General features: G+C 45.3%; 1 protein-coding gene across 1 annotated transcript; it reads left to right on the forward strand.

Annotated features, from left to right (window-relative positions):
* Positions 1-17,384: 17,384 nt before the first annotated feature.
* On the forward strand, positions 17,385-42,676 carry LOC144104947 (inter-alpha-trypsin inhibitor-like). Its single transcript, XM_077638177.1, has 4 exons — positions 17,385-17,480; positions 31,390-31,539; positions 37,652-37,816; positions 42,527-42,676. Exons 1-4 carry the CDS (start codon positions 17,405-17,407, stop codon positions 42,529-42,531), a joined length of 396 nt encoding a protein of 131 aa, XP_077494303.1. The 5' UTR covers positions 17,385-17,404; the 3' UTR covers positions 42,532-42,676.
* The last annotated feature ends 29,413 nt before the right edge of the window (positions 42,677-72,089 follow it).

Raw genomic sequence — 72,089 nt, forward strand, 5'->3', positions numbered from 1 at the left:
CTACCTCTGTTTTTTAGAGCACGATCGATTTTCTCCATGTTAATCTTCCTTATGTGGGCTGCCTTCCACTCATTTAATAACTTTGGTAGCTCTGCAGTTCTTTTCTGTATGGAGGGTTAGAAGCCCTCAAGCTTTGGCCTTTCTTAACCAGAACATTCGTGTCCTGAGATAGCTTGCCGGTGTCCTGCTCAGCAGAGGACTTCATTTTTGCGAAATGCAGTAGACCACTCAATATTCCCTCTACCCGCAGAAGTTTCTAATAAACAGCCGTCTCCTAGTTGGACAGAAGAATGTGAGGAGGCCTATTCTCTCAGAAAAGCGGCTGGAAAAAGCTATCCTGCATTCAGATTGGCTACATTACAAATGTTTATTTGCATCTTTCAAAAGAACATTTCGAGTATAACCAATATTTAAGCACATATCTTTCAAATCCGCATAATTAGAAGCCCCTGTACAGATTCATGAAATGTAACAAGAGTTATTCAGGCCCTCACCTCCCAACTTCAAAAGTATTATTACCACAAAAAGCTAAGGAGACCATGGAGCGTATGGCTGACGTTTTGCCGTTACGTTTCCAGACGCTGAGATAACGTTCTTGTGTGCACAGTCTCACCCTCTTCGGACTATACCGAGGTTGACGCATTACAGCTCATCTCAGTCGTGGCAACGTTGCATTCTGCAGCTACAGGACAAGATGTTTTAACTCTTAGTGTGAATAAAAGTTTAGCCCATTCTCTTAAATGTACCCGCCGCGGTGGCGCAGTGGTTAGGGCGCTCGACTACTGATCAGGAGTTCCCGCGTTCGAACCCGACCGCGGCGGCTGCGTTTTTATGGAGGAAAAACGCTAAGGCGCCCGTGTGCTGTGCGATGTCAGTGCACGTTAAAGATCCCCAGGTGGTCGAAATTATTCCGGAGCCCTCCACTACGGCACCTCTTTTTTTTTCTTCTTTCACTCCCTCCTTTATCCCTTCCCTTACGGCGCGGTGCAGGTGTCCAACGATATATGAGACAGATACTGCGCCATTTCCTTTCCCCCCAAAACCAATTATTAAACATTATTATTATCTTACAAGTGACCTCTTAGATATTGTGAATGCTTCGTTAGAGAATGCAAGGATTCCAAGCATTTCGAAATTAGCGAAAATTATTTTATTGGTGAAAGATGCTGGGAAAGGATACGTGTTGGATAATATTCGGCCAATTGCGCTGACTTTAAAGTTTTTGAAAAATAATCGAGATCTCAGGACAGGTTCACTTTCATCGCGGCAGCTTTATATAGTCCGGGCATGTGGATCTTCATTTGTGCAGCACCCCTTTGAAATGGTCTCCCTTGAAGTCTATACAAATCTTCCAACGCTTCTTGAAGTCTTGAAAACAGTTGGAAAACACTTCTTTTGACAGGGCTGTCAGCACCTTTGTCATGGCATCTTGAATGGCCTCCGCGCTCCTCATCCAGTGACAGTTTAGGGCTCTCTTCACACGAGGAAACAGGAAAAGATCGCATCGGGTGAGGTCAGGCGAGTATGGTGGATGTAGAAGTATAGTAATTCTGTGTTTGGCGAGAAATTTTGTCACGCTAAGAGCAGTATGCATCCTTACGCCATTGTGGAGAAGGCTCCATTGTCGAGATATCCACAAGTCAGGGCGACGGCGTGGCAGTGGACCATGCATGTGTTGGAGCACGCGGATATAAAAATCTTGATTCACCGCCTGCCGCTGTGAGACGAACTCGTTCTGTATGACACCACTGCCATCAAAAAAAAAACTGTGAGCATCGTAACTGTTTTGGTCTTCTGACGCCGCACCTTTCTCGACGCCGGAGAGCTTGTGGACCACCATTCGGCGCTCTGCCCCTTTGAGGATCGTATCGAAAACACCATGTTTCTTAATCAGCAATGATGCTGTCGATGATTGCAGCCTTCTTCTCTGCCTCTGAGAGTAAATCAGCACTCAGTGATGCCCGCCTATCCTTCTGGTCTTGTGTGAGAGAGTGCGGCACAAGTCTGGCATTCAGCTTTCGTTTCCCCAAGTTCGCACCGCAACATTTGGTGACATGTTGTCTTACTAATGTCGAGAGCATCTGATAGCACGCAGACTGTATTTGTGCGGTCTTCCTGTACGATTTACCTGATTCTAGCCAAATTGTTTTCATTGCGTGATGTTGAAGGGCGCCCCTGCCTTGTGTCCTCTTCCACCGACGTTCTCCACGAAACGAACCTCTTGTGCCACTCGAAAACACGCGCCCGCGATAATTTCTCATTGCCGTAATCGTCACGAAGGAGCTCAATCATCTGTGTGGCTGTCTTGCCAAGCTTCACACAGAATTTTTTGTTTACACGCTGTTCGAGGTACACGTAAACTTTCCACATTCACTCACATTAGAATGCGCAGACCAATAGTGACAAGGTTTTTTTTTTCACATTTAGTGCCATCTAGCGTCTGCCGCAGAAATTGACAAGAATAGCTCAGGTGAACCCGAAAAGATGGCGCTACATCGACGCATCAACATTTCTTTTGGGGAATTATTTCTAGAAAATAAAATAAATAAGACTCAAAACTTTACAGACAAAGCTTGTATATTACTTCACAGAGTTGCTCAGTTACATCCTCCAACCTGCATTTATGCGTGGATATCTGAGTTTCTGAAGACAGATATTTTTCCTGCACAGAGGCAACCCTATGTTCTAAAAGATATTGATCACGGGGTGTGCCGCAAGAATCGGTGCTATCACGCTGCATTTTTAATATTTTGGTCAGCCATATCACCATTAGTCCCGATATAACAGTTCTTGTGTATACTAATGACATTTTTTACGCCTCAACCAGGGACATCCATTCCCTCTACCAGATTATGCAGAGGCATTTGGATGCTCTTCGAGGATGGTTGCACAGTGATAATTTATCCCTGATTGTTAACAAATGAGGCGTACAGGTATTTCCTCCAGGCACGCCTTTGCACATTTCACTACACCATCGCTATAACCAGATTCCACAAGTGGAATCCGGTAATTCTCTTGGTGTTACTTATCACCCAGCATTAGATTCAAGCCTTCATATAAAGAACAATCTGTTTAAAGGAGGACACGCTCTAGGCCGGCTGACACGAATCGCCGGTAACAAGTTTGGGATTCGTCGCTACACATTATTGTTACTATACAAAGCCTATGTAAGACGCATACTTGAATTTGGTTGTATTCTGTTTTCCGTTAGCGCAAACTACCAGATTCAACCCTAATCTCTTTGAAAAGGCGCGCTCTAGGTCCCCTGCCTTGGTCTCCCAAAATTAATTTCAAACCCCCTGCTTTATCTGGAAGCCCATATCCCTGATCGAAATTCCCGCTTTCAAATACTCACGGTGCCAACTTTCCTCAGGTCTTTTGACCCTGTAACTGAAGTCAATACTCCTATTTTTTGTGTCTCAACCGGCCTCACTCTTATCCCGTCCTTGGCCAATGTATCACATGCCACATATTACGTTAACGCAGAACCTTTTAACACGGATTGGTGTAGATCTCTGTTCTTTGCAATTGACTGATAACACGCCGACAGCAGTGGAATTCCATTTCGACCGCCTCTTCCCATCTCTAGAACACATGCCTGCAAGCATTTTAAACGGTCTTTTTTTCTAATTACACAGAGGAATACCCCCATCATACGATTCTTTCTACCGGTGCCTCCGCCAGTTGCCAAAAAGTTGCAGTTGGCATCTTTTCACAGCATTTGGCATGGAGCTATTCTGTACGCATCCTGGATATTATTTCTATATTTGTGAAATTTTTGGCTCTTGGAATGTCCCTGGAAAAAATTTTGTCATGCGTCTTACGTTAACATCTTCGCAATTGTTCGTTTTATTGTACTTTGAAACTTTTCAAAGTAGATCTTTTGATCCGTTTTGTGCGTTTTTTTTTGTCCCATGCACTTTGAAGGTGGTCTATTTCGTCTGGTGGGTCCCTGGCCATGCGGGCATTCGTTCAAACGAGGTGGCTGATTACTTTGCAAGCTCGGCTCTTAAAGGGTCAGTGACAGACCCCATCCGAAATTTCAGTCTGAAGGCAATTTTCAGGTTTCAGCAGTTCCAACACATATCAGGAAAGTTGCGCGATTCCTTACCAGATACTACCTATTATCAGCAATTAGAAATGGGCAGCACTTCGCAGTGGACTACGGCACTTATCGCACGCCTGGTGGGAGAGGCTCTTAGCGTCTTTCGACGAATGCCGGCTTCTGAATCGTTGCAGTATGATAAGGTGAAAGCACTTTGCTTAAAAGATTTTGGTTGCCTGCAGAAGGACTTTGCTAAATGTTTCTGTCTAAAAACCCTGAGAATGCAGACACTGCGTCAGTTTGCACCTCGTCTGAGCAGTTATTTCGATAGTTGAATGCATATGTCTAACACTGAGAAGTCTTTTGAGGGGGTCAAGGATCGTGTAGGTATTGAACCGTTACTAACGCGTTGCAACACCAAGCTTGCAATATTTTTAAATGAAAGAAAATTGAAGTCATTGAGCGAAGTTGCTGACTATGTCAAACAGTTCAAGGAGGAACAGGGGATTAAGAACTTAACTAAGACTAAGGACGAAACATTCAAACAAGAGTATGATGTTTCTCAATCAAGAGCCCCTAGTGAGGGATCCAGGAGTTCACAACCATGTTTCCTTTGAAATCGTGTAGGACATCGCGCGGCCAACTGCCGGTTTGGTGGTGCGCGTGAACCGGCTCAGCCAGTGGGCGAGAACTGCCACAGGAGAAAACACCAAACAAATGAGTGCGTAGTTCAACCGTTGGAAAAAGCTGCTTGGGCTCTATACCCGAACAGAGAGTGGGTGGAGGAGTCGCACGACGGTAAACGCGATGATTAGGTCGACTCAGTGAAGGGCATATGTGATGATCAAAGGCACTCTGTTAACAAACACATGCATGTCATAGTGGGAGAGATCGACGGTAAACGTGTCTCTGTGCTGAGAGAGCGGGGCTAATGTGGTTTTAGTGAGAAGGAGTCTTGTGCTAAAGTCAGAATTCACGGGACATGAAGAAAATTGGTCCTTGTCGACAACACAAAGGGCCAGTTTCCAGAGGCCGGGATAATAGTGTTGACCTCATATTATAAAGGATGGCTAACAGCAAATTGCATAGAGAACGCGCTGCGTGACATGATTATTGGAACGGCTCTTGGGACACGGAGTGTTGATGATCTTGAGGTTAGTTGGAAGATGCCAGTATGTACAGGGGACAAGGATACAGGGGATTCCAGTGATGAGCCTTCGGTTTATGTTAAAGGGTCATGAGGATCAAACGCTCCGCATTAAGAAAAGAGAGGGCGAAAGAACGAGCTTTCTTCGGTTGACCAAACTAGATCGACGACACTTGGACAAACATTGTAGTTGCAGTCGAATGTATTAATAGTACAATAACTTAATATCAATTCGTGGTCTTTGCAAAAAAAAACGATGAGAGGAGAAATCGCTGCCTGACTGTTTCAATAAAGTTGGTAACGTACTGCAAAGTGGAATCCCACAGCACACCGGTTCCTGCTTCAAGACGACTTATTGTATAGACGCTGTGTCTTTAAAGCAGGAAAAGAAATTAAGCAGTTAGTGATTCTAAAAAATTTCAGACCAGAGGTGTTACACTTGCGTCATGACTCGATTTTAGCTGGCCTGCAGGGTGTGAAGAACACTGTATATAAGATAATGGAAAAATTATTTTGTCCACGGATTCAAAGCGAAGTTAAAAGATATGTGAAGTCATCTGCCAACGTTCAACACACAAGGAAAGAGTGCGTCGATTATTTTTGGGCACCATGCTTACCATTGACCATTAACTTTCGAGAGCAGCTGTGGACATTATTCGAACTATAAAAAAAAACCAGTCATAAAAGACAATGGACAACAGAAGGAGTGTACACGCCACAACGACGCCTCAACGCCACCAGTCGTTGTGGCGTGTACACTCCTTCTCTTGTCCACTGTCTTTTGTGACTGGTTTTTATCAAGTTACAATGAACCAACTGGCCCGCATTTCAACTTTTCTGCACATTATTCGACTTTAACACCGGTGTCCAATAAAGGAAATCGTTACATACTCACTCTAGTGGATATGGCAACGAGGTTCCCAGAAGCAGCGCCCTTGAAGGCGATAAATATGATGCAGGTGGCAGAAGCTCCGCTTGAGGTGTCCCCAGGTTATTTGGTGCCAAATGGGATCGTTAGTGATCGTGAATCCAACTTTACGTCTGAAGTTATGAACGAGATTGATCGCTTGGTGGTTGTTAAGCACTTATTAACTTCACCGTATCATCCTTGGCGAATGGTATGGTAGAAAATTGCAATAGTACCATCAAGTTCATGCGGACGAAGAGGTGCCAAGAAAACGCAAAGGGCTGGTATAGGTATCTTCCCGCACTCAAGTTCGCCTATCGTGACGTTCCGCCGGAGAGCTTTAGCTTTTCCCGTTTTGAAATGTTGTATGGACGAAGACTGCGTGGTTCCTTAACAATCCTCAAAGAGATTTTGAGCAACAAGCCATTGGATAGAGAATTTAAACACTACGTGCAGCTATGTGCTTGAGTTGAGAGAAATACTCGAGAAACTTGCAAAATTGCGAATCAGAACTTAGAGCTAAGGAGAGATACAGTAGATATATGAGAAAACCGCCAAAGCGCGGTCACTGAAGCCTGGCGAAAAGGTGTTAATAATGCGTCCTACTGAACACAACAGGCTGTTGATGCAGCGGAAGGGGCCGTTTTTATTGACACAACAAAGGAATGACGTTGACTATGAACTCCTGCTTAACAACCTGAAGATTTTCCATGCAAAAAGGCTCAAAAGATATGAAGAACGAAGATGTAGGGGTAGGAATGCGTGCAGTGCTCATCATGAATAGAATGACGTAGGCAGTCTCCCCACGTTTAAACTTTATTGGAATTAATTGAGCAGAATCGCTGCTCACGGGCAGACGCTTACGCACTCCTTAACCGCAAAAAACATTCCTATGCCAGCCTTTTGCTTTCGTCAATTCCTGACCTCGAGGCCACATTGTCTGCCTCAATAGTGTCAACCCTCGAAAAAGTACTCTCAGTTGTGGTCTAGCGCACGCTCAGCAGCTTCACGCAGGCGTTGTCTGATACTGTTGCAAATCAGGCGGTTCCTCAACCTCAGCTTCTAGTCCCACAAGCATCAACATCTCAGCAGGTCTGTGTTCAAAATTTCGTTGTCACGTCCTCACCCAAGGTGCCGTCTTATGTGCCGCCTCTCGACAGCGTCTCTGTAAGTCTTTCTCGCAGCACTGTTTGCACTAATGATGTAGAAATTGTCTGTCCTACGAAGAAGCGTCGTGCTTCAACCTCTCCGGCTAAGGCCTTCGTTCCCCAGCTCAGGACAAAAAGGGCCTTCTAGAACGTCTTCCAAGTCAGATATGCTACAACAGTCTATTTCAGCTTCAATTCTCGAATAGGCATCATGGCACATGTAAAGGTTCTCGAATGAAATTGCCGCTCTCTTGCATTTTGTCTTCATGATTTAAAAAATTCTCTATCTTCTCATAACTCAGATATTGTGCTCTTGAAAGGAACTTGGCTCTCCCCTGTTAAGCCATTTTCTTTAAACATGTGTCGTGTTTTCCGTGCGGACCGCATAAATGGTATTGGCGGCGGGTGTGTGACCCTGACTTCCTCAAATTTGTGTCTCCGGACATTATTAACTAAAGAAGCAATGGATTCTGATTTCCGACAAGGTAAGTTGCTGGGCGAGTTTGTTTCTATATTCCATAACTACAGCGCAACGAACGGGACGTAGGAGAGGATCAGGACGTAGAAGAACGGGAGGTAGAAGAAGAGCTGTGTTGTGTCCCTGTCTGTGTTCTTCTACGTCCCGTTCGTTGCGCTGTAGTTATGGATTCTGATTGCGAGGTTCTAGCTTTAGATCGCATTCTGCCGCACTGCGCTACTGTCACAGTCACAAACGTCTATTTTCCAAATGGAGTATCCAAAAAAGACCCCCTAGACAGCTCACTTGCAAACTCTAATAAAACGGAGAGTTGAGCGAGTTGGTACATACTGCTGGGAATAACAGCACGGTACTCATTGCAGGGGACTTCAACTCACATCACGTCGTCTGGGGTTCCTATACTTATTCACATGGACATATGTTGTGGGCATGGATGTCAGCAAATGATGTGCTGTGTTGCAATTCTCGGGCCATAACCTTCATCCGCAGACACTCGTGCTCAGTTCTCGATTTGACCTTGGCCGCAAGAGCAGTAGGGATAGGGGCATGGTCCACAATTTTCTGTGGCACATCTAGTGACCACCTGCCAACTACTTCCACCACACTGGTGAGCCCCCTCCGAGATCATGGTTCTGCCTGAAAATTGGTTAACCTTGCAGCCTACAAAACATCTCTGCGCGATTCCCTTATATCTGATCCTTGTTCATGTAGGGCCGACAGGGCTCAGCGACTGGTTTCTTCATTTTAGAAGGCTGCGGAGAGCTCCCAGTTCACTGCGCTACTGCTAGTTGCAATAAATCGCAATTCCCATGGTGAAATCATGCGTGTGAGACGGCTTTCCATCGTGGGTAAGCAGCGTGGAGGAGCCTTTCGCATAATCGGAGCCAGGCAGATTGAATCACCTATAAATTTTTGCCGGCCTCGTTTAAAGGAACCATAGCAAAGGCAAAGGATGACTACAATCAAACTTTCAACACATATGTCTCAAACCCAGAAAAACAGGAAGGCTTTGTATCGTTTTATGGAACGGAATGTGAACTTCTCAGCCATGCAGTTAACCAGTTCGGCGGTGCTCTCTCCACATGAGGCGAAAGATGGGTTAGAACGAATTGCTTAAGGGCTTGCTTCACGTTTTCAGGAGTAGCGTAGAGTCCCGCTGTTCGCCCCTTACCCCAGCTCAGACTATGGTGTGGTTGACAAATCAGAGTTAACAATTGGAGTTTCTTTAATGCAATATTCAGCTCTGGTTTGGGGTGGTGTTACGGCCGGTATGTTGAAAATTCTAGCGCAAGACTTCACTCAGGACCTCCTGGATGTGGTTAATAGATCATCGGAAACTGCATGGTTGCCGCACTCCTGGAAGGTGGCGAAAATAATAATGCTCTTAAAAGATACAAAGAAGGGCTTCCATATTAATACCATTCGGCCGATAGCTCTGATTTCCAATACGGTAAAGCTCATAGAAAGATTTGTGCACAGCCGCCTATCAGCGCATGTTTCAGAAGTCAACGCATTGAGCTCTGCCCAGATCGGATTTTGTTGCGAATGCTCCATTTGGTCTGTCCATGTCGATTTAGAAAGCAGAGTCCGCCTTGCAATGCGCAAGAAAAAAGTGTCAGCATTAGTGACGCTTGATACTGCTAAAGCGTACGACAGTGTTGAATATTTAATCTCTCTCTCTAAACTGGCATTATTACACCCTCCGTACTATATTTATACATGGATCCTCGAATTTTTACCAGGACTGCAGTTCCTATGCTCTGATGGTTCCTTCACCTCAGACACCTATGACCAGACCAGAGACATGCCAAAAGGTTCTGTATTTTCGCCAATTCTATTGAATCTGCTGATATACGACATTCCAGTACACCCTGATGTTACAGTAAATGTTTATGTAGACAACATAGGCTTCTTTGCTTCTGCAGCAGATAATCATGCCCTATATTGTTCTCTCCAGGATTACCTCAATGCGCTCGAGGCTTGGCTGGAACATTAAATTTCGTATTAAATGTGCACAAAAGCAGCGTGCTAGTTTTTAAAACCAACATGCCTCTATATATATCGCTACACAATCGTCGGACAGCATACCTCAGGTAGAATTGTTGAGGTATATAGGCGTCTTTATCATGCCAGTACAAATTGGCGTCCCCACATCAAAACTAGCGTTGAGAAAGGTGAGCGTGCGCTATATTGGCTACTACGAATAAATAATAGGAAAATATTTCTTGTTCCAGGACACGCTTGTACTTCTCTGCAAATCCTAAGTCAGACCAACTTTATAATTTGGGGCATGCTTTTTTCTGGCTCCCCTAACTATAAGCTTCATCCGTTGTTCAAGGTTCAAGGTTCATTTATTGCATGTTTATGGTACAAGGTTAGAAAAACGCTGGAATACGTTAGAAAAACGCTGCTGTTAGAAAACCGCGCACTGCGCCTCTGCCTGGGTCTCCCTCAATCAGTTTCCACCGCAGTTTTGTATCTAGAGGCTCGTATTCCCAACCTTAATTTCTGTTTCCACTTTTAATTGTCAGGACTTTTCTGTGGGCACTTTATTCGGCACCTGGTGTGGCTACACCTATTTTCGTCTCGCACCCAGCCCTCTTTCTCCCTCCTCACTGGCCAATGTTCTGCCTCCGTCAAGTTGTTTTTACTCAGAACCTTTTATCCAACATTGGTGTAGATCTCAATTTTGTATGCAGAGTTGGTTGGTCAGTATCCTCTATGTATATTGCTTTTGACTATATATTCCCACCTAATGCGAAGCATATGACTGCAAGGACATTAACTGGACTCTTTTTGATCACCTTGTCCATTTCCCACAACATACTGTGATTGCTGCAGATACGTCTGGGGCCGGCCGGAAGGCAGCGGTTGGTTTTTTTTCTGAGTTTCTCTCGTGGAGGTTTTCAGTTAGAGTCCCAAATTTCACAACCATATTTCTAGCAGAGTTTATGGCTCTTGGGCTGGCCGCTTTGAAAATTCTCACAACTGTTTCTCAGGTGATATTCCTCTCAGAGTGTCTCTTTGTTTAGTTGGCGCTGGAGTCCACACGAAATGCTTTTTTTGAGACGCTCACTAAAGTTTTTTATTCCCCGATGGCTGAAAGAGGTGTGCTTCGTTTGGATACCAGGCCACTGTGGTATTTTACAAAATGAAGCAGCAGAGTTTTTGGCAAAATCAGCTCTTAATGCACCTGTTGCTTGTAGCGTCCCTAACCTTGTTCTTTTCGGTATGACTCGATTTCAGCGTTTTCAATTAATAACCGCCACGTGCAACGATTCCTTACCCTCAACTGTTGACTCCCAACATTTCATGTACCAATGGAAGGCTCGTACGTGTAAACCCAGCAGTGTGAGGTAGCGAAGACACTCATACGGTTCAAAATTCCCCGTTTAAATCTTTCCTAATGTAGGTGTGAGTTCAGTCCCACAAACCTTCGTGCGGCTTGCGTGAAGTGGAGACATTGGAGCATTTCCTACTCTCTTGCCGGATGCTTGCACATCACAGGAGACACACCTAGAACTTAGCATTACAAAGTATGGTCTCACTTTGTCGGTTACCCTCCTCCTCTCGGCGCGAGCGCCAGGGGTTTTGCATTGCATCAAGTTTGCGAATACCTCCACATTTATGTAACCGATTACCGGCAGATTCCCTCTCTAATTGTTTCCAAAATTTCCGCATTTAAAAGAGCGTTTGGGTATTTTCTGATGTTTAATTATTTAATTCTCAGATATTCTCTTCCGATATTTTGTTTCTTCTTTCACTTTTAAATTGCTTTGAAATTTCACCCAAGGCACAATAATTAGCTTGACACCAGTTTACCCTAGTTAATGGGGTCGCCCCAATGGACCCTGGCCAATTCCTTGTCGTGGATATGTCCCATATCATCAAGGCAACAACGACACCAGAAAGACAAAGGGCTGAGTGAAGGTGACCACAAATTCAGGCTTGGATGGAGAGATCTCGGGAATAGAGGATTTATTTCACAGGTTTTCATACATTTTTTTCAGACCATCCCGGAAAGATTAATGTTATCAGTTGTAGATCCCAACTCTCTACGGATCAGCCTGTTAACGTCAAGCAGTATCCATTACCGCTTGCTGCACAAGACACAACAAAGAAGGAAGTAAAATAATAGTTGGAGCTTGGCGTGCTTGAGAGAAAAATTCACATTATAACGCTCCTCTAGTGGTTGTGAAGAAATCGGACGGTTCAAGCCGACTGTGTTTCTACTTTCGGCACTTGAAATATATTTTGGTAGCGGATGCCGAACCCATTCCGAGTCTTGATGTTGCCTTCGCTAAAGTTACAAACAAGAAATTCTATTCGAAGTTTGATCTAGCTAAGGGCCACTGGCGGATAGCCATGGAGGATTTGTCAAAGAAAAATACTGCGTTCTCTTGCGGGAGTGGGCTGTACTATTTCAAGTTCGCGCCTTTTGGTTTGAAAACCACAGAAGCTGTACTTAGATATCTAGTGAGGAAGGTGCTGCAAGGCATTGGGAATGTAGAACATTACATCAACGACATCTTAGTGGCGACTCCCTCGTCGCCCGAGCACTTGGAATCTTCAGAAAGACTGTTGGACAGAATCCGGATGGTTAACTTAACGATTAAGCCAACCAAGTGCGAAAAAAGGTTTGAAGCTGTGGCATTTCTGGACAATATCATTTGACAGGTACACGTTTCTACAAAGGAAGATATGGTGGGCAAAGTGCAAGCAGCTCAACCATCGAGAACTAAGAAGGAAGTACAATCGTTTCTCGGGTTGACTGCTTTTTATACAGTTTATACCTAATTACGCGGACATTCCAGAACTGTTTGTGCCATTAACAAAAAAGGAGCTAGTAATATGGTAGAATGGAGGTCAATGCATGAGTAAGCCTTCGTAAGGTTAACACAAGACATGATGCAACCACCAGTGCTGCTGGTTCCAGACATGGAAAAATATTTGTTTTGCGGACAGATGCTTCAGACAGTGCTCTCGGAGTTGTGTTCTTGCAGGAACAAGATGTGTGTTTGCATCCAGTGTGTTATGACAGTAAGAAGCTAAGTAAGCACCGTAGAGTTACTCCACTGTAGAAAAAGAATATCTTGCTTTTGTTTTTGTGGTATAACGTTTCCATCTATATTTCTATGGGAAACCGTTCCGAGTGCAGACTGATCACCAGTCGCTGAAATAGTTCAATAAAATGAAGATGACGAATTTAGGAGTGATGAGATGGAGTGCGACACTACAGGAGTATGATTTTAGCATCGACTACATTAGAGGAAAAGAAAATATTGGTGCACAATTTATGAACAGAATGTCTGACGACAAGGTGCGGAAAACGTAACAGTTGAGAGGTTGATGACGACTAGCGAATGCATCTGTACTTTATTACCTCGCGTTAGTCTTGGGGTTTTGTGAGTGCTTTAACATTTTGTGTGCTGTTGCTGAAGATGTAAATGGTGCATAGAAGCAAGGAAGTGACAGTGACATTTGTCTTGATAAAGTGGTTTAATGCGGTGGTCAGTGCAACGGTTGTGGTGGTGAAAACATTTATGAACATGTGTGATTTTGATGAGTGCTATGTTAAGTAGTGGGGTTTTGTGTGATGGTGCTTTCGTGTGCTTTAAGGACACGAGAAAGCAGGTCTTTGCAAAAAAATGTCGTAAACAGTGGGGCTACTGTCACGAGAGAAAAAGAAAAGAGGGATGAGGAAAACTTGGGACGTAAGGAAAGGCACTTTAATTGGCACGTGACACTTGAGAGAGAGAAGGGGAAAGAAAAGAGTGGGGATATTTTAAAAAAAATGGAGAAGACTAAAACTGAATCAAAAACGAGGCAGAAGCAGAAAAAAAATGAAGTGGACGTATGTTTACTTAGGTAAAGAAGAACAAAGGAGGGGTAGCGACGTGGACAGGAGGAGGAACGTCCTAGGTGCTGACTTTGGCGCACGGCAGTCAGCTGCTGCAGGAAGTGTTCGATCGTGATTCCTACTGACCAGGTGTGGTCCCCACCGGCCGATGACCCGGTCCCGTGGATTACGACGATGACCCCGTCTTCGGAACGCGGGCTGTGTGTCAACGCCTCCGGAACGACGATTCAGCCAGCGGCTGTTGCTACCTCCCACACCTCGTCACCGGTACAAGGACGCTCCAACGCCGACATTCAGCAAGGCGACGTGGCAGCACCGACTCTCTTCACCTGATACTCAACTCTCCTCTCGTGGAACAGCGGCGTCTCTTGAAACAAGGTACCGCTTGGGTTTTTGTCTGTACTCCGCGTCCAAAATAGCGTGCGAACCACCCGCGTTTGGTAGCAACAATGTATGAGTGTTATTTGTGATTTACGCGTGAGGACCATTAGTGTTATAGAACTGAGGTGCTTTGTGTAGCGTTATCGTTTTGTATGTGTAATGCGCTTTTTGTTTGTTGCTTACTCATGTATAAAGTGTGGCCTCTTGAGATTTTCTTCGAAGCCTTCTCTCTGCTTTATAGGCTTGCAAGCACACAGATCGCTTACCATGCTACATCGTAAGCACACTTTTCTGCGCAGGTTTGGTGCAGGTCTGTTCAAGAGGAAGAAATGGCAAAGCACAAGGTCCGAATACTGCTAGAAGCCAAAATCGAACACGTGCAAGCTAACATAATTCTCTGTGTTCTAACATAATTCACATGCTCACGCTCAATGTGGACTTGTTCAATGGCCTTGTGAACGGGAAAGTAGGCACACAACAATGCATCGAATGCGACCATCGTCGCAATCGAAAACGCAGTTGTGCAAGCTTAGATACAAACTTAAGACTGGAGCCTTGGCGGCCCTTAGGTCCAGCAATTTAGGTGTGCACAACAAACATATACATGAAAACTGGATACCCTTTGAAATACGAACAGTTACCTACGTTCGTGTACACAACAAACACATACAAGAAAACTGAATACCACCGAAAGAGGAACAGTTACCTACGTTAATCCTAAGCAGGCAAGTTGTCGGTAACGAGATGCCAGTTTCTCATTTTCCAATGAAGTGCCATAATAATTCATAAAATGTAGGGTACCATACACCAACAAGTCTTGTATTGTTACTCAAAAATCCATCCAAGAACATTAGTACATGTCGCACTGCGTCGGACTAAAGAAATCGGTGGCCTCTACCTCACCAATTTGCGCATTGATTTTATAATCTACAACGGAAAGCACTATCCAGATAGGACTCTAGTTGGCCAATTTCCTGGCCGAAAACCGCACAAACACAAAAATATCACCCCCAAGTGTTAAGCCAATATTGAGGAGCCGTACGCCTGCATCTACGCGCTTAGCGCTTGCTCGCTTGGGGTACATGCCCGGGACATACAACACAATCACGTAATACGCCATTCCTCTCTCCTAGTCTTGCGAAAGCGTGGAGGAATCAGGCGCAGCCAATCGAAATTGCAGGGTACAAGTACAGTTATGGCGCTTGCAGAACCAACAACAGAGCAGCAGGAGTCGCCGTCTACCTGCGTGATGTCTTTTCAGAAGAAACCACTGTACCACTGACCATGCCAGATAGCCTCGGTGATTTCTGTACCATGAAGTTACACAGCGGTTTTATAATAGTCGCCTTGCATCTCTCACCTAACGCGCACACCAAAGACATTGCGGACTTCCTGAGAATCGCAATAATACCACATCAAGACACACCAATGATAGTTCTAGGAGACTTCGACGTAGACATAATACCAACAAGAACTATATACCACTCTTGAACGAAACCGTTCCCTTCATTTCCTCGTGATTCTTCTCCCTGCTGTCACCACTTCACTCAACTCATGCATAGATCTCGTCTTTCAGAAGAAGTCCTTGGTCGAGCGCTTAGAAAACATGCCCTGCAACTATACAGATCACAAAACCTCCTTTAAAACATTCGAGAAGTTGGAAAGCAGTCACACTAAAGGCACCGATATACGTCAAAAAATAAAGATTACATTGTAACTGTACACTTAGAGAAACATGTTCCTCTCAAATCATTTATTTCAGCATAACCGTGCAAGCAGGAGCGCTCTAGAACTAAGCAGATGTCAAATCACTATTTTTAGTACCTTAAAATATCTCCAAAGCTAACTGCATAAACAGCTATCGCTGAATCTTCTGTTGCATAGTCGTAACCGGCCTGTGATGTTTTCTGTATCATCTGGCGCAACAGCAGGGAAAGGATTAGCAGTAGGGAGTGCAAGAAAAAAAAGCTAGGAAGTGTGGAAGGTGCTAATGATCTCGACCTCCTTTAGTCCAGTAATGTAGACTGATATTGCAAAGCAGACAGCCGCCGTTTGTCTTTCACCTGTATCGAAGCGAGGCAACCGCGGCGTAGAATTTATACGATGTCTTTCTGATTAGAACACAAACTTCGAAAAAATCTATAAGGCCAGGTTGTATTCTGCCTTCTTGTTCTCAACAGGTGACTGCTTTAGAAATCTGAGCCACAGATTGCTTGGTGTTGACATGCATAAAAACATGAAATCAAACACATTCAACTGTGCAGCGGCTGAGAATATTTTGAAATCATCTAAAAAGCGTTGAGTGTCGTTATTTAGCGCCACACGCCAGTAAAAACTGGAGTGATAAACAACCCCCGAACATCCACTATGTGGGCTTCCGCCGCTGTTCTTTTTCAACAGATAGCCAAGAAGCAGAAATTTCTGGTCATTGATCATAGCCCGACTACAGCGCAACACGAAATTCAATTAAGTTTTTCAAATAAAGAAGAAATTTGCTCTGTAGCTGCACATTTCTCGTCGAACTCAGTCTCTTGCGTTAAAAAATATCGGCATGACATTTGTGCTTTCAAAATGCACTACTCCATGCTCAATGATTTCTAGCGCGCCAGGCTTTGTGTGTCACAAAACCAGATTTTCTTCCAAAACAGGAACTGCTTGCGCATGTAGATTTATATTAAATGAAAACAAATAAGATTTAAAAACACATCTCTCGAATTCATTGCTGTGCGCCAGTTTTATTTCAGTTGTTTTGCGCTCCTGAATTTGAATAATATTCGAAGCATTGAACAAAAAGCACAGCTGTAATTCTCTCTGACACATGCCTGTCTAAGCGCACGGGGTTTTGAGCACAAGATATCTCCCTCGCTAACAACCAATGTAAGGGGCTATGTCGAAATTTTTATAAAATTGTTACTGCGTGACCAAACCCAGAGTTTTATTTTTCAGTACTTAGTCTGATTGTTTATAGGATGAAGTTCTGTGCGCTCTCTTCATGATTCTAAGGAAAACTAACTTGAATAGACAATGACCAGGATGAATGCCCAATAGGAGATTAACTGAACACACGCTCTAGAGATGCAGTTCAAAGCTTCTTGTAGTAGATATTTTTATTATTTTGTTAACCTGGAGTTTTATTCTTCAGTACGTGGTCTTATTGTTAGCAGGAAGAAAATCTGTGCGCTCTTTTCACGATGTTCAGGAAAACTAACTTGAATAGACAATGGCCAGGATGAATGCACAATAGGAGATGAACTGAACACACGCTCATGAGATGCAGTTCACAGCTTCTTGTATTGGATATTTTTATTCTTTCTTTAACAATTGCACGATTTTCAGTGTCGCTTTAATTCTGAACCTTAATCTCTTGCCCGGAAACAAGATATCTGGCGGTGACTATAAATACCACACTGCAGTGCAGGTCACATTAGAACAGCGATCATGAACTTCTGCAAGGCGCTTCTCCTCTTTGCACTGGTAGCGCTCAGCAGCGCCGTGATGATGCCTACACGACAAGGTAAGTTTTTATTTCCTAACGTAAGCTGCGATGTATACAATAAATATTATCTGGTATACCCGCTGAGAAAAACCATTTTTTGTGTAAATGTATTTATGGATCAGACATGCATAAACCTGTCAAACCTCTGTATAGATTTTCATGAGCGGTGTGCAAACAATGACAGCAAATGTAGCTGGCTATTACGGCTGAGACACAGACACCGAAAACTTAGACTGTAATTCGCTCCAGTTTTACTGCTGATATATTTGCTACCGGTGGTTTAGAAATGCTCCGTATTGCCGACATAAATATTACTGCTTTCAGTCGTTGGCACTGTTTCAGGTGAGCTGCTCTACATAAAAATGCTGTACATAAATGTTGCATTCTGAGCTAGGTGTGTGTTTTAGGCCCAGAAGAGTTTTCTACTTCAAATCTTCGGCAGCGAACAGAGAGCACAATAACTGAGCGACGTCACTGTGGGAAATGAGGCACAATATAATGTCCTTGTTTAGTATGCACTGCACGGATCACCAAGCTCGTGTGGGCTGCTACGAGCCGTGTGACATATGCTTTTAATGTGCGTAACCGGAGCTGCAGGAAATAACAGCCTTTCCCTTAATTATGCACTCGAGCACGTGCGGGCCTGGTTTTGTACACAATATTTCACCAAAGTCTTTTAGAAATTTTAAAAGTAGGTTTTTATTTAGAGCAACATGCGAGGCAAAAAATTTGAATTCGACCAAAAATACTAACATCTGGATTAAGAACATGCACTCGTAACCAAATTATAACGAATGTGTACTCAGAATTTTACTATGATCAGCATCGTTAAAATTTTAAAACTGGAGCATTTTTCTCTTCCGTGTGTCAAATAACGTGTCGCCGGCAGTCATTAAAAACATTGTTTCGAACACTTACCAGAGGGGGTAAACAGGCATACTGTATTTATTTTTGATCTTTGTGACCTGTTCAAGCATTTTGCTAAAGATCGAGCTGAATCGAATAAACACAACAGGAAAAGGCATATAATTGCCTTGCCAGCTCTAATTGGTAGTGTAAGCTAAACTAAGATAATGATTACCAAGAATGTATGATGTTGTACGCTTATCTCTTAGGAGCTAAGGAACGAGCAGCTGACCCGGATGTGGCAAGAATAGAACAGCCAGCTGTGGCTTCACGTGCAAAAACCCCACGCCTTCTTTATCTTCTTCCTCGCGCGGACACGCTTTGGCCGTGCTCTAGGCGCAACCAATGGAGGGCACTACAGGGTCCCCCGCCTAGTCTTCAAGTCGAAACTGAGGGCCAGCGGCGCAGGTGGGGAACATGGGAGTCGGAGACCGCAGACGCGGTACAGCCAATGTAAGGAGGCACTGAGAGGCACTCAATCGAGGTCTTCACTTGCGCCGGCTTGAAGCGGTTCATATTGACTGTCTCTCCGCAGCCATTCTTAATGAGGGTGACAGTTTTTATGGTGCAGCAAAGGACGCGGATTGGTCTGTCGTAAGCCGGTGTTAGCGGTGCTCGGACAGCGTCGCAGCGAACGAAAACATTGCGGAACTGGCGAGATCCGTGTGAGAAAAATAGTGTTGCGGCGGTGATGGTGAGGCGGATTAGGCCGGAGGAACTCTTGCGGCTAGGTAGGTAGTTAGGCTGATCTGAACAAATCTCCGGGGAGACGCAGGGAACTACCGTACACCAGCTCTGCTGCAGAGCACTGGAGGTCGCCGCGGTGAACGGCCCGTAGACCAATGAGCACAAGGGGTAAAGCATCAACCGAGTGGGCGCAGTTCGGACGGGTAGCTCGGGCGGCCTTCGGCTGACGGCGAAGGCGTTGCACTAAGCTGTTGGCGCATGGGTGGTACGCGGTGGTGCGGGAATGCAAGGCGCCGAGAATGCGGTTAATGGCAGCAAACAGGGTGCACTCAAATTGGCGCCCACGAGCTGTTGTCACGATGGCAGGGCAACCAAAGCGTGACAGCCACGAAGAAATGAAGGCTCGGAAGACAGTCTCAGAGGTGATGTCATAAATGGGAACACCTCCGGCCAGCGTGTGAAACGGTGGACCATGGTGAGGATGTACCCGTCGTGGTGGTTCAGTGGCTAGTGCGCTCGACTACTGATCCGGAGTTCCCGGGTTCGAACCCAATCGCGGCGGCTGCGTTTTTATGGAGGAGAAACGCTAATGCGCCCGTGTGCTGTGCGAGGTCAGTGGACGTTAAAGATTTCTAGGTGGTCGAAATTATTCCGGAGCCCTTCACTACGGCACCTATTTCTAGGTTTCTGCTTTCACTCCCTCCTTTATCCCTGTCCTTTACGGCGCGGTTCAGGTGTCCAACGATATATGAGACAGATACTGCGCCATTTCCTTCCCCCCCAAAAAAAATTATTATTATGATGACGATGTAACAGTAACCTTGTGACACGGGTAGAGGACCCACGATGTCGAGATCAACACGGTAGAAACGACTTGCGGGGGGAAGGAAGGTCTAGAAGGGAGTCTTGGTATGACGGATAACTTTTGTCGCCTCGCAGGTGAGACATGTGCGTGTCCACGCACACACATCACCATTTATACCGGGCCAGCTATAGCTCTTGCCGAGAACGCACTGAGTAGCCCAAGTGCCTGGGTGACAAATGTCGTGGAGCGAGTGAAAAATGGTGCGGCGAAGTGCAGCCGAAACCAAGGGGCGGGGTGTGCCGAGAGATCACACCACAAGAGCTTAGGCGAGCACGGATGAGGAACAAGCCCTTGTCTGAGTCAACGGGGGTTCTTCCGAAAAGCCTTGAGCTCTCTTTAATCTTGCTGTGCGGAAGAGAATGCGGTTTAAGCGATGGTTGAACCTGGAGAGAAAACCGCAGCAATACGTGAAAGGGCATTAGCGGCGTTGTTGTCAACATTCTTCACGTGACGGATGACAGTTGTAAATTCCTAGATATAAGCGAGATGGCGGAGTTCGTGGGTCAAGTATTTCGAGAAGTTGGGCGAGAAAACTTACGCCAGTGGCTTGTGATCGATGAGCACACGAAAATGTTGAAACTGCTGTATAGCAGCGTAGATGGCGAGTAGCTCGTGGTCGAAGACGATGTATCGTGTCTCAGCAGGCAGCAGCTACCGAGAATAACAGGATAAACGCTGCCAGTCGGAGTTAATGAGCTGCTGTAAGACGACTCCGGCAGCTACGCTAGAGGCATCCACCATCAATCTAGTAGGGGCTTTACTGCGCAGATGAATCAGAAGAGCAGCGCCTGCGACAACGTGCTTGGCAGCAGTAAAGGTGGCCTGAGCTTCTACTTACTAGGAAATGGCATAAGATGGGGCACCGGTTGACCGAAGGAGGTCTGTGAGCGGGCGGAGCAGCTCTGCCCAGTCCGATACAAAATACCGGGAAAAATTCACCAGATCCCGGAATCGGCGTAACTGGCGGAGTGTAGTAGGCTGGGGATAATCCCAAATGGTCTTGACGTGAGAGGAAAGAGGGTGGATACCATATGATGATATATGATATCCCAAGAACTCGAGCTCAGAGGCGCCGGAGACACACTTAGTTGCGTTCACGACCAGGTCATACTGCTGTAAGCGTTGCAAAAAGTCACGTAGATAGCGCCCGTGATCTTCAGCCGTAGGGCTGGCGATGAGGACATCATCGATGTACGCAAACACAGAAGGGTGAGCCAACCAACAAACCCAAGACCGTCATCACGACGCCCTTTGGTCTGTTCGCGTACTCGCAAATGCCTTTTGTGCTCCGCAATTCGGCTCAAACCTTTCAGCGGCTCGTTGCATAGGCCCCGCGTGACCTACGCGATGAGCCGCTGAAAGGTTTGAGCCGAATTCCGGAGCACGAAAGGCATTTGCACGTACGCGAACAGACCAAAGGGCGTCGTGATGGTGGTGTTCGGTATGTCGGTTGGCTCGACGTGTATCTGGTGATACGCCTTAACCAAGTCCTCTTTGCTAAAGATGGTGCAGCTGTCTAGGCGCGATGTAAAGTCCTGGGTGTAGGGCAGCAGATAGCGATCGTGAACAGTCTATACGTTCAACGCTCGGCAGTCTCCGCATGGACGCCAGTCAGTGGGATCCTGCTTGGGCACTAGGTGCAGCGGGGAAGCCCACGCAGTGGACGACGGGCGTATTATGCTGAGCTCTAGCATGTGGTCAAACTCCCGTCTGGCGACAGCCAGACGCTCCCCAAAGAGGCGTCGTGGGCGAGCGGCGACTGGTGGGCCATGGTTGACGATGTGATGGGTTACCGTATGCTTAGGTGGCTGAGTAAGATTGCAGAGGTTAGTCGGCTCCAAAAAGTCCCCCAGGATTTTCTCGAACGGCAAGGAAGGTATCAGCTTGTGGATACCGATGAGAGCAAGGCCACACAGGACTCCAGAAATGGAGAGCCGATCAAACCATCAGTGAAGCGATGACGCCGCACGCTGACGTCTAAGTCAAAGTAGGAGAGGAAATCCGAGTCGATAATGGGGTCGACCACATCAGCGGTGACGAAGACCCATCGGAAAGTACTGCGAAGCCCTAAGTAGAGGGTGAGGGAGCGAAGACCGTATGTCGCTATAGACAACATGTTGGCAGAACGGAGCGTGTGCCCCGTTGACTTCGAACGGCCAGCATTAGTCGGGGCACAACGCTGATCTCGGCGCCCATGTCTACGAGGAACCAGTACCAGATAGCTTGTCGGTAATTATAAAGAGGCGGCCGAGATTACAAGGCAGATCACACGCCACCGTCAGTGATCTCGGAGGGTGTTTCTTGACAACGAACAGAGAGATGTGCACTTCGTAGCGCGGTGCCGGAAGCGGCAATTGTACTAACATAGAGACGGAGTGCTGCTTCTCCGAGCATGACGAGCGCGTGAAGGGTAGCGATGGCTGGGAGGAGGTGAAAGGACCCCCCACACCCCCGCTGGGTGGGTGCTGGAGGGCGGCGGTCGAGGCGGTAAGCTCATAGATGCGGGCCTCAAGGCGCGAAATCGCCGTGTCAGGAGGCGATTAGACGGTAGAGTCGCACAGGGAAGCCACCTTATGAACACAATCAGCGACCTCCGCCAGGCGGTCGAAGGTCATGTAGGCAGCCGCTGCGAGGACAAGGCGAATTGCCTGAGGGAGGCGGCGGTTGATGAAGAGCGCTCGTAGCAACGGAGTGTGGCAGAGGACGTCGGGCTCCCCGATAAGCTGCCGCATCCGGCGCCGCAGGTGAGATGGGCGCCGGTCGCCAAGGTCCACCGCGGCAAGGAGATGCTGGAGACGGGCACGATCCGACAGCGTGAGTCTCTCCAGCACCTTGGCCTCTAGGTGCTAATAAGTTGTATCGCCCGTAGGTTTGGAGAGAACACCCAGAGAGGTCGCAGGCCACATCAGAAGGAATCAACCTTGTAGTAGCTCGCCGCTTCCTAGGTGATGTGGTGGAGGTTCAACTGCGCCTCGATCTGTAAAAACCATTGTTGCGGGTTCTGAGGCCAGAAGGGAGGGAATCGAAGCCGCAGCGATGCGACGTCCTGCGGGCGCGAGTCCTGTTCAGTGCAGGGGTGCCCGGATGAGTCATGGTGTTCCTCCTAAGTCACCACTTGTATTCTTATGCCTTAGAAGCGAACGAACGAGCAGCTGACTCGGATGCAGGAAAGAATAGAGAGAGAGAGAGAGAGAGAGAGAGAAAACTTTTATTTCTTTCCAAGAGGTTCGCGGGGATGAAGACTTCCTGGTCGTCTTGCTTGGGTGCTGGCGACTTGAGTCTTCAAGCAAGAGTGGGCCCTCAGTCCAGGGCTCCACTGAGTTGTGCCGCTTCAGTTGCGTGCTTTACCAAGGCCCTCTGGACCTCAAGCTCGCTGCTGAAGAGACAGCTCTCCCATTGCTCCGCACTCGGTGTTTGTTGATTGTGGAATGCTATGTTTCTCTTGCATTCCCAGGTGATGTGATAGAGTGTGCGCGTACTGCCGCACCAGGGGCAGTCTGGTCTGAATTGCGTTGGTGATATCTTGTTGTATGTGTGTAGGTTAGGGAAGGTGTTCGTCTGTAGCCTACGCCATCCTACAGCCTCTTCCCTATTTAGTGCTTTGTGTGGTGATGGATATCTCTTTCTGATTCCCCTATATAGTTGTAGGGTCTCTGTGTAGCCCCCCTCGCATATGAGTAGCCGTGACTCCGAGACGATCGATAAGCCTGCTCGGTAAGTGAGCCCTCGAGCTAGACTGTCCGCCCTTTCGTTTCCTGCTACGCCTGCGTGGGCTGGCACCCAGATTATATGTTGTATGGGTATTCTTTCAGCTGAGGCTGCCGCCTCGCTGATTATTCTGAGGGCAGTGCCGCTGATATTGCCCTTCGTATAGTTTCTGCATGTTTCTTTCGAGTCCGTTAGGATATTTAGGGAGCGACCTTTTCTGTAGCCTTCGGCTATCGCTAGCGCGACGGCAATTTCTTCGGCCTCTGCTATCCCTGACACCCCTACTGAAGCGCAGGTGATAGTTTCCCCTGTACCGTTGACCACCGCTACCGCGGCTGTGCGTTTCTCTGCTCTTGCGTACATAGAAGCGTCTGTGTATAGTGTGCTTTCGGATTGGCCTAGCCTTCTGTTTATCTGTTCGGCCCTGGCTCTCCGCCTTTCTTCGTGTAGGTTGGGATCCATATTTTTAGGTAAGGGTCCCACGTTGAAAGTTCTTCTGAGGTCGTCTGGAACTTCTGTGTATCTGTCAGCCAGACCACTTGCGTTCCGACCTAGCCTTTTTAGGAGCGCCCTTCCTGTGGGGGAGCCCCTGAGCCTCGTCAATTGCGCACCCATTTGAGCCTCTGCTAGCTCGTCAAAGGTGTTGCTGACTCCGAGCTGGAGTAATTTTTCATTTGACGTGTTCCTGGGTAGGTGCAGAGCGATCTTGTAGGCCTTCCTTAGTATACAGTCGGCTTGCTCTCTTTCCGCTTTTGTTGTTGCGTGGTAGGGCAGCGAGTATGTGACCCTGCTGACGATTAGGCTGTTTACGAGTCTTAGGGTGTCGTCTTCCTTCATTCCGTATCTTCTTTGGGATACTCGGCTGATCATTCTTCCTACTTGTTCCGTGGCTTTCCTGAGCAGGGTGATGGTGTGGCTGCATTTGCGGCTACTCTGTAGCCACATGCCCAGAATGCGGATTATGTTTTTCTCCGGGATCGGTTGTCCCTCGAGGACGACGTCCAGTGGGGCTTGGGTAGGGTGTCTCCCTATTCTGATGAGCTCCGATTTTTCGGTCGAGCATTTCAGGCCCCTCTCCTTCACGTAGTCTTCTACGCAGGTGGCGGCTTCCTGTAGTCGGTCTTGTTTTTCTCCTAGCGATCCTTGGGTGATCCACACGGTTATGTCGTCGGCGTACATGGCGTGTTTGATACCCGGGATTTCTTTGAGCTTTCTTGCCAGTCTTAGCATTGACATGTTGAAGAGCACCGGAGATATGACTGAGCCTTGGGGTGTTCCTTTGCAGGGTGTGGCGAAGACGTCACTTCGCAGCTCGGCTAGCCCTACGGTCGCTGTTCGGTTGCTTAGGAAGGCCCTGATGTAGTTATGGGCTCTCCTTCCGCAGTTCGTGTCGTTTATGCCTTCCATGATGGCGGCGTGGCTTACGTTGTCAAAGGCTCCTTTGATGTCGAGGGCCATGACAACGTTTTCTCCGCTTCTCGGCATTTTTTCAAGTACTTCCTCCTTTAGCTGGAGGAGTACGTCTTGCGTGGACAGGTGGGCTCGAAACCCGTACATGCTATCAGGGTAGAGTTGGTTTCTCTCCAGGTGTGACTGAATTCTCTTCGTTATTATTCGTTCGTACATCTTGCCTAGGCACGATGTGAGGGATATCGGCCTGAGGTTTTCCACTTGTAGTTTTTTACCGGGCTTCGGAATCATCACCACGACCGCGTGTTTCCATTCGGCGGGTACTGTTCCTTCCTGCCATAGTTTATTGAGGTACGCGGTGAGCTGGTCAATAGCTCCGTCGCTTAAGTTTCTGATCAGTGAATTGCGGATTCTGTCTGCTCCTGCTGCCGTGTTTCTTGTTGCCGACCTGATCGCATCGACCACCTCTTCCCTGGTTATGGGCCTGTCCATGACGGGGTTCTCTTCGCCTTGATATTCCTCTTTGTAACACTCGACCTGGTCGTTGCCGTAGCATTTGACCCGGACCTCCTCCAGTAGTTGTTTATCTGTACCGGTGTATTGGTGCACCAGCCTTCGTATTGCTTTGCCGCTCTCCGACTTGTTTTTGCTTGGGTCCATGAGGGACCTGAGGATCTGCCACGTTCTGGCCGTGCTCAGGGTGCCGTTCAGCGCGTTGCTAAACTGCTGCCATCCTTGTCTGGCCAGCTGCGTCGCGTACTCCTCCGCCTGCATGGTGATTTCAGCTATCTTGGTCTTGAGCTTCCTGTTCAGCTTTTGTCTTTTCCACCGTGCGGTGAGTCCGCGTCTCGCCTCCCATAGCTTGAGGAGTCGCTTATCCACCTCCGGGGCGTGTTCGGTTCGGTCCACTTCTTTGGTGTAGAGTTCCTGGACCTCCTTGAGCTGTTGGCTCCACTCCCCCACAGATACAATGTCGCCTCCTTGCATCTGTCTACAGTGGGCCCTGAAGGCGTCCCAGTCGACGAGACGGGTCTTGCCTATTTTTCGTTTTGTGTCTTCGGCTGTGATGCTGGTTTTCAGTATATAGTGGTCGCTTCCTAGGTTTTCGAGTAGGTTTTCCCACTCGACCTGTCTGGCGCCCCTCACAAAAGTCAGGTCGGGGCAAGTGTCTGGGCTGACGCTGTTACCCTGTCTGGTTGGTTGGGTTTCGTCAGTTAGGAGATCGCAATCCGTTTGCTCTGCAGCGTCGCTGATTGTTCTTCCTTTTTTATCGTCTTTGCTGTAACCCCTATTTGGGTGCTTGGCGTTGAAATCGCCTGCTATTATTAGGGTGTTGTTGCCCGCTAGTTTTCTAGCCTCTGTAAAAAGCCTGCTAAAGTCCCCATCCTTCTGCTTAGGCGGGCTGTATAGGTTGATAATAAAGGTGCTCTTGGATTGTGCTTTCTTTTTAGGTATAATCTCTGTGATCGTGTGGTCGATCCGAGTGTCCGTTATTTCGTCGTGTGCTGTGGCTACCAATTTCTTGCTTACGAGGGTCGCCGTACGGCGAGCTTCCTGACACGTATAGCCCCTCAGCGAAGGTGTGCAGTTGGTTTCCTGTAATATAATTACGTCTGGCGGGGTTCCTTTGGCATAAATGTACTGCTGCAGGAGGCCTTGTTTTTGCCTGTACCCCCTGCAGTTCCATTGCCATATCTCTAATTGTTGGAGGCGTTCTGCCATGATGGTGTACTAGGGTTGGAGTTGAGGGTTTCTGCGCCGAACCTGCGTTCGTTATATAGGCGTTCTCTAGCGTCGTTAGTCGTTCTCTGCGCGTTCTGATTCTTAATGTGTGTTCTAACGTTTTGCTCTAGAAGGGCAAATTTCTGCTGCATAAATTGCATCTGCTCTTGCGTCTGTTTCTGCATGTTCATTATGAGAGCCTCGAGCTGCCCATCTTGTGGCTGTGTTGCTTCCACCATTGGGGGTGGTGGGGTCTGAGTTATGGGCTGTGTCTGCCCTGTCCTGATTTCGCGGAGTTCTTTAAGGACCTCGCTCAGCTGCTTTCTGAGTTGGCCTAGTTCCTGTCTGAGGGCTTTGTTCTCTTCCATTAACTGTTTCTCGCGAGTGGATTGTGTGTTAGTGTTTGAGTGCGGAGCAAAGAGCGTTTTGGGAGGGCCGTCTCCCCAGCTCACCTTGACACCGCCGGTCTTCTTTTTCTTCTGTTGCTCTTGTCCTTGCTTCTGCTCCTGTTGCTGTTGTCCCAGGGGCGGGAAGGACTCGTCCCGCTCGGATCCTCGACTCCGGCTCCGGTTGCGGCTGCGTCCGCGGCTGCCGCTGCGCCCGGATTCCTGGCTCTCGTCTCGGAACCACCGCGGCCTTCTTCTGCGGCTGCGGTCCCGGCTCTTGCGTTGCTGCTGCAGGGGGCCCCACCGCAGCTCGCACGCTGATTTGAGTCGTTGTTTGCAGTCCCTCGTGCCCGTGATGTGGTCGCCGTCACACACTAGGCACTTGGGTGTACACTGGTGGTCCGTCGTTGGGTTCTGAAGTCCGCATTGTCTGCAGACCTTGGCGTTCGGGTTTGGGCAGACGTCCATGCGATGCCCCTGTTGGCCGCAGGTGTAGCATACCTGCCTTGTTGGCCTGTACGGGTGGCACCGGTATTCGCTGCTGTGGTAGATGACAAACTTCGGAAGAGTAGGGCCGTCGAAAGTGATGAGGGCCGTGCTTGAATTTCCAAGCATTCTTGCCGTTATGACTCTGACGCCCTGGGTGCGAAGTCGTATGTGGGCCTTGAGTTCCTCGGATGTGGTTTTCGGTGCTGGGCCGTGAATAACTCCCCGTAGCGTTCCCTCCGGGGCCGCCGCGTGTGTGTTCACTGCAAAGCTTTTGCCTCCAAGGTTGATCTGCCTGATGTGCAGAACCTTCTTGGCTGCGTCTTCGTTAGCTGTGCTCACAATTATGATGTTCGAGCCGTGGCGAAGTCGGACGAGAAGATCTTCTTCCTTGCATCCTCTTCCGGTGGCCGCAACCACCGCTTCCACCACTTTGTATTGCGGTAGATCCTTGACTGCGAGTCCCCTCGGCCGGAGGACTATCTTGATGTCTTTCGGGAGAGGAGGCAGTCGCAGCCTCGGCCCTCCCTCCCATTGTTTCTTCTCCGGTGCGCCAGCTGCGCTTCTTCCCGCTTCGTCGGAAGATGGCGACCTTCCTGCGCCGTTTCCCGCCAAAATTTGCGGTTTGTCGCCGCCATTTTGGCGTCTCTTCGATTTCTTTGACTGGACGACCGCCCAGCCTTCTGCTTTGTCTGCGTCCATTCCGTTAACTTGTGGTCGTTGTAGAGTCGATGGGGTGCTGCATCCCGGGGCTTGAGTCCCTGTAGCGACGAGGCCGTCGTGGCCTCGCGGTACGTGGGTCACGTCGATGTTGTCGTGGAAGTCTTCTTCCATGTTTTCGGGCGGTTCCGTAAAAAATCCTGGTTGTCTTGTGATTGTGGGTTGTTCCTGACTCGAAGTTTTCGTTCGGGACATCGCTCCGATGCGTCTTCACCGCGGGCCGAGGCCGGGAAGGCCGTGGAGCCCCGAGCTCGTGCTAAGCCTCGTTAGGCTTAACGCCTGGCCGACCACGTGGGAACTTCAAAGTCCGATAAAATCCTAAAAAATGGACCCACCGGCTTGGAAGTGGTATCCTCGTGGTCCGCTTCACTTTCGGCGTCGGTTCCAGCAAGAATTTTGGAGATCCGTAGGGATTAACCGGGTCAGAGGACCCAAAAATCGCGGAGCGCATGTGAGGCACGTCCGTGCTCTTCGACGATCGCAGCGCCCTCTTCAGGAAAGAATAGAACAGCCGGCTGTGCAGCCAGCTGTGGCCTCACGTGCCACAGCCCCGCGCCTTATTTTTTTTCCTTCTCGCGCTGGCACGTTTTCACTGTGCTATAGCCGCAGCCAAAGGAGGGTGCTGCAATGTTAATATTGGAGACAAGCTGCCTTTATTCTTAAAATTATTTTGTTACTCTTCTGATCTACACCAACTATCTTCGTTTTTAGCTTGCTTTGGCGACTTTCTGCTCAAAGCAAGCTTCGTTTAGATTTCAAAAAAAGGAAAACGAGGCACCGAGCTTTACATTATCTCCACTCTACAGCATCCACTCATACAAAGTGCTTTGTATGCGATAGGCATTTTTATTTGCTAAACACTACCCGTAAAATTATTCCTGTTTCTCCAGTGCTAAAATATAATTTTTTATTGTAGACAATTCTTGGTCAAGCTAAACTTTTGGGAAAATATCGAAGTTTTACTGAGCGGGAAAAATTTTTCTGAAGAAACTATCTTGACCGAAACTTTCTGGGGTGAAAGTTTATGTATTTATCACGTTCTGTAGCTAAGTTAGGGCAAAAAAGTCAAATTTGAATATTGCAATGCAAGTTTGACTTTTTGTCCTAAACTAACTACGCTAAACTATACACTTGTGATGACTGCCCATAATGCGCAGGTCCACACGGGACGGAGAGGCAAAGAGACACAGTATGGCTCAGTTTAAACAAACAGATATATTCAATAATTACACATGATTAATATTATACATCAGAGGCTGGGGCGTCCGAGCTTACGTGCCGACGACTTCATGGGGACGATGGAAGGGCTCCGGAGTTGAGCTCGCACGGTTGCTGGCAGAAGCTGCACGCCGTCGGGCTTCGGCGCTGAAGGCCCCCTTAGCGAACGATGTCGTCCTGAGCGTCCGTTCTTCGGTACTCCTTGTCGATTTTTATATCCTCCTACCCCCACACTCCCTAGGGTGAGGACGCCCACGCCGGAGGGGGGGGGGGGGGCTAGGGCTTTCACTTGGGCGCAAAAACACACCACCGCACTTATGGTCTCGCCCCCCTCACGTGTTGAGTCCGAGGGAAAGAAGGTTGTCGTCCAGGTAGCGCATAGCGTCGGCTGTGGTAAGGCGCGCTTTGGCCCGCTGACTGTTCCCGTGGGTCACCGGCCTCCGTTCTCCATCAAATGACACTCGCTCCTCAAGGCCGGAACGCGAGGTCACTAAAAGGCCGGGAAAGTGGTCCCTTGTCCTGGGATGTGCTCGGAAGGGTTGATTGATGATGCCCGCCGTCTTGCCACGGGGCCAGGCCCGCCGAAACGAGGCCGCCCTGGAACGGCCACGGCAATTGGGGAAGATAACGCCCGTCTCCTCGCGGCGGCGGCGGCGGCGGCGTTCGTCTCGTGCCGACACTATAGAAAGGGGGTCCGGTTGGGCTTAAACCCCTTCGTTCTGGTCGTCACTCTCAACGAGTATGGCTCGGTAATTGATGATGCCGCTGTCATCTGGGTCGTCTCCGTGCGGTCCACGGCGGCAGGCCCAAAAGCAATCTCACTCAAGTTGCTTGCAGCCATATACAGTAGAAACATGAAAGGGGGTCCGGTTGTGCTTTCGCCGCCACTGGGGGCTCCGTCTACGCCGCGCCGTCGAACGCGGCCCCTCGTAGCACACACAAGGGACGTCACACACTTATAACGGGGAATGGGAAACATGTCTTCGTCATTGCCTTAAATAACCTAAATGAGAGCCCTAGCAAGAGAAAAAATGTTAATATAGAAGAAATAGACTAGTTCAGCTTAATGTGGAAGCATAAAACTGGCGAAGAGGTGTCCCAGTGTTTTTGTGCAAATGCTATGTTAAAAGGCAAAGAAAAAATTGCAGGGAGTTAAAATCTCAAACGAAAACAACATAATAATGTAGTATTTTCTTCAGGAAGAGATATACTGATCTTTTTGCGGAAATAAAGATGCCAGTACGAGTTGAACATATTTTTGTAAATCCTGAAGCTTGTTTGTTCGATTCTTCATGAATGAAAAAGGCGATGGAAATGTATTTTGCCTGCATGAAAAATACATACAAATATCTATGTTGCGAGTGTATATGGAACAACTTATTTTACTGAATGCATTTTGAAAGTATTAATAATAATTAGTAGTGCAACCTGGTGGCGACATGCCGTTGCTGTAATGAATTTGGAGATACCTGCTTGGTAAAGAGATGATTTCAGCCTAAAGCAGTTTCAGCAAAAAGCAACGGCACTTTTTATGAAGTAAGTAGTGGCCTAGTCTTGTGAAAACTGCAGTGGTCTGTAACCCATCAAGTACGCTATTATTTCTCTCGTTTCCTAACGTTGTCTATCAGCAGAGACGAATTAGCTAGCATTCATATATTATTTTAATAAACAATTGTCTATTCAGAGGATGTCTAAGTGGGGTTTATAAAAACCTGGCCATGAGTGTGCCACGGGAGAATTATCATGCAGGCTAAAGCACAACAAAATTAACCTTTCTACGTCGGTTCACTAATGATTTCCTCACGCTTTTTCCTTCTAGATCCGCGGTGCCGATCAAACCGCCCACCGCTGCAAAATAGATCTTGTCGTAAAAGCTACGTATATGTTGCTTCTAAGAGGAAATGCGCATGGACATGCGGGCGAGGCCCATTTGTATCCAGACAAGAATGCTATGGAACCTGTCGTACTTGTGAGTATTAATCTCATTTTTCTTTTTTTGTCTCTTTTCACGATTTGTTTTTTGGAATTCGTTATTGAGGTTAATATCTCTGAAAGTGATTTATAACAAAAGAATGCTAAGGAAATTTTTTTTTGCTCCTATACACGGTATTTATGACAGACATGACCTCTTAATGCACGCTTTAAGAATTTCAACTACGAACTGTCATCTGTATTTTCTTCATTTTATCAGTTTGAGGGACAATAATTATTAAACATGACGTAAGCGCATTCTACTATTATTATTCAAGGTTACACGTTTTTTTTACTAATATTCAAAATATGATAAGTAATCTCAATGGCAGGTTCTAATTCCCGCTTTGAAGCACATAAATAATTGACAAAACACAGTAGTGTGCTTGGAACGAAAACTTGAGCTTTAAGTTCGGAAATGCATAAAACCCTCTCTTCTTAACAATACATACAAAAAGCCTTGGAAACAGATCGCTCGATGGTGAAGATTATTGTCCAGTTTGAAAAATATTTTGCATATTTTGCGCACACAATATATTTCCAAATAACACCACTGCAAGGAAACTGAAAAACACTGCGCGTCCTCCTGCTGTAGCGGAACGCGTGTAGATAATCCTGGCTGTTGTGCCATTGCGAATCAATTTTACAAAAAAAATAAATATAACTGCATGCAGTACATATTGCTGCCGAACAATTCACAAGAATGCAGAGAAATGTTCATAAAAGGCAGGAGGATGGCTACAAACTTGTGGCACAGTGAATAAGCCATATGTTTTTACACCACCACAAAGGTATTAACATGTTTAGAGAAAGCTAGTGGATGGCGATTTAGAGCGCAAAGTAAGACGCTATCGATCTGTGAGAACGCGTGTTATCGCCTCTATCTGCGGCTATATAAAGCTGTTGTTGGCAACATACGTAGGCGTTTTTACCTCTTGATTCGTCTAGCTTTCTTGCGCGTCAATGGTGGATGATCTAATGCCGCCACACACTTTGAAGCCGATAAGTACAGAATCAAACGGAATCAAAACGACAATAAACAGATAGAGTGTCTTTCGGTAACTTGTGGCACGCAGTAAAAGTAGAGTATGCTCATAAACCTTCTCGAAGGGTAGTGTTATAAGTAACGTTCTCTGGCACATCAGTTATTGAGTATCTTGATAGTGCAGCCTAAGCGCGAGCAGGCCATGGCGTTAGTGGCACAGCAGAGATGATAAACTTTAGTCTGGCGTGTTTGCACCTGTTCTCAACTAACTCAAGAGTACCAAATAATAGCGGCGCACGTGACTGCAGAACTATTTGCCTGTTTATTCCTTGCCGCCATGACAAACCTATTTCCTCCAGTGGGAACATTTGGAGGCTGCTGGTATAGCGACATGGCAAAAGAGACGTCGGTAGGATTTTTCGAGCTTGCGAGCTTCACTTCATTGCCATACAAAATGATCTCGGCTAAGCCAGGTTCATACAAACAATTAACTGAAAATACATTTCTCCACTGAACTACCTTTTCGCGCGGCACTACTTCAATGAGTAATATGGAGCCGGCATTTTAAATCGCCTCTCATCATCCTCGAATTCGTACAATGATATTTAATGACACGGCAGCGTCCACACAGAGAAGTGTACGTTCGGTGGCTTTACCGTATTCAAAGAACCAAGACACGCTACAACGGCAGGATAGCTTTTGTTAGTTTTATGGGCGGCCATTGAGTGCTTGACTAGCCCGAAAAATGTGAAGCAGCGTGTGATGAGGGCGATGCAACAAGCACTATGAAGCACCTCCGCACAAAGTGCTATTGCCCCAATGTGCGCGCTTTACCCGCAGATACGTGCGACTCGGTGATGTGGTGAAAGAAAATACCGGACAGCAAACTACGTATCGTGTCTCCGGGCCCATCGGCGTGCGCGAAAGAAACCACAACGCACACTGCAGAACCTAGGCCCAATACCATGAAGCTTCTTTCAACGCTTCCGAGGCATCGCAAGTCGTGTAAACACGGTCGCCCCTTACAGAGCGCCGGTATCTCGTCTGTGCACAGGCGCATTTGCAGCACTGAAAATAATCAAAATAGAGGAATATTTTGGGCGCAGATCGCCCACAGAGGTGCTCAGCTCCACACTGTTTAGTCAGATTCTGCCACCTTGGATTATATTCGTGACGTGCAGCTCTCGCTCAAGGAAAGGAACCTAAATCAGCAATTTGTTCTTGTACGCCGCCTTCTCGGCCCAGGCGCAATGCAATTGCCTCGCTGAGCTTTGAGACATTGGGTCGCAGTAACAAACCTTCTTAACCTATTACAACCACAACTGGGTCACTGTCACCATTCTACTACAATGTAAACAAGGCTTTGCTCCAACCAAGATAATTGCCACGTGATATGACAGTTTACAAACCCATGGCCATCGCCGATGCGCATAAGCATGTCTAGGATGCTTCTTTATAGAAGCAAACCTTTGTCCAGACACAGTATAAAAATTTCGCAAATGCAGATGTCCTATGAACATCATAATTGGTTGCTTGAAGACGGTAGACTATAGGAAGCGCTGCTAGAGGATGACAGCTCATCTCTTTCGTGATATCAAAGGGGCGCTCGATAATTCGCCGCAGAAGTTCAAGCTTACTGCCACGGAATAGTGCGGAATTCTTGTTATCTGCAGGAATGAAGTACATGTCATTTGAGCTGCAATGCCGTCATTACGCGACTCTTCAAGTTGACGCGGCATATCATCTCGTCTCTCCAAGTGTCCCTCAGGAGGGACTGTTAAGTTCAAAGTTGTCTAATCTCGTGCTTACCTGCATTTTCTAACACCTACGGATTTACAACTTCGATAACCGCGTACAAAAACGACATCTGCATATAGATATGAAGTGTCACAATTCTCGAAGTTCATCCAACAGTTCTTCGACCTCAGTGAAAATCGTGTGCGTAGATACAGCATTAGGAGCTTCAACTGTTACCGCTCTGCAAGCATCATACGGCGTATGGCTGAAAAATCCTAAGGGCTATCTGACCGATATCCCTTTAACAGGTGTCATTCATTGTGGTCGGTTGCATCAGATGCAGTGTACCGACATTCTCGGAGGTAGGACTGCCTGCCTTACGAACTGTTGAAAGCGCTGAGGCCTCTGCTTTAAGGGGGTTTATGAATTTATTCCGTGTTCATTAAAGATGATGCACTTTTTATGGGGCCAGCGCAGCCTGAATTTATTTTTAGCAACAGATACCGTGGGTGCATCTGCGACATCTGTCCAGGGATCGACATTACCCGCTGATGCAGATTAGTAGCGCGCGGCCGGAGAGGGTTCATTTCAAAGGCACTCAGGCCAGTGCTACGGGTTGGGTACGAACTACGTGACAGCACTATACTTCTAAAATGCCATTCTGGGTAATTCCAAACCTTTACCTAACAACAGCCATTCACGGGTTACCAAACAAAATATACACTGCACAAAAGGAACTCTAACATGTGGTGCTATCTCATATCCCACCAACATGTGTTTAATTGGGGCTTGTTTTTCTAGATGAACCAGTGACGAACAGCTCTTCAGCAATAGCTGTGATAGAGCCTAGAATCCGCTTACACTACCGATAAAGGCACATGCATAAAATAGTTCGCACAGCAAGAAATTTAGCAGGCATACGGGAATCCATCCGCTATAATGGTCAGCAGACCGCAATACAACCTGTTATATTCTGCGAACCGAGGTCTGCTTTACGGATAATAAAAATAGGTGATGCCAAAAACGTAAGTGGAATTTCGCGGCCAGTTTGAGCTACCGCTAACAGATGCTCCTCAACGTGGTCACTCAAAAAGACTTCAGTGGATAACAAGGCACTGCCACGGTTGATTTCTCTTGGAGCGGATTTCAAGCCAAGGTTACACTTGTTTTCTCTTTGAATCCACTCCGTTACCCTTAATGACTGAACAATCCAGAGAAAGTCCGCCGTATTGTTTGAGAATGTCCTCACCACAATGATGGAAGGAGGGCCCTCAAAACTTCAGAAATACGATGCAGCTCTCGTCATATTTTGGAGAAAACTCTGCAAGGCACCAGGGCAAGAGTACCAGATGTCTGGTGCGCGAGGAAGGCAGTTCTAAAGATTTTGTGCAAGACAGGCCGTGGGTGATATCTCGAGAAGACTGTTCATTGCGTAGGTGATTCGGACTGCCCACAGCGCACCTGTATACATAGGCATGAGTGACGGCACATGTGTGCCTGTGCTTTTTAAATCTCTTCTTTGCAACTGTGCGTGGACTACATACTGAACACAGCAAAAGTTTGATGTATGTACGGAGGGAGTCTGTGTGTAAGCGATATGAACCGGGGTGTGTGCCTGACGTAGATCATACGCGCTACGCGAGGAATCTGCGTGATACGACTGCCAGCAAGTGCGCTCTGAAACATCTGTATTGTTTGGGGCTAATCGTGCAGTTCTTTCTGTTTTGACATCATCAACCTCAAGTAGCAGTCTCTCTGCAATCAATCTTGCCCAGTATGAAGGAGCCAGAATTTTGTAACCAAAGGCTCACATTTGCAGCTTTTCTTTCATAACCTCTACTTTCTGTTATCGCCTTTAATTCAGTAGTTCTGCGCTTCTAAATTTGCAATGGCGCTAGTGCTAAGTTCTTATAGGAAGTGATTAAAAACAAGTCGATGTAGAAATGCACACCTATGTCAGCAACACAAGCTCTTTCTGGCCGCGTTCTGGTATCTTTTATTTATTTTTATTTCCACAATACTGCAGACCCTCATTTAGGTCCAGCCTATCTGATTGTGTGCTCTGTATAACCATTTTCATCACCTTTACATGGCTCGATCACCGCTATAAGCATTAATTCTTCTAAGATAGCTATAGAGTGGAGATAAAGAGCGAAAACGTCGTGAGGTGCTGAGTGCACTTACGAGCAGGAGAAAGACAAGCAGCTGCTTACTACTGCACGAAACGCTGGAAAGACGGCGAAGAGCGCCGAGTTCAATACCCAGCAGAGATGTAGGTAGTGGCGAAGCCTTGTAAACCCCGAGATATAATAAGGAAGATCCTGCGAGCACAGCAGTCTGAGAATGGGCCGTCATAATCTGAAGGAAATGTTAAAGTGCAACTTTGCCATCCCAATGCACGACTACGGCTTGCAACATAGACTGAGGCGCTTTACATGTTCTTCAAGAACAGGGCTTACTCAAGCTGGCTAGTCTATGCTGACCGAAAAGACTGAACTGCGCTAAGGCATGGGATGGGAGATCAAAACACATACGGGCACGTTTCTCCTAAATTTTGTGTCACGTTTGCACCTACAGTCGACGACGAGATTTGCTGGCATTTTTTTTATTAATCTATATCTTTGTTCATTGTTCGTTGTTGAATGTTATGTAAGTTGAACTTCATTGAAATTTTTTAATTTATTGTGTGCATATTGGATAAGTACATAAATTCGACATACGGGGGGGGGGTCCCAATGTCAAGTGGCAGCCACGCAATCCCTGTGACCCCCTGTGTGAAGAAAGTGCACTTTGTCTCCCAATTTTGGATTATTTTTAATAGATATTTTTGACATTAGTTCTTGCGTCATGAAAGACATATGTTTTTTCTTCATGTTTCACTCAAACGCACACTCCTATGCATGATTCTTGCGTTTTATAAAAATGCAAGTACACACTAGTCCGCCAAGATGAGCCACATTGCTATTTTTGATATCTCGTTACTCATTGCCTATGCCTATTTAGAATATATTTAAGCATATCAATATAAACTTTTGGCTAAGATGAATCTTTGACACAGCAAAAGACAAAAAAAAATAACATGAAAACTCATGCACGACATTCAGAACAATGCATATTTGTCTTACCGAGGCGGCAAGTGTTCACCTGTGCGTTCTCTAGATCAAGCTAGTTTCTTTTAGGTGTTGGAGCCACCTGCAATATATTGTCTCAGTAAAAGAAACCGAACATATTGCGTACAAGTTGAAGATACTTTACCAAAGTAGAAAATATTATCATTCGTACAGCGCACATTTATACTGTTTCGAAAAAAGCAAAAAAAAAGAAAGAATTTACAGGCAAAGAAATAAAGCCAATTTATATTGGTGATCTATATTCTCTATAATTTCAGCGGAGGTATGCAATTGGCCGCATGCGTTTGAAACCTGCAACCCATTCTTCACTGTGCACTATTTTGATAAGGATAGCGGCAGGTGCTTGATGGATATCGGAGGATGTAGATACTACGGCAACAACTTTCCCACAGCAGCTGAGTGTCGTGCCACGTGCAAAGCAGGTAAGATCGTTTTTATTTATGCAGTGAGCAACCTTATCTTCTTTATCTACTCAACTGGCCACCTCTAATGCAATAACGTAGCCACGTAGCAATAGGGTTTTCTTACTTTAGCGACGTCCTCTACGCCATCGAATACCTTAACCCTATTACTCAACGAAGTGTTGTGCCTGCCCTTTACTTTGTGCATTTTTTTTCATTCCGTAAGAGAGTCACTGCAGGGATCGTTGGTGTTGGGTTCAACAATTTTATTCTCGCACTCATGTGAGAAATTTTGTGGATCATAAGCATTCTCAGTGATTTAAAACTTTTACTGTGACCCTTAAGGCTGCTCTTTTTTTTGCATCTCGAAAGCATATATTTCAGTGCCTATATTTTTGTAGCATCTGTTTATCTCAATCTGAGGTTCTTTTATCTCAATCTGAGGTTCTTGTTGGCCGCAAAATTTCTTTCTTTCAAAGCAGCCAGCAAGGCATTGTATATATTTTTTATTTTCCCATAGTCAATTGAATAATTTTCATCAATATTTCTGTACACGGCATAGACAGGGGGCATACAATTTAAAAATCCCCTCAAGCCAGGCAGTTCGAAGTATAAACTAAAATCTTCTGAGACGAGTGCTTTCAGATGCCGGAGAAGTCATTTACAGTGAAAATAATTTTAATATGTAGGGTGATAACTAAGCTGCAATAACAACTTTTTCAAAATACACTTCGGTTGCTTAGTGTCAATAAGGAGCTCCAATTAAAGGTCAGTGCAGTGCGATATAAGATTCCAAACAAAGACAGTGCTCTTAAACGCGCTACAGCGCGAAGAAACACGGCACGTTCCTCCACCGAACACGGGACATAACCGAATACCGATGTGCAAAAGCCCACTAAAAACGTCTGGAAATAAAAAGAAATCACCAAATTTCAACTCTCTGTTACATTGCTCCAATAAAAGTAATTTCGTTTGCTTCGCTGGTCTAAAACAAACAGGCAGCATGGTTGCCATTCACGGTCCTTTTCATGCCCCTTCAAAAGAGCGAAGTAAAAAATAAGGTCCATCACGAGGGTGGAAAAGCTCAGAAAGTTCGAAATGGACGCCACTATGCCTGCTATACGACTTCAGCAGAGATTGCGTTTGCGTCGAGCTTTTGGCACCTTTATGCAAATAGGTTTGGTTTTGTGCTTAAGAATGGTCCTATTTTTTATTAATCAGATTTGTTCGCTTCAAAACTGAAAGGGCTAATTGTTGCTCATAGATAGATTTGAACTTCCATTGGGCTTTAAACAGCACAGATTGTTATTTAAACCGCTATAACTGAATTTCACCTGATTTATAACAAAATTATTTTTAAATTTACATTGTCTTCCGCCAAAGCTGACTTTTTGTTGGCAAACGGTTTTCTCTGTTTAAAACTGCCTGTTTCATTTTAATTTTCTCTGCATATTTTATAACAATTTCGCGAACTCTGCGGTAGTCTCATCGCAGCGTAGAAAATCTCAATGAAACCAGTAGAGGAATAAAAATTATAAACAGTCAATACTTTTGATATGGCGGCTGTCCTGGATTGATTTTTGCATTGAATGACCTTCCTCTGTTGGTTTTCTTGTCCCGAAACAACTCCGGTAGATTCTTTACACTAAACAGATGAAGTCTTTGCGAGAGTTTGTAACTTCGACGGTAGCTGCGGCATTTTTAATGGCTGCTGGTGCTATGTGTGCAGAGTGTGGCCTTGCACACTAAACTAAACTTCTAAGTGTAGATAAAGGCTACTGAACTAGTGCCGACTGACACGGGGAATGGGGTGCTAATACTTCTTACGTTCAAGAGAACGCAAGTAATTTGAAAAAACAATAATATATCAGTAGGCAAACAATGCTCTGTCTCAACATGCAATACGATCCCGCTACAAAAGCAAAGCCATATCTACCCTTGAGAAATCAAAGCAGTTGTGGTCAGAGTATAGAACTTATTTCTAGGGCCAAGGATAGACGCTATGGGGCAGGGTGCGTTTTCAATACTGATTGAATGCTTGCAGTAAGAAACTAAGGTTCATATTCACTGAAGCCGTACTAGTCAGACTTGTTATTTGGCAAATTAATTCATTGTGTATGTCTCATAGAAACACTGTCATCAATAAGATACACAGAATTTTCTTTACCATTTGTAACACCAATGTCCCAATGCAAGCCCACAGCTAATGGTTGCCCACGCGGGAACTTTGTATTAAAGACAGGAGCATGAATCTCCCCATTAATGCAGTAGCAACTAAGAACGACAAATTGAAATAAACTGTCCGTAAATTCACATAGCTAGCTTATTTTCATTGTCAAGATTTAGTCGCGTCAATGGGAACCCCCTAAGCAATGGCACTTTGCCGCTGTACTAGCTGGGAGGTTATAGTGTGTGGCTGCGGTCCCGAAAATCGCGGTGGTCGGGATAGAAGCGAAATGCTAGAGGCTCGCGTATCGGACAATGTCAGTGCACGTTTAGAAACCGCAGCTGATTGAAATCAGCTGGAGCCGTCTACTACGACATCCATATAGCCTCGGTAGTTTTAGTACATTAAACCTCATAAATGAAAACCTAAGCGGTGTACACGGGTGAATTTCTTTGTTGTGGTGGAAAATCCTAGTTTTGAGAAAACTAAGGGCTCAGTAATTTCCTTGTAGTGACCCTTAATTTGGACCACCTAGCAAATTCTTTAAATAAATTCTACCAGCAATGCGTCAGCGATTTTCGAAGCAACATTTGGAAATCTTTCACGAAGCGCATCATGTTATTTTTGGGAAGAAGTATTGCCGGCAAGATTTGAAACACCTGCTGGAGAGAATGGTAGGCTGATTTAGAGTACAGAGAGAAGATTGGCTCCTCCAAACCAAGAAATAGAGATGAAAGTCGCCGGATTCACAGAAGGACCAAGAAGTGCTGTCTGGTGCTGTCACTTCTTTTTTAACTCTTGCAGTGAAACATACCATTAAAGACATAGAACTAACTTTTCCGTGCGGACACAAGGTCAAATGTTAAAGAAGAATATTGATTTCGCTGACCAAGTTCTAAAACGTGCAGCGTTCCGTGCAGAGTACAGGTGAATAACCACCCAACTCTATGCCGATCCCCCAGTGCGGGTGGGCGCCATCATTTGATTGGCTAACAACAACAACAAGTTCTAAAACAGGGCTGAAATTTCTACACCATGCCAATGTGCGGAATGCGTGAATTCGTAAAGGTCTTTAGTAAATCCTGAAACTTCAAATTTTCATTGATATTTGATGCCAGTGTGCGGAATGCGTGAATTCGTAAAGCTCTTTTTAGTAATTCCTGAAAGTTCAAATTTTAATTGATACTTGAACCTAATTTCTGTTTGAAGTGGAGATGATTAGAGCAAAAATAGCCCTTTGCAGTTGAGTTTTACAGGGGCCTGCATGAATTTTGTTATTTTTTTAATTAACTGTTACATTAGAAAAATATTATGATGCTGGCAAATAATTGCGCAAATCCGCTGTAACCAGCACTTATGAATGAATGCGAACGTTACACAGCAAATCTGTTTGAAATGGAGCGCATTTGGCGGAAGTGCGCTGCTGCTCAAATGATAATTCTGTCACTGTTATTCAAAAACGAAAAACTCCACTACGTAGGGTTTGAAATTTTATGTATTTAAAATGTGTATTTTATGGAGAAATGAGCAAACAAGATACCATAAGTGCTTCATAAATATGAAAGGCTTTCGTAAAGACGCCAAACAAATAGCTATTAAGAGAGCAAGAAAATTGTACTGCCATAAGCGCTGACAGCTGCGAAACTACACACCAGTTGGTAAAAAATTCATACAGCAAAGAAAACAAATTTACCGCGAGAGAAATGAGTTTCTATACAAGCAGAATGTAGCTTCAGAACGTAAGATCTTAAAAAAAACGCAGCTCTGGCATCGCTGACTTTCCGTTTGGTTCACATTGAAGAAAAATACCATGTTTTGTTGTTAACGCATTTGTAATGCAAGATATTGTTAAAGGTCAGTGAAAAGCTGTCAGTATCAAGTATCTTAAAATATTTATTCGCTTGACTGATTTTACTGCCCTGCGTATAGTCTTTTTTCAAAAAAATCACTGGTTTACTGCTTATTTGGCTTGACGTCCAGAACAACAAAGGCTGTGAGGAATGCCGTAATGGTGAGCTTGTGATTTATTTCGGACACCTGGGGCTGATTGATTTCCACTGACATCGCACCGTGCACAATTCTCTAGTGTTTCGCGCAAATTGAATGTGGCCGGTGCTCTCGTGATTCCACGCCCCTGTGCATATTCGCATCTGCATGAGACTATTAAAGCAAAAACCAATCAAATTAGCAAAGCCAAAATTAATCTTAAGTAAAATATAGTCTATATGCTTGCTTTAAAAAGAGCATAGGTTTGAAAAGTAGTGTACCTTCCTCTGGCCAGCATTTTCCAAATTTCCCTCCAGAATAAGAGCACGACTAGATAGCGTGTCAGATGCAGCCATTCTTTCAAAAGTTCAGCACCGGGGAAAGAGACGCACACGTTGTCTCTGTTAAAGCGAATAGTTTAAGTACGAAGACTTTCTTTGATCTAGTGAATAACTGACGGACTGGTATTGTTTCAAATAGTCTGAACTTTTTCTCCAATTTTCATCGCACGGTTGCAACGCAAAGTTTAGTTTGCCAATTTTTCTTTTTTCGAAATAACGAAGACACCTTTATTCCAGATTAAAGATGAATGGCGGTTTTCGGCTGGAATCTCCAGTTGAAGAAAAGTAAATACATTCAAACAGCAAGAAGCAAAGCTGAAAATAAATGAATAGATGCACCGAATATTTTATTTTCCTGGAAAGAAGCAATAAACAAGTGAGAATGAATTGCTGTCATGTCTGTGTTTTATCCATAGAGGCAGTATTGAAGCTTGGGGAATGTCTGTAGTGGCATCTATAAAATAAAATTTCAAGCATCGGAGAATTTAAAATACTCGCGCCTTCTGCAATCGGCAAATTTATTGTGAGGAGTTTAGCCAGTAAGATAGCGGTGAAATTTACGTAGATTGGTAAGGAAGCCTAAGCAGAAGAAATTTATCAAAATATTTTGACACCTGAAACCATCTTCAAAGAAGTAACTCTGATACGTGAGCTCATTTTGTACTATCGTAGCTAGTAAAAGGTAGGATTAATTGGAGAGATATGGGAGAGGCATTTGCCCTGCAGTGCATGTAGTATAGGTGATGAAAATGGTGGCTGGCCCATCAAAGTTCTTCTAGGAAAGTACTCAAATTTGAGTGCCACAAGGTAGTCCTGCAAAGTTTGGCATGCTGTTGCAATAAGCATGCAATGTACGCTCCAGGTATCAAATTCAAAAAAAATTATTCGAATTATTCGTCAATGCGATATCAAATGAAGAGCATCGGCTAAGTTGTTTTCACCTGTGCTGTCAACAAAATTGCATTACAGCGTGCACATCACAAAACGACGACTCGTTTGGTGCCACCCGCATCCCTCTGAAACCATTGGCTCGCCGGCCACGGCTATTCGAAGGTGGCCTCCTATTATGGTTTTGAGTAACAAAGGCCATCGGTACGAATTCCTTACACACACCAGGCTACAACCCGAGTAACAAGTTTGTGCACTGAATTTCCCTATGTCTTTACCATCGCCTCGGACCCTATGCACCAAGAGGGTTGCGTGGTTGGATGTCAGATTTTGCTGACCTAAGGTATCTCGGCTATGATCAAGTGATTTAACCGCCGTCTTGAAATCTGAGAGCGGCTGGAGACACGGACGCCAAACGAGCAAACCTTATGTACTAACTCTCTTAAAATTATCTGAGACTTCAATCATTGTTGAGGAGGAGGAGGAATAAGCTTTATTATGCTTTGCTTTTGTAGTTAGCCCGCTTTCGCCTCAGGCGGCCTTCATGAAGGGGCGACCTCGAGGTTCCAATCTGCGATGTTGGCTTGTACTTGTTTGTCTTCACTGTGTATGATCTTTTCACAGCTGTCAGCTGAGGGGCATGGTAGGAGCTTTCTGGAGGATGAATTTTCCTGGCATCAGCAGAGAATATGGTCGTCATCTGCGTTAAGGTTCTTGTCACAAGCTTGGCAAATAGGATTAACAATTACCGGCAGTCGTTTCTTGTGCTTGAGGTTGAAAGTGCTTTCGAGAACGAGCTCGTGTTTGTTTCTACCCAACTTCTAGCCGACACACAGGTAAATTTAAGTTTCTGAACGCTGGTAGGATTCTTTGCATATAAATATAAAGGCGCGTCAGCGGGTCCTTCAGCATGACAAACCTTCGATGAGCCGTGGATTCATAAAAGGCTGGTCCTTCTAATCTGTGTCCTGCAATGGCGTGGACGACAGTGCTTCTGGAAGCTCACTTTAATTGCAATGCAGATTTCTCTTTGCAACGTGTGTCAGTAGCATAATTGCTGAATTTTAAAGTTTCACAGATCTTGAGTCGTCATCCCGAAAGATGAAGGATAGTCGCTAACGCTTAACTTATATTCATTCTACCTAAAAACTTATCCAAACCATAAGTAGCGTTGTGTATGCGGAGGCGATCAACCACGGGTTTATTTAAAGTTGCAGTATCTTTTTTGGTCGTCCTACTTAAATAATTAGTCGAGATAAATCGATTAAGTTTTTCAAATATAGCTTGAAACGTGCTGGCGTCAGTAGGAAACTTTTGGAGCTCCACAAATATTGCCCACCTGAGGTACCTGATACGAGAAAGCCTTAGCGAGGCCATTTTTATTGTGAAAAAACGAAAGCCTGCGGAGTTTAAAAATGCCACGTGATTGCGGGCTCCATGCGCCCGAATGCGCCGGGATTACAGCGCTCTCATTCATAATTTCTAATATACATCACCGGCACCGCACCTTCTTCTCGCTTACGATAAGGGTCTTCTATCTTTGCTCGGCTTTGACGTTACCGGCACCGGCTGGCGACGCATTGTGCATTCTGCTAGCGCGAGAGAGTAATTAGACAAATGTGGATTCGTAACAACTCGCTGTAATGAAACGATGGCCGGACAGGATATCGTCTGGAAATATTTCGTGACGTGCGAATAATGACGCCTAATTGACCTGTGATACAGAAAGAGCCATTGTGGAAGAGATACTAGACTGTCAAAATTCAGATGACGAGGACCGATCACCTATCACCGCTTTTCGTGAATGCTTTAACTGCAATTAGGTCATTAATTTACATAAAGCGACTAGTTGCTTTGCCTCGGTATGAAAGGTACGTATGACTGCTCTGCAGAGCTTTGAAATTGACGTGAAACATTGTTTCTTAAAAAGCCTTCATGCATAATGGACATTTCTTAGAAACAAACGCCTGTTTCACCGAACATTATATTTCTGCCTAGTACATTTCTTACACACCTCGTATACAAGGAATACAACCGCCGTGAAAGTCGCGTTACTTATAAGTGGAATAAAGTGTATTCAGGAAATATTTTCTGGCAACCACCATGCCCGCGGCGACCCGTAAGATGACCACATGCGCTGCCGTCTTAAGCAGCATCGGTATTTTCCTCCGATGGTGGGTTTGGCGTAGTCGTCGATTGCCTGCGTATTTCGCAAGCTTTCTGTTCACATTTTTGCCGTGGAAAGCTACAGGAAATCTTTACTACATTCAAATCAGTGTGAAAGTAGGGATTGTTGCTACGTATAAGCCGACAATGAGCGTGCAGTGCCGCCAGACAGAGTGCTCGGTGCTAGACCAGCTGCGGAAACGAAAAAAACGAATTTGCTCGGGTCAGAACCATCGAATAAATTCCGTGTAGAAGACGACGAAGAGTGGGCATAGCCGCGGGACGTAGCGGTCACGCTAGTTAAAGATACAACGCGAACAGACAAAGGAGGATATTCCTCGCTGTTGGTGCCCATCGGGTTTGTGGTTGCGAACTACCATACTCCCTTCAGATTTCCTGGCACTGCTAACATAATTCAAGGTCCTATGGAGGAAGACATTCGGCAACGGCTCAAGCTCAAGATCACGTGTGCATATCTGAAGTGTGATCTTTTAACTCTATGCTTACGCACGCAAAATGAGGCCCCTATTTCTGGAAGGGCTGCAAATTGGACAACTAGTCACATGATACAACTTTCTATGCTGAAATTTGAAATTAACTTGTTCTGTGCAAAAAACCTGGGTGCTCAGATGTGAACGGTAATATTACCGCAACTGCGAATTAGGTTACTTGAAACCACCTATCATGTGGAACAGTCCGAAACCTTTGTCACCATTTTCACTTTCTCGCATTGAACTTACAACACACAAGAAAAGCCCGAAAAATCTAACAGGATCCACATTTGGCAGGGCTTGAGCCTCTTAAAAGCAACATTCTTGTTGTTTACATCCATCGTGTTCGTAAGTGACAGTGTTAATAGTTCCGCCGAAACTGATGTGCAGAACACTAACTGGCAAAGGGCCAGAACCCGAAAGGGGACGGGATTGGACATCGTCGCTCATCTTTCTGATCGCACATCGGGAAAGAAACGAGGGTCATGTCTAAGCACCATAGGCGACACCTAGAGTCAGCGTCTTAGCATTTGCCGCGACTATTCTGTGCTGGAATAACATTTCGTCGCAGCATAAGGACAGTTTCAGCAAACCCCGCAAGTTATTAACAGGATGTAGCAGGTTTAATGCAATGGTGCATGTAGGCTGGATAGGCACTGAATTCCCACGACTCCTTAATTTATGCTTTCGCGACACTACAGGAATAAATATTTTTGTTGTGTCAGCGCATTTGTCTCCTCCAGCAATGTTTTATTGCTTTTTTAGGCGTGTTTCCCACCTTCTCAATGAAGATTGAAAAAGCGGATGGCTGCATCGAAACAAAAAAAAAAAAGTAGTTGTACCCAACACTCAAGCAGAAGCGGAAGAATGATAATGGGTCACAATGAATACTCAAATGGTAGTGTTTTAATGTAGTTAGACTGAGCAGGACATGCGAAAGGACTTGCGCCAACACGACATCAAAGGCAGCCCCTTAAAACAAGCGGCACGAGCAGCGCCCGTTCATCGCCGCCTCACGCGTGCTCGCTTGATTCCCACGCCGATCGCTCTTGTGAGTCGGGAGTAGGCACGGGGCAGAGAGCAGGCTATGCAAGGCGAATATTATTGCTAGGTTTAGTGACGTAAAACATTTAATGTTCCCTTCACGGTTACGTGCGTTTCATTAAGTTGTAAAAGGGGTTGAGAAACCATCCATTCAATTTTTTCAAGCAATGTATCTCCTATGTGGCGTTTTTTTTCCAGCGTTTAAAGAAAGACCGTCTCGAAGGGCCCTTCAGGTTTGCCACCTAACAAAAGGAATAATGACCACTCACCAATCTGAATGGTCGACCGTAAAGGTTCTACCGCCTATTCAATAGCGCCCCATTACCGCGAGACATTCCTTTTCTGTGGCCGAATAATTCTTTTCGGAGCCAGCTAGGGAGCGGCTTGCGCAGGCGATGACACGTTCATCGCTGTCGTGCAACTTTACTAGCGAATCCCACGTTTCTCGCATTGGTGTGAACATCTTTGGTGGCGAAACATCTGTGGTGGTGAAACCAACCTAATATCGCTGACGATGGCAGATGTCTTTGATCAGCGAACGCATCTTGTTGTTCCTGTCCCTAGACAAAGGGCACCTATTCCTTGGTGAGTCGAATTAAGGGCCTTGTGATTTTGGAAAAAAAATGGCTTCAAAGCACCAGTGGTAAGCGCAAAGGCCCAAATATTGGGGCCCGGAAATTGGTGTCGGAAATGTCTTAACAGCAAAAGTCTTCTGAGTGTCAGGGCTGTTGCGTTACGAAACATTCCGAACTTCAAGACAGTGGTTTCGACAAGAGCATCCTTTTTCTAGGAAAATTCCTCCTGGCAGCTCTCACGGGTCCTATGGGCATTTAAAATTAAAATTCTTACTTGCATCGACAGAGCGCCGTTAAGATGGTCGTGCGCTACCTAGGAATGTTGATCGTGGCAATACACTTGAGACACAGCGGCATGGTGCCGTGCGTCGGTGGCGACGGGGGGCGGCGGTGCTCTGTGTGATTCATGGCGCACGCGGCAGAAGTTCTTTACAGCGAGCAACGGCGCCTGTATACTCGCGGCTCTGAAGAGGCGGCTCCTAAATAAATTAATAAAGACGTGCCCTTTTCCGCTGTGCGGAACCATGGGCGAGACACCTCACCTTCAGCACCACTTAGGTCTTCTGTGCCCGTCATCACTTCTGCATCGACAGTCATACCAGCATTTTGCCGGAAGTGGCGAGAGGATATCGGGGACACCCTGTTTAGCGGTTCCCGAAGAAAGGGCACGTGACCGAAGCGAAATGGATTAGATGTTTTAATTAAACAAAATTTCCGAACTAGAGACCAGAGGACAGAGGACTCGCTTAAACAAAGCCAGAGTGCTCATTTTTTGGTACATAAATCTCCTTCATCATTATGTAAATTAATCTTTGTTAAGCCTCTCTATTGCTCGACCAGTCTCTGCATCGGCGTCAAACATAATCTCCCACTGCCTGCGATTCTACTTTTAACTCCGCTCTTTGCTATCCGTTCAGTATTCTATCACAGAAAACACAACGAAACAGGGCGTATGCAATTAGAATGACAAGGTTGCCTAGAAACTTCTGCTCGCGAAGGCTTCTGAGATGCTCTTGAAATGTCCCAGGAAAACCAACTGCATCATCTAAATAGATGTGGGAAGGCTACCACTTATGGCCGGAGGCCACAGTATCCATCATTCTTTGGACTATGGCTGGTGCAGAACGGAGGCTGACTGGGAGCTATTGAAATTCATGTAAGCCATCTGAATTTACAGAGTCTTTACAGGTCTTTTTGCGTGAGCCATCTGCAGTTATAAAGGCGGTCTTCTTACTGTCGTGTTCATCGGCTTCAGTTTCTCAATAACCGCCTCGAAAATCCGTGGACTTCACCACGCGTCGAGAAAACGGTCCCGATTCATGAATGCCGGTTCATAAATGCTGATTCATCAATACACGATTGAATGCTTCAGGTAAATAAGATTGTAAAATGACATAGAACCAAGTGGAAGCGAAATAGATAATGGAAACTGACGACTCTTGTCATTGCGCGGAACTTTGCATTTTCGTAGCTTCCTGCCACATCCTAAGAATAAAGTTCTTCGTCTCTTGTAAATTGAGCGCGGCCAAAAGCGGCACCGATTTTAATCAGCGACATCGCTGATAGAGTGCAGCTTTAATCGCTGTCGTCAAGTTGTACAATCAGTGGTTGGCGCAAGCCCTCTCAATACAGGAAAGAAAGGCAGATTATCGAATGTTTGAGTGGCGCACCAGCCTGACCTCCGTTTGCTAACGTTGTCTAGTGCTCTCTGTAGTGAAATCTTGTTAGTGCTCTATGTTGTGAAATCCCTTGAAATAAACTCAGTTTTTTGTATACCTCTATCAAGACTGTTAGGCTGTTGAGCCAACTTTTTTTCAGTTTTTCTCGCCCTTTCTAATGATGTCTATAGCGTTCAGTTTCAGCATATGTCGAGTATGTCACTATGGGTAATGCATACGAAATTCGTATATGTTGTGTGACGTCAGCGAAGATCCTGTACGTGGCGCGCCTAGCCGTGCGTAGCGCCTTAACAGCTCGATATAGTCCGTAAAGGCTATATTGTGTATGTGTGCTCTCCGTAAAAAACCGTCTGCACTGACTGTATAAATACCATCACATTCGTAATAACTACACATAAACTTATGCAATTCATTTGTTTTCTTTACGGGCGATATGGAAAACGCATAGAATCCAATTTTTCTGTGCATATTCTTATGGATTAATTTCAGCAGCTTTAAGAAGCTGGAATTCGGGAACAGTGAATTTTTGTTTAAAACCGATTGGTGATGCAAAACCTAATAAGAACGACGAGTACGCATTCTGCGTGTTTGTGTCTTCCCTCTTGTTCTGTTTTCTCGTTAAATTGTGCACTGCTTTTTCATGATGTATCAATACCAACTAGTAGAAACAAGACCAGCTATTGGCATGCTTCATTCAGTGTGCGGATTGGTCACGAGGAACAAATCATCAAGAAGGTCCACCTATAGTGCAGAATCATAGAGTGCTTTTAACTGAACTCTCTTTCCAATTCACTTTGCCGCTTAACCTATGGCGAAACAGATAAAGCCAACACGCCCACTTTATTTCACAAGACATGGAATGGTAAATATCTTAAGGTCTATTTCAAGGCTGGTGAAAGTATGAGCGGAGATACTAGTTTTCGACATACACCTCCAGGGAGAGAAGAACTTGTATTTATGAACGCTAGCCAGCTTATTTTCACAAAATGAGCCCAAATATACAGGATGGTGCTCAACATCTTCCACATTCGCATACGTTCACTACCTCTTTTCGACAGTCAATTCCAAGGTGCCTGAACAATAAGGCTTGAAATAAGCAAAATGACAAGAATATTGTAGACATGCGACAGTGTTTCACTGTAGGTTAATGCACAACGCATTGAAACCTTTTGAGCCACTGTCATTGTCTGCTTGCTCTCGACTTACGTTCTCTTTTAATTTCAAGCAAAATTCTCGATTCTTTGGCCGCAAGCAATATATTGGCAGAAATCTTCACATTCTTGTCAAACACATTTGTAATTTCGCGCTTTAGCAAGGACTATTAAGAACGCACAGGAGGCCGCAATAAAAAAGTTAATGATTAAAGAGCGGTAACCTGCTGTCAACTTCTCAAGATGAAAGAAAATATAAGTGGCTGTTACAGGCACGATGCGTTTTAAAAAAAATCATCAGTGCCTTGCCATGTATGGGGTCTGCACGACTGGCTTACCTTTCTGAAAGTGTATTGGTCGTTCTGTGCTCGTGGAGACGGATTTGGAACACTCCATGACCCTACGCGCACAGAGGAACGCCACCCCTTGCTGACGGAGAGATCTCAGCCATTGCTTTGCGAACCAGACCAAGACTTCCCTTAGATAACCTAAAATTGAGATCAGACGAGACAGTAATAGGCCAAAAATCAAATAGCTGCATTTATTTCGCAACTAGTGATCATGAGGATTACACCATTTCTTGAAACAGTCAATCCATGGACAGCTTTGCATGCCGCAGTTCAAAATTTATCTCAAACGCAGAGACCATTTGATGGTTTTAAGTAACATCACTCATACTGTAGTGTGAATAAGCCTTGCTTACCAAACTGTTATCCAACCGACAGCATTACTTAAAAATCGTACCACATTGCAATATAAATGAAAGGAATCATGCTCGCTAGGAGGGGTAGAGCTTCGTGCTGAGGACGTTAACAATGTTTAAGTTGCTGGGATTGATATATTCTTGCGTGAAAATGTGTGGTCAATGGCTTTCTGTTAAAACTTAGAGCTCAGAAGATGTGTTCACCATGCTGAGGGTTTTCTAGTGGTTGATAAAGGTAGTGGTATGTGGCTCTAGGTGTTAATTTTCGTTTCATGTTGGTTATAATATCATCCAAAATATTTACGCTCAAGGTAAAATAAACAATATTTCGTGTACAGTCATGTAGAGTCATAGCTAGGAGTGGCTTTGCTAACTGAACTGACATATTTGATGCGCCTAACACGAGATGTAGGCCAGCCACATATACTGAGCACACCGTTGAAAAGAAATTGTTATTCTTGCCGTTCTACTGATGTAGTTTTAGCCCAACCTGCCTGGTTCTTATTATGCGCCGTAGTAACATACAGATTACAAGCTGAAAATTCCTCCTAACGGCTGTGTTAAAGCGCACTTCATAATCAGCGTTTATAAACTCGCCTAAAAGACCTGAGCCTCCTGTGTGGTACCATTGCTCGGATTGAATTGCTCGGGGAATGCCGAACCGTTGCTTCGCACCAGGCGTTATTTTAAGGGCGAGAAAACAGGGACAAATATTGACTGCTATTTGCTGCAGAATAAAAATTAGCTCTACTGAGAGTGTAATAATAATAATAATAATTGGTTTTTGGAGGAAAGGAAATGGTGCAGTATCTGTCTCATATATAGTTGGACACCTGACCCTCGCCATAAGGGAATGTATAAGGAAGAGAGTGAAATAGGAAAGGAAGAAGGAGGTGCCGTAGTGGAGGGCTCCGGAATAATTTCGACAAAAACAGTTTACGTTCTTCACTTTAGGTATAAAAATTATGTTTCAAAAAATACGTTTCAAAAATTTGCAATAACTCAGAAAGTGGTAAAAAAGCAAGTCGTCAATTGTGTATTCGAATTATGTTTCAAAACTTCGCCACCTAATAAGTGCCTTATTTCATTGCCTAGCAACCACTAAGCCCATGCATCATGTCTTCTCTAACGTCGTAATACATATAGAATGCATTAGTTTTGTTTAATTCTACGAAGAGTATGCATTCTGTTTGCAACCGAGATTCACGCCTAGTCATGAGGCATTGCATATACGTAGTCTCATGTATTCTAGCACGTACATACTTCTATTCATCACACCTGTGGATATACAATTCATGTCTACCGCTCCTTGCTCTTCGCTTTAATTGCAGCTCTTTGAGAGCTATCTATTTATTTACCCAGAACATCCATTCAATCGCCCTTACTTCTATAATTCTTGTTGTCGTTACCCACTCTCACAGAAGCTGAACTAATCGGACATTCATGCACCAATCGTGACCTGACTAAAACACAACACGAAAGTTTTAGCCATCGCTTACTTGAGCCCCAAGATAGACCACTAATGTGTTCAAGAAAACGCATACTTCCACTGGACTGGACTGGGTACCTTTCAGCTGGTGGGTATTCATTCGAGAATCAATAGGTTTAAGACATCCATATACTAAGAAATGAACCGGTGTCATTCTCCTTCACCAGCAGAACATCTCGCTGAAACCTTGTGTAGCACTGACGACGTAAGCACCTGCTCTCGGTTGGTAGTCATCCTGGAGAATGAGTCGATCTTAAGAAACCACGTCCATTTTCTGACGTAGTAGAAGTTGACGAACTGTGCAATAGCACTGGAGGAGTGTCGTTCCAGATCGTCTGCCATCAAATAATCCTTTAACCATCTTTCCTCTTCTCACCCATGGGCTTGCTCTCACATATCAGTATGATGGTGCATTTGACCTCCAACTAATAGGCTATGAATCAATGCAGGCATGGGCAGCGGTTACTGTACGCACTTATGCCGTAACATATTAGCCCATCTATTTTTGTGCATGAAAATCATCGGTGGAAGTCGTTATCGTTCGCTTAGTTTTGCACCAGAGGCTATGAATCAGCCATCGAAAATGGCATGCAAGCGCTGCGCGACCAACTCGGTTACCTCATTAGGAAATACAACTTGAACGCACAAAGAAAGAAACATACCTCGCGTTCACCTAGATCCCGCGAGATTTAGACAATTAGACTTAGCGGAGGGCGCAGATATCGCACACATAATGATTCTCTTATTTTTAAAAGCGTTGGCTCATATTCATCATGTTTCGACATTTATTGGGATATGCTACCACACAGAGATCACAGCGCCATCTGTGGCAGCAAGTAGAAAACTGCATATCTGGCATGCAGACTTGTAGCGCAGTCTACAATAGCATTGTAGAAACAACCATCTGCCGCGTGCCAGTGATGACGTCTCAGTGCAATATGGTGATTAGGGGTGGAACTATGTGAAAATGACGTCAGGGGACGAAATGGCGCCATAGCTTCGGTTCCTCCAATCCACGATAGCGGCCAAAAAATTGTTTGTGCCCTCCTATCGCTTTCTTCCCTAACCTCCAAAATATATCCTACAACGGGAAGAGCACTGTCCGGTTACGGGACCGCTATGTGTGTATGCATTCGTTCTGCTATATATACTCTGACAACAAGGGGCACCCATCCGGGGACAGTTGCGTACTGAATCTGGTAGCAACTAAAGCCTAATGGTTTGTGGTAAAGAAATAAAACAGCAATTAAATAATAGGTAAACATTTCTAATTGAAGCGTTACCGTATCGCGCCGCAAGATGAATTTTACGACCAACTTCACCCCCCAAACGAGGCAAGTTCCGTTTGGGACGTACCTCCAGAGGGTGTAAATGGACAATGGGCGCGTTCTTCTTCGCATTCTTCGTTCTTCGTCTAGTAAACCAATCAGCTAACGTTTGTTACTTCAACGTATTCCAGACGGTGGCGGCCTTTGTTTTGGGCTGCATATGCCATAATTTACCATTAAGCTCTCTTAAAGGGTTACAGTCCACATCTAACACTCTCCCGAGAAGGAGCCGATTTTACGTTAGGTGCCCACGGCGAAGACAGCCTGCTCGATGTTGATGTATTCAGATTAGGGTAGAAAATGTTTGCGTTTGTCTTCTGTTTTAGAGCCAACATTGTAAAATGCCACGCTACTTTTAAACAAATCCTGCATAAGAACATTGTACCAAAATTGTCCGTAACACTAAGAAAACTAGTCCCTTTTCATTTGGTGTGAATAAAGCGCTACACACTAACAAAACCGAAAACAGGAAAGGGGGACACATGACAAGCGCGCACTAACAACTGAGATTTATTCTGGTACGAGGTTACACAAACACATTTCATGCACATCCTGAGAACAATCAATTCATTTCCAACGACAGTGTCGCACAGTCTTTCGTTTCTTGATTAGACGTAGCTCCTCACTTGATATCAATACCGAGGGTGTGCTTACACACTCGTCTTCACCGGCCTCCCATACAAATCATATTTACAAAAAATAAGCTAGTGACTGCTGTCCAAAGTGGTGGAAAATGCAGGCAGGATGTTGTACGTTACTGAACATTGTAAATGTCAAAATGCGACACTTTCATTGTTCCTTGAATAAGAGCACTATCCCGACCTTACAAGAGGTGTTGAAGGATGTTTCCTGGCACCGGTCTTTTAAGCATCTAGGCGTCATTTGCTACAGATTGAATTAACTCTTTCGCTTTTTTCCCAAAGAACTACAGAGGCTTTGGTCTAATGAGATGCGTTGTACTGTAGGTACCAGCTGCTGAAATCGTCGCGCAACTGCCCAGAAAATGTTCAGAAGACGGATGACACCGAGTTTGTAGAGTAATTTATTTGGAATTGTAAGTAGCGGTTGGCAAACGCCAGCGTCCTATCCGCACTAAAGTTTAAGTCTCATAATTATTCATTGGTGAATGTTCTGCTCTCTGTGCCAAATTAACTTCTAAATACGTCTTACAGTGTAGTGAGCCGAAAATGCTTCTAAAGCGATTTAATTTTCGAAAATTGGCGCGATTATGAAAAGTATTATTCGAATGTGTTTATTTTAGTAAACGTTGTCGAAAGTTTTTCGATAAGATTCTCACTCTACTGTCTAATATACAGATGGTTACCTTCATGATCAGGTACCACACTGTGGAAATTTTAGGACGAAGGTGATCCTTCGGTTAACTCGGATTAAAGCTAGGAGCAGCAACTTATTACCGCAAGTTTCTAAATTTCCTCCGGGCACACAACTTCTTAGCACGGCCTGTTTCTTTTGCCTTCTCAAGAATCCCCTGTGTTATAACGACCAAAGATTATCTTGCCTTTTAATGGCATGCACTCTTGAACCTCAATTCTTCAATTATGCTACCAGCCGAAACGCCGTGAATTAATTTCTGCTATGTCTCTCAATTTCTGGTGATATTATTTTAAATTTATCAATCAGATGCCAATCAGATATCAATCAATCAGATATTAAATTGATCAATCAGAGGCACTGAAGGTATTAAAGTAAATTAATAAATGTCCGACAAAGGCTATACCCTTCGAATACCCAATAGCCCTCTTTACTACCGCTGTCTGACTAAGGCAAAAAAAGAAAGCTTAATAGGCTACTAAAGCAAACAATAACTTCGGTTCGTCCAATAGTGATGGCTAATAATAATACTCCTTCACCAGCCCAGCTTGGGCTAAAAGTGCCTAGTTAAATTTTTGTCATCTGCTTTAACGACTAAGTGAACAGTTGATCGAAATCATGTGAGCCACCCATTACATTACAAGTAACATACGCATTCCTTTCCAAAATTGGTGCGTTTGAGGGAATTATCTGAATCGAATAAAAAACAACTCATCGGTGACCGTCATAAGCTCTGCCATTAGTTTATATAAAGGTCCGACAAAGTATTGCTCCTTCCCTTGCAGTTGGTTCGCCAAGATATCATGGAATTCTAACAATGTGTCATTTTTAGTGTAATTTGTATCCGAAAGTAAGTTATGTCCCAACAGAGCAGCGAGATTTAGTCAGCGTAAAAGCAAAGTCAGCTTTGTGAAAAGTTGTGACATGTGTTTCTGTGTTAATAACCATTTATTTTATATCCATGAGGTAAAGTGCCAGCACATTTGCTCCGTACAGTGACGGTATCCTAATATGAAAAAAATAAAATCACCCATATATATATATATATATATATATATATATATATATATATATATATATATATATATATATATATATATGAAGGGAGCCAACAGTCACCGAAACCAAGGTGCATAGGGGAACGTTAATTTTTTTTATTATTATTATTAATGTGTAGTGCTTATCAGTGGGATAATAATACTTAGATTAATAAATCGCTTAAAGAAAATTACTTATAAAGCAGCAGAAAAAACAACCATGCCGCCGGTGGGATCCGAACCCACGACCTCCGAATATCGCGTCCGGTGCTCTTACCAACTGAGCTACGGCGACGGCTGTCCAATCTGCTGCTCTCGTGGGTATTTATGTTTACTGGGTGTAAGCGAGCCTTGAGAGTGTTCACCAGCGCCACCCTCGACCATAGCGGCGGACGTAGCACGTCCTGTAATACCGCGAGCGTGACGTAGAACGTCATATAACGGTGAGGGCGGAAACTGTGCGAGAGCCCTCTTATGCTACCTATGGCATCAAGACTGCCAGAACCGAGACCCTCGTTAAGCTATTAGCAGACAAGTTAAAGGAAATGAGGGGCCCGTTTGACAAATTTATGAAGGGAGCCAAGAGTCACCGAAACCAAGGTGCATAGGGGAACGTTAATTTTTTTTATTATTATTATTAATGTGTAGTGCTTATCAGTGGGATAATAATACTTAGATTAATAAATCGCTTAAAGAAAATTACTTATAAAGCAGCAGAAAAAACAACCATGCCGCCGGTGGGATCCGAACCCACGACCTCCGAATATCGCGTCCGGTGCTCTTACCAACTGAGCTACGGCGACGGCTGTCCAATCGGCTGCTCTCGTGGGTATATATGTTTACTGGGTGTAAGCGAGCCTTGAGAGTGTTCACCAGCGCCACCCTCGACCATAGCGGCGGACGTAGCACGTCCTGTAATACCGCGAGCGTGACGTAGAACGTCATATAACGGTGAGGGCGGAAACTGTGCGAGAGCCCTCTTATGCTACCTATGGCATCAAGACTGCCAGAACCGAGACCCTCGTTAAGCTATTAGCAGACAAGTTAAAGGAAATGAGGGGCCCGTTTGACAAATTTATGAAGGGAGCCAACAGTCACCGAAACCAAGGTGCATAGGGGAAAGTTAATTTTTTTTATTATTATTATTAATGTGTAGTGCTTATCAGTGGGATAATAATACTTAGAATAATAAATCGCTTAAAGAAAATTACTTATAAAGCAGCAGAAAAAACAACCATGCCGCCGGTGGGATCCGAACCCACGACCTCCGAATATCGCGTCCGGTGCTCTTACCAACTGAGCTACGGCGACGGCTGTCCAATCTGCTGCTCTCGTGGGTATTTATGTTTACTGGGTGTAAGCGAGCCTTGAGAGTGTTCACCAGCGCCACCCTCGACCATAGCGGCGGACGTAGCACGTCCTGTAATACCGCGAGCGTGACGTAGAACGTCATATAACGGTGAGGGCGGAAACTGTGCGAGAGCCCTCTTATGCTACCTATGGCATCAAGACTGCCAGAACCGAGACCCTCGTTAAGCTATTAGCAGACAAGTTAAAGGAAATGAGGGGCCCGTTTGACAAATTTATGAAGGGAGCCAACAGTCACCGAAACCAAGGTGCATAGGGGAACGTTAATTTTTTTTATTATTAATATTAATGTGTAGTGCTTATCAGTGGGATAATAATACTTAGATTAATAAATCGCTTAAAGAAAATTACTTATAAAGCAGCAGAAAAAACAACCATGCCGCCGGTGGGATCCGAACCCACGACCTCCGAATATCGCGTCCGGTGCTCTTACCAACTGAGCTACGGCGACGGCTGTCCAATCTGCTGCTCTCGTGGGTATTTATGTTTACTGGGTGTAAGCGAGCCTTGAGAGTGTTCACCAGCGCCGAGAGCAGCAGATTGGACAGCCGTCGCCGTAGCTCAGTTGGTAAGAGCACCGGACGCGATATTCGGAGGTCGTGGGTTCGGATCCCACCGGCGGCATGGTTGTTTTTTCTGCTGCTTTATAAGTAATTTTCTTTAAGCGATTTATTAATCTAAGTATTATTATCCCACTGATAAGCACTACACATTAATAATAATAATAAAAAAAATTAACGTTCCCCTATGCACCTTGGTTTCGGGACTGTTGGCTCCCTTCATAAATTTGTCAAACGGGCCCCTCATTTCCTTTAACTTGTCTGCTAATAGCTTAATGAGGGTATCGGTTCTGGCAGTCTTGATGCCATAGGTAGCATAAGAGGGCTCTCGCACAGTTTCCGCCCTCACCGTTATATGACGTTCTACGTCACGCTCGCGGTATTACAGGACGTGCTACGTCCGCCGCTATGGTCGAGGGTGGCGCTGGTGAACACTCTCAAGGCTCGCTTACACCCAGTAAACATAAATACCCACGAGAGCAGCAGATTGGACAGCCGTCGCCGTAGCTCAGTTGGTAAGAGCACCGGACGCGATATTCGGAGGTCGTGGGTTCAGATCCCACCGGCGGCATGGTTGTTTTTTCTGCTGCTTTATAAGTAATTTTCTTTAAGCGATTTATTAATCTAAGTATTATTATCCCACTGATAAGCACTACACATTAATAATAATAATAAAAAAAATTAACGTTCCCCTATGCACCTTGGTTTCGGTGACTGTTGGCTCCCTTCATAAATTTGTCAAACGGGCCCCTCATTTCCTTTAACTTGTCTGCTAATAGCTTAACGAGGGTCTCGGTTCTGGCAGTCTTGATGCCATAGGTAGCATAAGAGGGCTCTCGCACAGTTTCCGCCCTCACCGTTATATGACGTTCTACGTCACGCTCGCGGTATTACAGGACATGCTACGTCCGCCGCTATGGTCGAGGGTGGCGCTGGTGAACACTCTCAAGGCTCGCTTACACCCAGTAAACATAAATACCCACGAGAGCAGCAGATTGGACAGCCGTCGCCGTAGCTCAGTTGGTAAGAGCACCGGACGCGATATTCGGAGGTCGTGGGTTCGGATCCCACCGGCGGCATGGTTGTTTTTTCTGCTGCTTTATAAGTAATTTTCTTTAAGCGATTTATTAATCTAAGTATTATTATCCCACTGATAAGCACTACACATTAATAATAATAATAAAAAAAATTAACGTTCCCCTATGCACCTTGGTTTCGGTGACTGTTGGCTCCCTTCATAAATTTGTCAAACGGGCCCCTCATTTCCTTTAACTTGTCTGCTAATATATATATATATATATATATATATATATATATATATATATATATATATATATATTATATATATACATCGAAGTATACGCTTCATTTAAGGAAACATTTTCATTTGACTCGACGTTTCGATCGGAGGACCGATCTTTTTCAACAGTGGCCATACAGTGCATGGGCGCGTGTACTTATAGCATGGGACTTGACACACAGAAGGCTTAAAAGAAAAGAAATAAAGCAAAGTAAAGAAAAGAAAAAGGGGGAGGGGGCGGCCGGGAGAACGGAACACAAATGACACCGATGGCATATTAGGGAAGCAAAGGTGGCGCGTCGCATACCCGTAAACTCACTGCACACACACACACACACACACACACACACACACACACACACACACACACACACACACACACACACACACACACACACACACACACACACACACACACACACACACACACGCACACACACACACACACACACACACACACACACACACACGAAGCGAAAGAGGGAGGCCGACCTGGGTGCGCACGCCGCTACTGTGACAAGAAAAAAGAAAAAAAGAAAGAGAGAGAGAGAAGCAAAAGCAGAGAAAAAGGGGAAAGCAAAGAAGAAACGTGGTGGGGCTTAACAAAAGAAGGGATGCGTCCGCCAATTGTGGGTTTCGGTATGCCTCTGTCCGCGTATGTGCGGCCCCGTGCGACTCCGAAAGATGGCCCGGATGAGGCTGAACAGGTTGAGACCGCCCAAAGTGGCTCCACATGGTGACACACGAGCCGCTAAAACCAGATGAGCTTCCCATAGGAGGACCAGATGGAAAGGCTTGTTGACAGGAATGCAAAAAAACAAGAGATATAGCACAGAGAAATTTCAAAAAATTAAAAATATATAAAAATATATAATGACAAAAAAAAAAGAAAGAGAAGGGGACATATGGCCCTAGCGGGACCAAAGAATGAGTTGAAAGGCAGATGGAAACAAGCCGAAACTGACATGCAACAGGGGTATGACCTCAGACGACTCGGTCAGTGGTGGTACTTTGTCTATTAGGGTTGAAATTTTCTTTGGTTTCTGCCATTGAAAGAGACGATAGGGTGCCATGGTTTTCGTTGATGCCTTTTTGCACTATGTTAAATTTGAAAATAAAGTATGATTCGCGTTGTTCGCGCTCCCGGGTGTTTTTAAAGCTACTCTGCCATATCGTTACTCTAAGTTTGTCAAACTCGTGGCCTTTTTCACGGAGGTGTCTCGATAGTAGGAGGCCAGGGAGAGATTGAGTATGTGAGTGGTGGTTATTAAATCTTAATCGGAAGGAATTGTCAGTTTGGCCAATGTACTGCATCTGACATTCGCCACACTCTAGCATGCAAACAACATTATTGGAATCGCAGTTTAAGTCCTCTCGGATAACATGTTTGAAATCTGAATGGGTACTTTTAGTCAGTGCTGTGGTTTGCATGTGTTTGCAAATTTGGCATCTGCTCTTTCCGCAAGGTGTGCAACCCACTGGCCTCGGTTTATTAACCGTCGAGTGCACAAGGTGATTTTGTAAATTTTTTGGCCTTCTGTATGTTCCGATTCAAACGCATCCGATTCAAACGCATTTGCTCTCGAGCAGAAGATTTTCAAAAAAATGCTAAACACATGGGCGAAATTCTAAAGAAACAGCGCTACCCGCCTTCAATCATCGACGATGCCATTAAAAGGGCGGAAATTACTAACCGTAATCACATCCCTGCGAAATCCCCGCCAACACCGCATCGCTCTAATCTAGTACTGACATTCACAGACAACCTACCGAATATTAACAAAATCCTCCAAAAACACTTCAATATCATAGAACAAAGTGAGCTGCTCTCAAAAATTTTTTCATTGGTCCCCCGGATAACATACAGAAGGCCAAAAAATTTACAAAAAAATTTACAAAATCACCTTGTGCACTCAACGGTTAATAAACCGAGGCCGGTGGGTTGCACACCTTGCGGAAAGAGCAGATGCCAAGTTTGCAAACACATGCAAACCACAGCACTGACTAAAAGTACCCATTCAGATTTCAAACATGTTATTCGAGAGGACTTAAACTGCGATTCCGGTAATGTTGTTTACATGCTCGAGTGTGGCGAATGTCAGATGCAGTACATTGGCCAAACAGACAATTCCTTCCGATTAAGATTTATTAACCACCGCTCACATACTCAATCTCTCCCTGGCCTCCCACTATCGAGACACCTCCGCGAAAAAGGCCACGAGTTTGACAAACTTAAAGTAACGATATTGCAGAGTAGCTTTAAAAACACCCGGGAGCGCGAACAACGCGAATCAACTTTATTTTAAAATTTAACACAGTGCAAAAGGGCATCAACGAAAATCATGGCGCCCTAGCGTCTCTTTCGATATCAGAAACCAAAGAAAATTTCAACCCTAATAAACAAAGTACCACCACTGACCGAGTCATCTGAGGTCATACCCCTGTTGCATGTCAGTTTCGGCTTGTTTCCATCTGCCGTTCAACTCATTCTGTGGTCCCGCGAGGGCCATATGTCCCCTTCTCTTTCTTCTTTTTTGTCATATATTTTTATATATTTTTATTATTTTTAAATTTCTATGTGCTATATCTCTTGTTTTTTTGCATTCTTGTTAACAAGCCTTTCCATCTGGTCCTCCTATGGGAAGCTCATCTGGTTTTAGCGGCTCGTGTGTCACCATGTGGAGCCACTTTGGGCGGTCTCAACCTGTTTCGCCTCGTCCGGGCCATCTTTCGGAGCCGCTCGGGGCCGCACATACGCGGACAGAGGCATACCGAAACCCACAATTGGCGGACGCATCCCTTCTTTTGTTAAGCCCCACCACGTTTCTTCTTTGCTTTCCCCTTTTTCTCTGCCTTTGCTTCTCTCTCTCTCTTTTTCTTTTTTCTTGTCGCAGTAGCCGTGTGCGCACCCAGCCCGGTCTCCCTCTTTCGCTTCGTGTGTGTGTGTGTGTGTGTGTGTGTGTGTGTGTGTGTGTGTGTGTGTGTGTGTGTGTGTGTGTGTGTGTGTGTGTGTGTGTGTGTGTGTGTGTGTGTGTGTGTGCAGTGAGTTCACGGGTACGCGACGCGCCACCTTTGCTTCCCTAATATGCCATCGGTGTCATTTGTGTTCCGTTCTCCCGGCCGCCCCCTCCCCTTTTTCTTTTCTTTACTTTGCTTTATTTTTCTTTTCAAGCCTTCTGTGTGTCAAGTCCCATGCTATAAGAACACGCGCCCATGCACTGTATGGTCAGTCTTGAAAAAGTTCGGTCCTCCGATCGAAACGTCGAGTCAAATAAAAATGTTTCCTTAAATGAAGCGTATACTTCGATGTATATTATTTTAAGCAGTCAAGTACCTCATGTTTTCACAGCTACTATATATATATATATATATATATATATATATATATATATATATATATATATATATATATATATATATATATATATATATATATATATATATATGCGTGCCATTGTAGAAGCCGAAGTAGCGCCTGCATTCGTAGAGGAAGAAGTTGGTTCTCTCCCTCGCGCGCTCGGACCATTTAGAGACCACCGCAGTTTTCTGTCTCTGTTACAGAGGTTCTCCTTCGCGTTGCACGTCACAGTTTGGTGGAGTGGTGCTGGGTACGCTTCCCTACCTGCGCATTCCGTACACCATCACTACGGTTCTCACACCTGTTCACCAGAGACTCAACCGCCGTTTCTGCGGAGAGTGGCAAGAGTTTGGCTTCCCCCACCAGCAGGAACGATGCAGCCTTGGCCGCCGACTCCAACTGACATGACTACTGACACCAGGTCCCGGGCGCCGATCCAGCCTGGCCCGTTGACTCCAACTGCCATGGCCACTGACACCCGGCCCTTGGAACCTATACTTTGACACCAACCGCGAACACCGCGATCTTTTCACGTTGACGTTTTCGAAGACGCTGACGATTGGTTGGATACATTCGAGGCGATCGCCCGCTACAACACAGGAAGCGGCGAGCAGAAGCTCAATAATATATCCTTTACTCTGGAAGAGTCTGCCCGGAAAGGGTTAGAAAACCACGAGACTACCCTTTCTACGTGGGAGACGTTTTAGCGAAATATCTTGGCCATCTTCTTCAAATCCGACCGCTGCGAGAAGGCTGAAGCTCAAGGCTGCAGTTGAGACAACGCTTTTGGCTTAGTGGTGATGCCCGCAGTCTAATACGAAGCTGATTTGAGGCAAAGAAGCACGAGTTAAGTAGTATGATATCAGTGAAGAGCTCACTCTCTCAGTCGATGCAAGTTCAAGAACAATCAAAGCAGTGCTCATTAAAACCGGAAAGCCAGTTGCATAATCGTCTGCAGTACTCGAGAAAGAGACCTGCGCAATCAAGTAAGGTGGCAAGAAGTTTTGTTCCTATATTTGAATGGCTGACTGCTGATCGTCGAGACTGATCATCATTCACTCAATCCCATCAGCAAGAAGCCCTTATGCATAGCCCCATGCAGACTTCAGAAGATTCTATTTGATATATAGCATTATGCTCCAATGACTGAATAACAGGAGAAGTAAGCACCTGCACATTGCTGACATGCTAAGCTGTGAAGGCACATCAAGTCAAAGTGGAGTAGACACGATCACCGACGACATCAAAGTTCTCCCAATAATACTAATGGGTGAAGATGCCTAGAACAAACACGTTCTAAATGAAAAGGGAGAAATCATTGCAAAGCACAGTACGACCAGTACTGGATGGCTGGCCAGCACCAACAAGGATGACGGAAGGCCAGAAAATCTTCGGAACCATGATGGAGTGTCAATTTAAGAAAGTCTGTTTTTTCAAGTTGACCATTTAGTGACACCTAAGACCTCTAAAGGAAGAGCTCTGAAGGCCTTACGTTACAATTACCGAGGCATAAATTGCAGTCACAGAAAAACAAGACAGATGGTGCACTGGAGCAGCAAGTAAACATACATTTCAGATTTCATTCGAAAAAGCAACCTCTCCGCAACATCAAAAAGACCGCCACCAGAAGACCCACATCCGCCCAAAGGTGTTCCAAACCGGCCTTTGGAGCAAGTAGCGGTAAACCTAATCACCTACAACGGCCAGGCTGAAATTCTAAATTGGGATAGCAACTCACAATACACAGACTTTGGCAAATACAAACATGCAACTGCAGCACAAGTGATTCCAGCAATAAAGCGTTAGTTTGCTACCCATCTCATATCGCGAGTTGTTAAGTCTGATAACGGAACCGGCTTCACATCAGGCAGATTTTGCAAGTTTCAAGAAGTCTTGTTGCTCCAGCCACGGGCGTCCGCTCATTTACATCCTAGTTGTAACAGCTTTAGAGAGGAAGCCGGATATACAGTGAATTTTAAGCGCTGCACTAGAGGGAGTGATGTGCAAAAACTACGCTGAGTTTAAGAAATGTGCAGTCTTCATAAAAGTTTTAAGGCCTAAGGCTTTTAGCTTCAGCTGCATGACAGAGTCATTACCGAAGTATTAAAGACAGAATGACGTTAAAATGCTGGCAGAATGTTTCTTATAGTGAGAATCTTCTACTGGAATTGTTCTTTAAATGATACGTTACACGGAGCATACTCAGAACATTCATATTACTGCGACTGAAAACTGTGTCCTCAATAATTTTCCAAGACTGTACCTCGCAATCAAGAACTTCGCCCATCTGCTCAGCATCTGTAGGGGAGAAGAACGAGATCACCAATTGCAACCAAGGATGAGCTTTGGATATTTTAAACAATCATGCATGTATTAAAGACGACCTTTAATGTATGCATTATATAAATAGTATACCCTGATAAAAGTGCTGGACCTGCATCGACGGTGGGTATAAGAGACCATGTGTGTGTGTGTGTGTGTGTGTGTGTGCGTGCGTGCGTGCGTGTGTGTGTGCGTGTGTGCGTGCGTGCGTGCGTGCGTGTGTGTGTGTGCGTGTGTGCGTGCGTGCGTGCGTGCGTGCGGGCGCGCGCGCGTGTGTGTGTGTGTGGGGGGGGGGGTGTGCGTGCGTGCGTGCGTGCGTGTGTGTGGGTGGGTGTGTGTGTGCGTGCGTGCGTGCGTGCGCGTGTGTGTGTGTGTTTACATCTAAAGGCTGAAGTAATCTTTGCACAAACACTACCGGAGGGGAATTGAAACGAGACCAGGGGACACCAAAAAAGGAGGTCGGCTGAGAACAGAAAATGCTTTGGAAACGGTGGAAATGGGATTCATAGATCCTGAGGTAAGTTTGCACAGTAAAAAATTGAAGTCGCGATAAGAGAGACGGAATGCGGGCTTCAAGGTACAGCACACTGATAGCCACAAATTTTGGAAGGCCGAGGCACATGCGAAGTGCTTCCCTCTCTAAAAGGACGAGAGCGCGAAGTTTATATGAAGCCGAGCCTGAAAACAACAATGATCCAAATTCTTAAATCGGCCTGACATACATTATGTAGATCATTAATAGCGCATGTCTGCGCATGCCGTACCGGTGATGACATAATCTCCGTAACATGCCCACGGCACGAGCCCCTTTCGCCGCGACATGGTCAATGTGAGGTCGCCAGGTGAGTTTGTTGTCATAAATGACCCCTAGGTATTTTAGGGATTGAACCTGCGGTATTATTTTTAACTGGCAAGTGAGAGAGACCACTACAGGAGTGAATAGAGGGAAAACAAGAGTAGCGCACTTGCCAACATTTACCTTCAGGTGTAATGCGCTCAACCAGTGCTCAAGTGTATTCAAATATGACTGCAACAGACCATACAGAGAATGTATATCCGGCGCAGCAGCAAAAAAACGCAATGTCGTCCGCATAGACGTAAGTGCGTACATGGGGGTGGAGAGGAATTGAGCTTAGCAAAATATTAAAGAGCACAGGAGAAAGAACAGCTCCTTGCGGTACACCTCGCGTTTGTCTATACCTCTCTGAATGAACACCATTATGAACGGAAAAGAATTCCCTGTTATGAAGAAATGCAGATATCCATGCAACTATATAATCTGGAAATTGAAGAGACTGTAGCGTATGTATCAGGATAGAGTGTTCTACACTGTCGTAAGCTTTGGCGACATTTAACGTAGCCAAAGCCGTGACCAGGCGTTGACGACGAGCAAGGAGAATTCTGCTCTCAAGATCAGCATGTACATTCCATATCGAACACCGTGGCCGGAAACCGAGTTGGCACGGGCTGAGTATACTTTTGCGGTCCACAATGACTGACACCCTAATTAGTAACAACCACTCTATCAACTTTACCACGTTTGATGTTAAAGAAATTGGCCTAATATTATCCAATTGATAGCCTCCACCCTGATCTTTAAGTAAAGGGATCACCTTGGACAGCTTCCACTTAGAAGGTATCCAAGCGTGTTTGAGAGACTAGTTTATTAGGTGCAATATGGAGTTGGGAGACTTCAAATAGAATCTTGAGCATCTTTGTGGTAAGACCATCAGGGCCAGGAGCAGCTGGCAATCTCTGGACAACTTGTGAAAGCTCCGATAGATTTACTTGTGAGGCATTATCATTTGGTACAACTGGTGCAAACAGCAATGGTCGCATAGGTAGTAAAGACGAGAACCGCTTCTGCAGGCCTGTGGCTATTAATTCAACCGCCTGGATAGCTTCTACAGGTGACATAACTAATGACTGAAAATTATGAGATTACATGAGCTGTTTCTTAGACCGCAGAAAACCGAATAGTGCACGTCGGTTGCCCGCCTTTGAAAGATAATCGAAGTGTTCTGAGTCATATTTTTCCTTTGCGCGAGAAACTGTGCGTTTAAAGGTGGCTGCAATAAATTTATAATCACTCCAGTTATTCGGACATTGGTTATGAAGAAGCTTTTTCCATGCTGCCTTCCTCCGCCTGTAATCTCTTGAACAGTCCGCATTCCACCAGTTAGAAGAATTCCCTTTTGTTGGCCTCACCAGGAACTCCGACTTTTTACGGCTTTCCTCAATAGCCAGACATATGCTTGCTGACTGGTGGACCTCGGCGATGTTTGACACTGGAGCAAGGGCAGAGCGCAACACCGTCTGAAATCTGACATAATTTACATGTGACCGCAACTGAGAAGACGCCGGAGTAACACGACATATGATATCAAAATGAATAGGTATATGATCACTTGAAGTGCCGCTATCAACTGTCGACCAATTCGTTACGCCAATTCCAGGACTAATGAACGTGAGATCTAAAACAGATTGAGTGTGTGAGCGAAGATAAGTGGCCGATCCTGACTTTAAGCACATCAGGTTGTGATGAGAAACCCAGTCCCAAAGGCGCTTGCCGCATGAATTAGTCCTAAAACTCCAAGACACATCGTGAGAATTGAAGTCCCCAGCCACGAGAACTGGGTTTTTACAGTTTACGAGTAAAAAATCCAGAGGTCTAACATCCTGGACCCCATTGGGGAAAAAACAATTTGCTATTGAAAATGGAGAGCACCCAGGAAGTACAAAGTCTATTGCCAAAATCTCACAGTCAGGAGACATTTGTTGAAAAGATACCACAGCCCTGTGGCAAAATTTTGAAGAGAATAAAGTTAGTAAACCCCCGCCTCTTGACTGGCGGTCTAGGCGAAATGACCGGTAATTCTTGATATGAAAATGTTTGTCGGTTGAAAGCCACGTTTCTTGCAGAATTATGACATCCGGATTAAGCTGAGTAGAAAGGCAGTGTAAATCTGTGGAAGCGGAAAGAATAGAGCGACAGTTCCACTGCAGAACTCGCAACGACGCTATGGTTGCGAAAGTCTAGCAGCAGCAACTGCCTGCTCCAAAATGGTATCCTTGGGTTTAGTGCCAAGCTGCTTCTTCTTTGATTTGGGCTGGGTGCCCTGAGAAGACAACGAATGAGACATGGGGGACGCACTGCGCTTAAGAAGCCGCGCATCAGGCTCCACCATCTCGGAATCATACATTATATCAACATCCCTCGAAGTACCCGAGGTAGGTACAGCGGAAGTGACAGAAGTTTGTTTCTGGGGTTGTGATGCTACTGGAATTTGAGACCGGATAAGAGGAGAGGGAATTGCTGTCGAAAGAGGTGCCAAACTAGCCTGCACGGCATGTGTAATCTGAGTCGCTAGAACATTTGTAAACCACTCCGACACACTTGCGACAATCTCTTCTACCATTTTAGACATCGAAGCCTCCACAGCAGCCGCAATTGTCTGGGACAGCGTTGAGTCTAACATGACACCTTGCCGAGCGGTCACACCGGCATAACCGTGGGCACGTTCTTTCACCTCTGAAATAGCGTCACGGCGCGAACAGCGTTTCCTGTTAATTATTTCCAGAATTTGAATTTCCTGAGCTCGAGAGGGACAGTTTGAGTAGTTTGCAGAGTGCGCACCACCGCAAAGGCAACACTTCTAATTCTTCTCAGTGCAGGTGCTTGTTGAATGACCGTCCCCACAGTTGCAACACCTCAAGTTGGATTTGCAACTGCCAGCGCTATGTCCATAGCGCCAGCAGTTGTTACACTGCAGAAGCCGAGATAATAATGAGTCTTCCCGAGAAATTAGAGGCCATGCCTTGATTTCAGAGGGGCAGGAAGTGCCGGCAAAGGTAGCAATCACTGATTCAGTGGGCATCCGCACGTTGTTTACATCCCGGCTACAGCGGTGCACAACAACAACACCTGCAGCCGACAGAAGCTCAAGAGTCTCTGCCGGAGACAGAGAAGAGTCTACACCTCGTACAATACCTTTCGTGCACGCCAGATGAGAAGGGATCAAAGAACTTATCCGAAGGGAGGCAAAGGATGAGGAGTTTTGTAAATCTCTTACACAGGCGAGGTCTGGCGATCTGCACAGAATCCCACCGCGTCCAAACTGGCGAACCTCTGAGATTGACTCATAATGAGAAGTCGCCGACTGGAGAGCAGCCCGAACAGCACCAGGGTTGTTCATCCTGATAGCACCACCATCCATAGGCACCAGCGCGACAGGGATACTGCCGACACCACTGCGCAAAAAAGCTTCCAACGGTAGAATATGAGTTGACAGAGAAGCCGACCAGAGGGAACTTCCCTGGCCGGGAGACTGGGTGGACATAGCCCGGGCTTACTGCCTTACCGCGCAAAGACGCAGAGAGATAATGCCACAATCAGCCACCCGAAACTTAGCCGATCGTTCCCAGCAGAGCAGAGCCGTCGGGGCAGCGAAGAACAGGACGAACGCCACTGGGTCGAACGATGTCCTCCTAACAGAGCGAGAACAGAGCGTCCCACACAAGCACTAGCGGCTAAGTGGTCCGAGCGCGCGAGCGAGAGAGAACCAACTTCTTCCTCTACGAATGCAGGCTCTACTTCTGCTGCTACAATGGCGTATATATATATATATATATATATATATATATATATATATATATATATATATATATATATATATATATATATATATATATATATATATATATATATATATATGGGCAATTTTATTGTTTTCAGATTAGTATACCGTCACTGTGCGGAGCAAATGTGCTGGCACTTTACCTAATGGAAATAACATAAATGGTTTTTAACACACAAACACATGTCACAACTTTTCACAAATCTTACTTTGCTTTTACGCTGACTAAATCTCGCTGCTCTGTTGATACGTAACTTACTTTTGGATACAAATTACACTAAAAATGACACATTGTTAGAATTTCATGATATCATGGCGAAATATCTGAAAGTGATGAAGCAATACTTTGTAGCACCTTTATATAAACTAATGGCAAAGTTTATGACGGTCACCGATGAGTTGTTTTTTATTCGATTAAGATAATTCCCTCAATAGCACCAATTTTGGAAAGGAATGCGTATGTTACTTGCAATGTAATGGGTGGCTCACATGGTTTCGATCGACTGTTCACTGAGTCGTTAAAGCAGATGACAAAAATTTAACTAGGCACTGTTAGCCCAAGCTGGGCTGGTGAAGGAGTACTATTTTTAGCCATCACTATTGGACGAAACAAATTTATTCTTTGCTTTAGTAGCCTATTAAGCTTTCTTTGTTTGCCTTAGTCTGACAGCGGTAGTAAAGAAGGCTATTGGGTATTCGAAGGGTATAGCCTTTCCCGGGGATTTATTAATTTACTTCAATACCTTCAGTGCCCCAAGGGTCTTGCAGAAGCAGTGGGTATAAAGGAAAATAGAAGAAAGAGAAAAACACAAAATGCAGATATCTTAACAAATAATAATGGTGCTGTTGCAAAAACGCGGTCGATGAGTGCCATCTTGAAAGATGGTGCTTCCACAACAAAGGCAATGGCGGTGGAAGGTGGTTCCACTCAGTTGTAAGTTTTTTTAGAGATGGCTTGAAGCGAACATTGCTTGGGCAGAAGGGAACGGCGACCTAAGGGCAGTCGTTCGATCGTTTTTGAGCTGCTTCCGCCGGGCCCGCCTGGCGAGCGGGCCGCGTGTTCGACCTCCAAGCGGACGTGGGGCAGAAAGGTGTTGCACGATGACTCTTGCGCTTGCGAGCGAGGCGGTTGGTCCCAGCATGCCGACTGGCGCGCCCGGCAGTACCTGTAGTCTAAACGCGTGCGGCGGTACAAGCATGCATGCTTGTAGCATAACACGCTGATATCTTGCAGTAGAAAATGCCGCATTTATTGCGGCTTACTCGAGATATCCGTTGCGTCAACGTTTTTGTTTTTTTTTTGCTGCGGAATTTTCGTTTAAGGTACAATCCTGGTCGGCGGTGATAAGCATGGATTTCGGTGGGGCTGAATCCAACGGCCGCGAACCAATTCTTATAAAACTTTGCAACATCGCAGGGGAGCCTGATCACCTGAAGCGATGCTGTGGGAAACGACATGTGGACCATTTCTATCCGAGAGACCAAAAACGCCTCACATCGCGATCGCGTAATTTGATCGCTATGTTTAAACAACGGTTGACGGATTGCCAAAATAACAGAAGGCAGCGCCCCCCTCCTTGAAAGTTACGGTACCCTCACGATTTGAGAACAACGACGCGATTCTTAATGCTAATTCTCGATCGGGTCAGGCCACAGTACAGGCTGCTAACAACAGTTCGTAACTACATTAGGGATAACCACATTTGTCAAAGTTAAAATTACATACTTAAAATTTTAGTCAGTTAATTAAAATTGCAAACTGCAGTGTTTTTTGCATTGCTGAAAGAAAAAAATTAATTGCACTTGCACACTTTCATAAGCATTTCCACAGTAGTTGTCACTTTAATATGTAAACAACCTCCCCCAACTACCTACAATCAGCTGACTGTTAATGCAAAAGACATGCTTATCTATTCAAAATATAAGTTGTGCGTGTGTGTGTCTGAATTGTGGATGCATTAAAAATTCACATATTAGCACACTGCTGTCAAACACAAATGGAAATGCACATGAAAAGTGACGTTTCTAGCTATATGGAACAGGTAAAATCAGTTGTAATTAAATCAGGGGACGCATTACTCACCTTCAAAAATTCTGTCAAAAGTTATTGACAATGACGTCACAATGACGAAACGATGAGACAACACCGCTTGACGCAACGAGGAATCAGCCAATTAGAATAGGACGGCGTCCGAGAGCATTTATTTGCACGGTCAGGGGCCGTCTGCTTAATTTTTGTAGACTTCAGAAATTCGCAGCGATCAAAACAATTATTATTTTATTTTGCTAAAACATTGTGTTTATAGTTGAAAAATATTAGGCAAAACAAAAAGCGTTCGAAGATGTACTTATAAATTTGCTGGTGGGTAACG

The sequence above is a fragment of the Amblyomma americanum genome, chromosome 9 (assembly GCF_052857255.1).
Source record: "Amblyomma americanum isolate KBUSLIRL-KWMA chromosome 9, ASM5285725v1, whole genome shotgun sequence".
Taxonomy (NCBI): Eukaryota; Metazoa; Arthropoda; class Arachnida; order Ixodida; family Ixodidae; genus Amblyomma; species Amblyomma americanum.

What these genes read in the sequence shown, in the direction of transcription:
- LOC144104947 (XM_077638177.1), top strand. Translation starts at nt 17,405, where the DNA reads ATGAACTTCTGCAAGGCGCTTCTCCTCTTTGCACTGGTAGCGCTCAGC. An exon ending in GATGATGCCTACACGACAAG is followed by an intron (nt 17,481 to 31,389) that starts GTAAGTTTTTAT and finishes TTTTCCTTCTAG; the next exon opens with ATCCGCGGTGCCGATCAAAC. An exon ending in CTATGGAACCTGTCGTACTT is followed by an intron (nt 31,540 to 37,651) that starts GTGAGTATTAAT and finishes CTATAATTTCAG; the next exon opens with CGGAGGTATGCAATTGGCCG.